Below are 65327 nucleotides of genomic sequence, written 5' to 3'. Positions count from 1 at the left end.
CACTTGAATTACAATATGTTCAAGGTTTATCATAGAAGCTTTGAGTGATGACACCAAAAATTAAACTGTCTACTGTGGCTTTAATATCTGATAATTATAGTATTGACTTGAAAATTATGAAGAAGAATTAAACATTTTTAACACCTAATTCATTCAAGTTAGGTTTGCTGACCATGGATGGTATATCTGTCTCTATATCTGTAGGCAAACCCCGGAGATCTTGCCTCTGGAAGAAGAGCGGAAGAGCCCTGGTTTCCGGTTGTAGCCTGTTTGTAGTCCGCGTGATATTGACCAGTCACGTTTGAGCCGGCTGCAGTTGTTGCCAGGTTAAACAGTCCGTGCGGTGAACTAACGAGGCGGAACATAACTGGCGTCACTGCAAACTCTGTATCCATCGCAATGGTTCAGCATATTTACTTGCATATAAACGGAAGTAGGAAACGGAAATTGGCCTCCTCCGCCCAAATCAAACCGGAATGCAAAAAAATCGGGGTCTGCCCCCAGAGGCTGTATCGCCATCTGCCGGAAGTCAGACACCGAATACAGCCGATGGGTTCCGAGAATGTGGATGGTATTATTGAACCTTTTGAAAGCAATGAGCAACGAAAGAAGAAATGACCCCAAAAAATTGCAAGAAATTAGTAAAAATAGGAAATTCAAAATAAGAAAATTAGTTTTAAAAAAAGAAAGAAAGTTAAAAACAAACAAGTAAGGAAATGGCCTGGAAAAAATGCTTAAAAATATCATAATTCTGTACCATAATCTTGAATATCTAATAATAATAATAATAATTGTGAATATAGTTTTTCCCTCTTTCTTCCCTGGTTTTTATTTTTTTTTAATAATTTTCTGAATCTATTATTTTATTGCAATTTGTGGGACATTTCTTTCCAAGTTTCTCATGGCATTTTTTCCCATGTTTTTATGAGAAATCTCATCAATTTGTTTGGGGTTCAAAGGTTTAAATACTTGCAAAAGGCATCTGAAAGCAGCACAAGAAAAATGATGTCACTCCCGGTTTCAAAGGCTTCACACTGCTCTGCTCAACACTTACACTAATTATGATTTAGATAGTATCTCCTTGTATTCAGTCATAGATTATCTTCTATTTGTGACTCTGTATCTTTAAACAATGATTATGTATATGTATTCAATACAGTCTAACTATGAGACATGAAGTCATACATTTGGCTTCAAAGGTCATTGTTATACTGAGAAATAATGTTGACTGATTCCTAATTATGTCAAAGAGATTTAGTATTTTCATTATTGATCAGTCTTTACAAGTGTAGGTTTATAACTGTGATGAGCTCACATAAATGTTGCTCAGAGAAAAGGAAATAATTAATCACAGAACTAACACTTCCCTAAAAGCATGCACAGCTCATTGCCTCAGCTTTAAATACTTTATCTGTGAGCGCAGCAGACCCCAGGACAAGACCGGACTGTTCAAATGATGAAATCCAAACAGTTAAAACACAGTGTTGTAATAAGTTTGAGGGAAGTTATGCAGTGGGTGGAGAACAATAAAAAGGCAGTGAGGTAGCTGGCCTTCCTGAATGGAAACCACAGCTGGGCTGAATAAAACATTGCTCTAAAGTTAGTGTGAAATAAAGACATTGAGCCTGGTGTTGATGGCTGTGCACTAGTGGCTGTCACACAGGAATGCACCGGCGCCAAATAAACAAACATTCAGAGTGGATTAAACGCATGGGAACAGTTGCACAGCGCTCACCAGCAACCACATGTCAAATGTGGTGGCACGGCAGCTGCCATGTTCACATTTCCCAGTTTCCTCAGTGCTGGGCTGCTCTATGCTCAGTGTGGGGGTCTCTGTCACAGCCTGTGTGCGCGTAGGTTAGCTTTAACGACAGCTCCGGGGAGCGGCGGGATGGAAATAGACATGTCAACATTTTGACAGGTGCTAAAAAAAACACTCACCTCTTTGACTTGATTTATTGTTTTTTATTTTGGCTGCAGTGTTTAACGTGTCAGAAAATACATTTTCAGAAAATACAACAGCATTACTGATGACTTTATGTTACAGACATAACTACTACTGCCAAAACTAACCTTAGCTCTTGTTCAGACTTTGACCGTGGCTTAGATCAAACTGGTCATCCATCTATCTTAAGTGGGACTAATTTGCCATGAATTCTGGGTACATTTTCACAAACAGTCCTACACCAAAATTAGTGTGTGTACGTGGTTGATCCACGGCACCTCCAATCTGCATGTCGAACTATCCTTGAGCAAGATGCTGAACCCCAAATTGCTCCTGATGGCTGTTCCATCAGTGTGTGTGTGTTAAAGCTATGTAGCAGGTGACACCTTGTAGCATCGGCCACCAGTGTGTGAATGTGTGTGTGAATGGGTGACTGTGACTCATAGTGTAAAAGCACTTTGAGTGGTTGGAAGACTAGAAAGGAGTTATGTACGTCCATTTATTTACCATTAGCTTTATGCTGTAGTGCTACTTTTACTAAAGTAAAATACCTGATCCACCGCTGTATATTTTGAACAGGTTACTGCAGCCTCTAAACTTTGTCCCTTCTCTTTGCTCACTCCACAACATCCTAATCAAACCACAAATCAAACCACATTTGTTGCAGGTGTGATGGAAACACTGGTCAGCAGGTGTCACTGATTGTTACTATGGAAACATGGCTCTTAGCCCTGTTTTACCCTGGGGGTTGGGTTGTGACGTTGTTTAGGCTCAAAGGAAGCTCTACTTGCATTAGACTTACGTAAGAGCAGCGACTTTAAGACTGACACTACAGACCGGTCTAAAACATCTTTAACCAGCTCCAGGACTTGAGGTTTCTCACCAATATACTACAACAGTGGGAGACTTTTTTTCCTACTATCTTGCCGTGAGCATGTTTTCTGATTGTTTGTTGGGATTGCAGCTGTGGGAAGATAATTATGGCTTGAGCACAAGTTGTACTTAAAAATATTATATTTTATACATGCTTCTTAAAGGGACAGTTCACCCCAAAATCAAAAATCCTTATTTTCCTTTTACCTGTTGTGCTTTTTATCTATTTAGATTGTTTTGGTGTGAGTCAAGTGTTAGTGCTATCGGCTATAGTGATGTCTGCCTTCTCTCCAACATAAAGAAACTATCTGGCACTCGGCTTGTTGTGCTCAAAGTGCCAAAAAAATACATTTGAAAAACTCAACAGCAGTGTCTCCTTCATTAAATCATGATCCGGTTACTCAAGATAATCAAACATTATGTGTATTAAGGGTTATCATGTCCACCTCATCAGAAACTAGGGAGGGATTAAGAGGAATATTGGATTTCTCTGGAACGCTAACTTTTTAGTGCATTGGCTGACGTTAGCTTCCATAGCAAAACAAACAAGTGTGGTCCTCCTTTGTAAGATTGGCTTCCTGTGACATCATCCATCCACTGAGTGAGAGCATACGGTCGGCCAGTCTGGTCCCGTTGGTCAGTGTTTACTTATTCAAGTAGCCTCAGGGAGCGATCACACCGAGATGAAATGCCAGAAGCGCGACGCCAGTAAAACCATTGTTTTCCTATGATACGGCGCGTCTGACCGGCGTTCAAGCGTCTTTTTAGATGGGTGTTTTTCCGGCGTCTTTTTAGATGCTGAAAAGTTAAAATATTTTCAACTTTTTGAGCGTCAGATGCCACTAGCTAGCGCTCATTGAATAAGCACTTCCAGCGTTTCAAGCGTCCGCGTCTCATTTCTGTGTGATCGCCCCTTAACACTGGCGGTCCCAGAGAGTGAGTGACCTAACATGGTGCGTTGGTAAACTCAGTCTGACGCTCTACACTAAAATGAGAGCCCTGTTGGTCGAAGAAACGGAGCATTATATTTCTAAATGAATTAACAAATGGTTAAGTTAATGGCACATTCACTCTGGTCGGCGCTCTGATGCTCCATCTCCACAGACAGAGTGCCCAGAGTGCGCTCTGACACTCCCAGAGTGCGGTGCTCTGGATAACTGAACAGTACATTTCGACAGTCTGAATTTATGAATGGTCCAGTTTGTGCCAGAGTGACACTTGGAATGAATATTTCCTCATGCGCCACTCATATCATCTTCCTCCATTGTCTAAAACAAGCCAACAGAACCTGCTAGCTAGTGCTAGCTAATGTCTGTGAAGAATTGTTTGGCCTCCAGCTAAGCCCCGCCCACCATAACATGATATACTGTTTACTAACAGTAAAAGAGACTATTGAGTTTTTAAAAGAATATTTTTAGAGTTTTTAATGTTTGCCCACTGTTTCCAAAACATAATCCCTGCAGTTTGTGCCAGACCTTAAAATCAGGAGAATGACTCTGAACGTGTCCTTTAAGACACCTAATACCAGACAGAAAGTTTCCTCTCTCAGAGACAGAGACACGGCAGAGCTTCCATGTCAAAACCTCCACCTCAGGCAGCTCTCTGTCATCCGGCAGTCAAACTGTCAAAGATCCACTACAAACACCGCTGAAGTTCCTGATGAAAGCACGACATGTCTGCTCCTCTCTCTTTTTCTTCCCTCTCTCTTTTTTTTCTGATGTTTTGCTCTTTGGAGCACGCTGCTTTGTGTGTTTTTTTCTGTTTATTCAGATGCAAATTTGAGAACAACAGTGCATGTTTTGACAATAGTGACACAAACAATAAAGCTGCGTCTGTAAAAACACTCACTCACTAAAAGCAGCAAAACAAGGAACAACCCTCGAATCAAATCATTGCATATAGAGGTGAACTCGCTGAGCTGTGACACAAAGGCAAATTGAAAGTACACATTGTCACTGTGGAGATAATGTGTGTGTATGTGTATGTAGCGTGTGTGTGTCATGACAAAAAGGAAAAGTGCTTTCTTTGGTGCCGTTCAGGAAACACTTTAATACCTGAAGCAGTGACAAACTCAAAGCAGGGAATGTGAACATGACTGACGACTGTTATGAGGAAGTACAGTGTGCCCAAGATAAACACTGCTGTTTACAGAGGAACGATGGGGAGAGCTTTGGGTGTGAATGGTCTCCATGGCAACTGTTGGCTACATGTCTCTAGCTGTCACTGATGTGTGGCGAGGAGAGGTAGAAAGCTGCTTTCCAAACAACGAAGGAAATCAAAACATCAAACAACTATAAAAGGAGGCGTTTCTGTATTTAGTCTGCTCTCATTGATGTTAATGGGATGGCCAAAATAACAGGAACGCCCGTCAGTGCAGATAAATCATGAAGTTAAATCAACACCTTGCCAAAGTGCTTTTTGCCTAAAACGGAATATTATAACCTTCATTTTGGTAAGACTGGCTGCAGAGCTGCTGTAAATAAATTAGTTTAGTTTAGTTTAGTTTAGCATTAGTCGCCCTAATTATCATTTATAAGCATAAACATATACATATATAAACAGTTAATAAATAGTTTATAACACTAAAATATTGCTGCAAGCAGATATAAGTCTTTATTCATATATTTGCTAAAAGCTATAACTCCTCCTACATATGAATGGAGGCTGCTGTATAAACAGATTATGAATGACAGCATTGACAAACCAGCCCAGTCACCAGGAGACACATTGTACGTTTCTGCAAACCACAATTACATTCCCTTAACATGCTTCATATGTGTCCTATAAAAATTTCTAGAGTATATAAATATAAGTAGTATATAAGCTGATTTTGTCATCAGGAGGTGGAGGGGATGGTGGATGGTCACCAAGGCGAGGCGCCTGCCAGGCTGCTGACCACAAACAAACAACACTGGAACAAGGATGTTTTGTTGCAACCTGTCGCTGTTTTTCCAGCAGCTTTTGGGTGTCTGGAGCACCTCCTCACTGTATTTTTAAAGCATTTTTAGGCACCAAAGGTGAGTGTTTTTATAGCGACCCTCACTGTGTTTACAGCGTCTTTAAAGGCACCAAAGGTGGGTGTGTTGTAGCCACATGTCATTATGTTTCCAGCTGCTTTTTAGGCACCAAACGTAGGTGTTTTTATAGCAACCCATTGCTTCTTTTTCCAACAGCTCTTTAGATACGCGACATGGGTGTTTTGTAGCAAACTTGTTGCTGTTTTTTTCAGCTTATGGTGACCCTTCACTGTGTTAACAGCGTCTTTAAAAGCACCGTACTTGGGTGTATTATAGACACCTGTCACTGTGTTTCCAGCTGCTTTTTAGGCACTGAATGTGGGTGTGTTGTAGTGACCTGTAAGTCTGTTTCCAGTGGCTTTTTGACGCAGAATGTGGGTGTTTTGTAGCAACCTGTCACCGTGTTTCCAGCTGCTTTTTAGGCACTGAATGTGGGTGTGTTGTAGTGACCTGTCACTGTGTTACCAGTGGCTTTTTGATGCAGAATGTGGGTGTTTTGTAGCAACCTGTCACTGTGTTTCCAGCTGCTTTTTGACACCAAATGTGGGTGTTTTGTAGCAACCCATCGCTGTTTTACCAGCGGCTTTTTAGGCATCAAAGTTAGGTGTTATGTAGCAATCTGTCACTGTGTTTCCAGTGGCTTTTTAGGCTCTGAACTTGGGTGTTTTGTAGCAACCTGCCACTGTGTTTCCAGTGGGTTTTTAGGCACTGAATTTGGGTGTTTTGTAGTGACCGGTCACTGTGTTTCCAGCCTCTTTTTGACACTGAACGTGGGTGTGTTGTAGCGACCTGTCACTGTATTTCCAGTGGCTTTTTGACACCAAACATGGATGTTCTGCAGCGATCCATCTGCTTTTTTCCAGCAGGGATAGTGGCACAAAAAACAGATTTGTTTTACCAGGACACTGCTGCATTTCTTGCAGGGATCGTGCCCCCCAAAAGCAGGTATGTTTAGTCTTGATGTTTTCCTAACTGTAACCACATATATGTACTGCTCATAAATACTAAATAGGACGACTTACATAGTTATAGCCAATAACGACCATCACATAAATAAATCAATGTTTTACATGCATACTGACAGATTTGAACAAACTGACAGTGTGAATTTTCAGCATAATCTACTCAAAACCTGCTCAGAAATGCATTTTGTGGCCAAATGTATGTGGACACATCTGTGAGCACTTTTGGTCTAGGGCTGTTCTCCATGGTTTGGGCTTGGCTCCTTAGTTCCAAGAAATTTAAAGGGAGTTTTAATGCTACAACATTCACTGCTCCTTTAGACAATAGAGTGCTTCCAGTGTTGTGGCGGCAGTTTGGGGAAGGCCCTTTCCTGTTTCAACATGACAATGCCCCTATGCACAAAGCCAGGTCCATAAAGATATGCTTCTCCAGCTTAGCGTGGAAGAAATTCAGATCTCACCCACTAATGCTCTTGCAGCTGAGCAGGAGTGAATCCAAAAACTTGTAGAAGGACTTTCCACAGGAGTGGAGGCTGATATTAGCATATTAATGTCCTTTGTCTTGGAATTAGATGCTAAATTACACATGGGTGTGACGTTTTGGTGTCCACAGTTTGTTTGAGTGTTAACAGAGCTTTGGCCATGTAATTAGGTATGTAATATAAAGTAGTGGCATAATTTACAGGTTAAAAGCCCCCATTAACGTGTAGCTTTTGGACTTAACACAAAACTTTGAAGCTGTTTATCCTCACTTGTATTAAATCTGCATCAGCTGGTGGCCAAACTTGACGCTGGCTTGCTTGTGCTGACATGTAAATCATTAACATGCCAAAAAAGGCTTTTAAACTATGGATGACAACGAGTAATCAATGACTGATTAATCCGTTGTTATTATTTTAATTGATTAAAGATCTGATTCTGAAATATACACAGTGTGTAGTCTTGAATTTCATTCTTCATTCTTCTTCTATCATCATATAATGGTGTATTGTGAAAGCATGTTTCAGTGATCAGTATTAGCAAACAGCATGCAATATAACCATTTTATGACAAGGCAGCTGTCTTGGGGTACGGACCGACATTGGAAAATGAAGTGGGCAAACCATTATTCAGTTATATTAAATATGTTTCATATGTCTAGGCCTTTATATCTTTATGTTTCATAGGCAGTTTGATTTTGATTAAAGAAGAAAATGCATGTGGTATTGTTTGGTATAAGCAAAGTTTTCTTTTTTAAATCAAAATGAATCAATCGTTAATGTTACCAATGATCAATTAAGGACATTGCTTACAATTTGCAACCCTATTTTACACCTTTCTCTAAAAATAGCCACTCGGATTTTGTTTGTGTTCTTGAATTTGTTTATATAAATCAGTCATTGTGGATGTGTACCCATTTATTTATTTTCAACAGAGAATGAAGTGGATGAGATTGAGGCAGGCATGTCCAAAGTCTACTAACTACTACTTCCTCCTGTTCCTTTTCGGATGTGTAAATCAGATTAATCATACACTGACAACTGCTGGTACATTATGCTTTTTGATATTTGCAAATATTACTTTCTTTCTGTCTGCTTGTTTGTAAGTTCATGTCTTTTTTTTTTTTTTACATGTTCAAAATAAATAATATCAATATTAAAGGTCCCGCGGCTTGTCTTTGAAAATATACTATATGTGGCCACCCCACACAATATTGGTTAATAAAGCAGGATCACTCTTTCCATTTTTTGACTCATGGCAGGACTATCATACAGTTTGTGGAAATGCACCAAGTAGGAACTACACAGGCAGAGCTTCTGTGTTTTCATGGAGACCATAAACAAGCAAACAAACAAGGAAGAAGCAGTAACGTCGACAGCAGGAGCCACTGCTTTCAGGAGCGATGGAACATTGAATACTTTTTCAATGGAAGATGACACAGTTGCGTATATGTCTAATTCAGTGGTTTTCCAGTGGTGTGATGTGAGATTCTGTGATAACCACACATTATTATTGCAATATTCAACTGGGCCTATACAAAAAGTTTTAAATTCATTTTTAATTTTTAATTGACTGTATCAGCATGGTGGGTTCCTGGTTTGAACCCAGGGTGGGGGAGCCCTTCTGTGTGGAGTTTGCATGTTCTCCCCGTGTCAGCGTGGGTTTCCTCCAGGTGCTCCAGCTTCCTCCCACAGTCCAAAGACATGCAGGTTAATTGGCAACTCTAAATTGCCCGTAGGTGTGAATGTGATTGTGAATGGTTGTCTGTCTCTATGTGTCAGCCCTGTGATAAGCCCCTTTTATACTGCTAGATTTTCGGCGGATGTTGGGTCGTTTTGCAGGCAAGCTGCGAGCGTTTAGACACACAGAGCCGGATTGGCGAGTTGATCCGAGGTGCCAATTTAAAAGAAGAAAGCCGTGAACAGGACAATGGATGCTTTATTGTATGGAGCAAATTACAACAAAGTAGCAGCAACGACAACCTGCCGCTGAAAGAAAAGAGGAAATAAACTGTCAGTAGACAGTATCATGAGTGTGTTTGTCTAAGTTTCGGTGTGGAAATCATAGGTTACCTATCTCTGAGCGCAGGTATGATTGTGAAAATGTCCCCCGGAAATGTACTCTTTGTTTGACTGTCAATCGAGGAGACGAATATCATTATGTACTTGTGTGTTCTTTTTTTGATAAAGAGAGAAGAGAGTTGGTTGGACAGTTCTATGGAGCAAATCCAAATATTTATAAGTTTCAAAAGTTAATGTCATCTTAAAAAGTAAAGGTCTTGTCAAATTTGTTGAAACTTTTAAAGAAAATCTTGAATAGTTTCTCTTGATTTGCTTTGACTTGTATGTATGTACACAAATTCTGTTTTATATATTTTGCTGTGCATTGGCTGCCGCCTGTCCTGATTTGTTAATGTTATTTTTTGTTGTTTGCCCCTTATACTCCGGGGAGGGGTCAGAAGGAATAAATGAAATGAAATGAATGAAAGCTACCTGTCTTATGTCGTGATTAAAGAAGTGACCGTGCACAGATATACAGTTGTGCCGTGAGATTTTGGCTTTTGGCTTGGTCTAATTTGTGTGTGATCATGATGTGAGAAACAGCGGGCCCCCAGGTATTTTCACATTATCTAATATGGCCTCCATTTAAGGCACAGTAGGCCTGTAGGTATAAACAGCATAGATACAGTGGGAACATGACACTGAAGACAGGATGTAGTGAAGTACAAAATAAGTTCTGTATGCATCAAATTTAATGTAAATTATTATGGAAACTTCTCTGTATTTCCTGCTGTGGTCAGAAAACTCAGCCAAAGAACATATTTCTCCAGCTAAGTCAAAAATCACAGCACACTGTGGATGTTTCAAAAGCCTAACCGAGCATGGCTGACAGTCAGAGTCCAGTCCACCTTAAAACACAGCTCTGACACACATATACATTTCCTGAAAACGCCCCGTGCACGACAGACAGAAAAAAAGGAAAACTCAAGTGACTCTGAATAATAATACTAAGGCCGCGGTGTGTATGCAGAGAAGGGGGGGTTGGACTTGTGCTGTATTCTCCGCCAAACTTCTCCAAACTTCCCTTCCCTCCCCCCTCACAAAACTTCACCGCGTTTGCGTTCAGTCTGCTGCCTCAACCTCACCTCACCGCACCGCCGACCAAGGTCAGCGTCAGTGACCGCCCACAGGAACTGGCAACGCGGCACCAAACCTCCGCGGACCCCGGTAGCCTTTTTTTTCTTCCTCTCTAACATTGGAGTTGGACTCACTCACTCACTGGCTGAGCAAACTACGGACTAACCGACTGCTGAGCGGATGGAGGAAGCCTCGGTAGCGAAGGAGTGAATCAGCCAAACGATTGTGAACAACGTCAAGTTTGTGAGCGTTAAACGAAGTGACACCATGTTGGGACACCCAGCGTCTTATGCTAACAAGAAGAGGAAGAAGCCTGTTCTCAAACAGTAAGACTTGTCAGAAACTATTGTTTGACTCCACAGCCCTTCTCTATACTGTACGCAGCCAGCTTGTGGGGCTAAAATGAGTATATGCATATTTAAAGCTGACATTTTGAAGTTAAAGTTAAGTACGTAAACGCACCACCTGAGTTAACGTTAACAGCAACTGGTGCGTTTATGAGTTAACGTTAGAGACGTAACTTTCAATTATCGGAAGTGGTGGGCATTATATAGAAAGACGGGCATCATCATAATCATAAAGTGTGCTTTATTTTAGAAAGCTGCTTTAAATTAAAATACCTCAAATTAAATCAAACTAGACATCTTGGCGAAAATGAAGGTAAACCGAGTTAAGGTCGACCGCATCCTCATTAAAACTATGTCATCATATATCAGTTATATATCCATAACTGTGAGGCAGAAGTTGTCAGATAAACGAGCAACAGCCGGTAAAATGTGGCCGTGTGTTTGTGTAGATGGTTACACTCTCCTCTGGGTTTTGTTTCCCCTTCTCTCGCGGACCACCTTAAGAATGTGTCTAGCTTGGATCTGGCATGGATATCTTGCCCTCGCGCATTAATCACAATCAAGTTGGAGAGTCGGCTGCTGCTCTCACGCGATGCTCCGAGGAGGGCGGAGGGCTCGCGGGCCCCGAGTATGTTATTGTAATCTGATACGGCCTCGCGCTCCATCTTTGTGGGATCACTGCTCTGTGTGTGTGTGTGTGTGCTGTATAGTGCCTGTTCCTCTGGCTTTTCTTTATGCTCCTCTTGTTTCTTACCGTTTTGAAAAGATTATTTTATAGTAAACTTTACAGTCAGTTGGAAGTACATAAAGAAATACTACATTAGAAAATAAAAGTTGTTTTAGATTCTTATTTCATTAAGTCTTTTTAGTGTTGAACTGTTGATGCATTAACATCAGTAGTATTTTCGTGACTTAAAGTTTGTTTTTGAGTTTTTAAAACATTTTCAATGACACAAAACCACCTAAAAAGTAAAACAAAAAAACAAAAATAATAATAAAATAGGTCAGGACTGACTTTTACTAAAAGATAAAAAACAAAAACAAATAGACAATAGTAATATAAAAACAAATTAAGGTAAATCAAAAATATCTTTAGGCATCAAAGGTGGGTGTTTTATAGCAACCAGTCGCTGTGTTTCCAGTGGCTTTTTAGGCATTCAAAGCAGGTGTTTTGTAGCACCCTGTCGCTGTGTTTCCGGTTGCTTTTTGACACCGAACGTGTGTGTTTTGTAGTGACTCGTCACTGTGTTTACAGTGGCTTTTTAAGCACTGAATGTGGGTGTTTTGTAGCACCCTGTCGCTGTGTTTCCAGTTGCTTTTTGACACTGAACGTGTGTTTTGTAGTGACTCGTTGCTGTGTTTCCAGTTGCTTTTTGACACTGACCGTGGGTGTTTTGTAGTGACTCGTTGCAGTGTATCCGGTGGCTTTTCAGGTGCAAAACGTGGGTGTGTTGTAGCGACCTGTCACTGAATTTCCAGCTGCTTTTTAGGCACCGAACGTGGGTGTGTAGTGACGACCTGTCACTGTTTCCAGTGGCTTTTTGACACCCAATATGGGCATTTTGTAGGGACCTGTTGCAATGTTTCCAGCTGCTTTTTAGGTACCGAACGTGGGTGTGTTGTAGCGACCTGTCGCTGTGTTTGCAGTTGCTTTTTAGGCACCTAATTTGTGTGTTCAGCTTTCACTTTTATTAGAGTAATATTTGTCCAGGAGTATCTACATTTTGACTCAAGTTATGGAGTTGTGAACTTAGTCCACCACCTGTCTGACCACTGCATTACAGTATTTTGTGGGACTTTTTTAACAAAGGTGGTCTCAAGTCCCAAGTCCTACACTTTGAGTTTTGAGTCATAAAAATTGTGACTGAAGTCTGACTAGTAATTCATTATAGTTAGGGTTACAACAGTATTCTTGCTAATGGATGTACATAAAGACAGATGGTTTTCTTAGGTGGTGGTAGAGACCAAAATATAGCTAAAAAGAGACTCAAGTATGAAACTTGAGCAAAAAAAGGCACCATTTTTGGTCTAAATATAAACCTTAGGCCCTGCCCTCCATCACAATTCAAACCACAGTGTCCCAATATTACTTTTAAATTGACTGGTATGTCTTTAATGCAGGGATTAACAACAGACTAACTAAATAGACAAACTTAATCCATGTAATGGTTTGTTTACATAAGCAATATTTGTAAACATGTTGTGCTGCTTTTTAAAATCATACTGTTAAACACAGATGCACTGTGAGTCAACAGAGAGCAGATACGTGTGCTTATAGTGATCTGGCAGCTCGGGTATAGGCAGTTCCCAGTGTAAATCCCAAAATAAAAAGGTGGCCTGTGTGCAGACGTCTGTGTTTCTGAAGATGTGGGGCTGTGCAGCGAGGACTGAGGTTTTCTGGACAGCCAGCTGGGCTCAGCTGCACAAAGGCACCATTGAGCCTGACTGTAAAAAGCTGTGGTCACTACACAGGGGCATTCCACGGCAGATCTGGCCATCCTAATTCTCTGTTTTATTACCGTGGACGCCTTCTGTGTGCGTTGCCAGTCTCCTTTGCCATGCATCCTGCTACATTATTAAAATGTAATGTATTCCACGCACTAACTCTCCCACTCTTACAGCAACCATTTTGTTCAGTTTGCAAGCAATGTTGTTCTCATGCGTTGAAACATTTAAAGCTTGAGTGCAGAACATCTGTCTCCCCCCTCTGGCAGTTACAGTAATAACATCAATGCACGCTTTTAACATAGGCCAACAGGTGAGCTATCTGCGTCACATCCACCCCTTTTTTTAAAGATAAAATTTCATAGATAGTATAGGTAGACAAGAAAGGGGCGCACGCTCTATTAGTCTAACTACTGGGGCCCCCCACAAGTCTTTTTTGACTTTAATCCTCCCTCTGAATGCCAAGATGCCTTTTTATCTGGAGCATCTACTCAATTTTTCTTGGAGGCTTCTTAGGATTTCTTAGTATCGTCTGCCATCCTAGCTGACACCGAATATTAGTATGTTATCAGAAAGACGTTGCAGTCTTACATTGGACGGACGTAAAATTTTGATTGGAATAAACATCGAGATAACGATATTTTAAATGTCTAAGGACGTTAGAAGTTCATGTTGTGTGGCCTTTAACATTATGACGTTTTGAGTTTTGGTTTCCGTACTTCGTGATTAAACATCGTTATTCTACGTCAAGAGGATGTTTGCGTGAGACGCTTTGAAGACGGTGGGTTTTGGTTACTTAACAACACAACTTAAAACCAACAAAATATCCATGTCACCTGTCATCAGTATTCTACACCACATTTATTTTGACATTAGACGTTGTCCTGGCATTGAACTTTGGTTCAGTAAGCATTGAAAAACCAAAATGAAAAGCAGTGCCAACAAGAAAAAGACAAAACAAATGTAATATAATCTAATGCTCTGGATGGTTGACATAAAACCCATCACATCACTGTGCCTGTGTGGGAATGTCACCACAGACACTCGAGACCAAAAGTCTAGCACACTGAGAAGTACAGAGAGCTTTTCCTGGTGACGATAGGCTTAACTTGCATTGTGTGAACTTGTTCGGCAAGGACTTGAATGTAATGGACATTCAGACTCACAAGATTTAAACTGACAACCATCATGTTGTCACAAAAACACATTACTCCAACCGTAGTCTCCCAAATTCATGTAGGAACTAAACAATAAGAATTCATTCAATTTTATACACACTACCAACACAGAAAATTAATTTGAGACCTGCTTTGTCCTTTTCTCAGCCCACTACAGTATTGTTTTTCAACAGCAGCGGCACTCCTACAGGTTTCTGTGAAAATATTAGTTAATTATAGTTTATCAGGCTCATTAAAGCCCTCCAGAGAGTGCAGTGCTAATGTGTACTTAACACTGAGTAAGTGGATTATAAATTGGATGCTTAATAGTGAGACTGTGCATTTATTTTAGCAAACAATGGCATCCTTAATCAGAGGGGATAATATGCTTCACCAGTGCAAATGTTTTTTTGCACAGTAATCTAAAGGGATTGTGAGAAATGCACACACAGGCAGACATGCTGATAAGAGGTTTGGCAGGACACCAAAACACTCCTGGTGATCAGTAACAAAGTTGCCCTTTGTTCTTTGCCCTTTGTTTCTTTTTCAAAGAGGAGTCTTCACAAACACCAGTGAAACACTTTTTAGCCTTGTCTAACACACTTACAGGAAAAATGTCTCCATTTATGACACAACTTGAAAAAAACCTATGTGCACTGCTAGCTATGGAATAATATTGGGTATGTTAAAGCTGTCTTAGAATACCAGACAGTGTAGCTTAAAGGGATAGTTCACCCCAAAATCAAAAATACATATATCATTCGTCATATTTCCTTCTCTCCAATATAACTAGATAGCACTCAGCTTGTGGTGCTTAATAATTTGCAAAACTCAACAGCAGTGTCTTTCTAACTACACATTGTGACTGCTCAAGATAATCTATAGACCTTGTTATGAGCAGTTTTATGTAGTTTTAGGCACCAAATTTGGGTGTATTGTAGCGACCTGTTACTGTGTTTCCATTTGCTTCTTAGGCACCGAATGTGGGTGTGTTGTAGCAACCTGTCACTATGTTTCCACTTGCTTTTTAGGCACAGAACATGAATGTTTTGTAGCGACCAGTCGCTGTGTTTCCAGTGGCTTTTTAGGCACAGGACTTGGGTGTTTAGTAGTGACTTGTCACTGTGTTTCCAGTGGCTTTTTGACACAGGATATGGGTGTTTTGTAGTGACCTGTCACTGTGTTTCCAGTGGCTTTTTGACACAGGATGTGGGTGTTTTGTAGCGACCTTTCGCAGTGAGTTCAGCAGCTTTGTAGGCACAGAATTTGGGTGTGTTGTAGCTACCTGTTACTGTGTTTCCAGCAGCTTTTTGACACCGAACATGGGTGTGTTTTAGTGACCTGTTGCTGTGTTTCCAGTTGATTTTGAGCACCAAATTTGAGTGTTTTGTCATGACCAGTCACTGTGTTTGTAGTGGCTTTTAGGCATCGAACTTGGGTGTTTTGTAGTGACCCATCACTGTGTTCCTAGTGTCTCTTTGACACCAAGTTGGGTGTTTTGTAGCGACCAGTTGCTTCGTTTCCAGCAGCCCTTTAGACACTAAACAAGGGGGCACTACTACTTACTTTTTTCCTAAACTACACTCGCTAACAATGCACAAAAGGAAGCATGTATCTACTGCTGACTCACTTAGCACCACAGAGCTAGCTAACTTTACAGCTCAGTCAAGGAGGATGCCATTAATGTTTACATCCCGCACAGTCACAAGCATGAGCCTCTCAGTTTGTGGGTGTAGTAAGGTAGAAAGAAATAGTTCCTACATGAAACTACTCTTAACAAGGTCTGTGGATTATCTTTAGTAACCAGATCATGATTTCTCGAAAGAGACATCGCTGTTGAATTTTTCATTTATTTTATTTTTTTGCACTTTGAGCACAAGCCATATATTGCCATTGTATTAGAGAGAAGGCAGACATCTCAATGGCTGACGTCTTAGACACATAGCAGTTCATACCCAAATGAATTTGGAAGCTGTAATGTTTTTCAATCAGTCTTACATATCATCATGTCTATCTGCTTGGTGGAGCAGGGCAAAACAAATGAGACAGCTCTTGCTCAGGTTGGGTTGGATATTTGATCCCTGGCTATTCTTGTCCACATGTTTAAATGCCCCAAAGGAAGACACAGAAACCAAAGTTGCTGTTGGTGTGTGTAGGTGTAGTAAAAAGTGTTGCTTTGTACAGAAGTGTCTGCCAAGTTGATGTAATGTAAACAATAGCCTGGGCTGGGAACATGGGGATTTTTTTTCCCAGATGCGAGTACTGTCCGAACAGTATCTCAAACAGTTAAGAAACACTGTGTGTGCGTGACACTGAGATAGAAGCATCCAGCGTAGCCAGAACGTTCAGCCCAAACCAGTCCCAGCCCAAGAGCTCTGGGTGCAAACCTGACCTGAAGCCAGTGCTTAAAACTTCTAAAGACTCCGAAAAAGCTCTGAAGAGTTTGTGGCTGGCTCCCTCCTGGATCCAGCGGTGCCCCCCAGAGTCACAACTGAAAAACAACAAAAAAGAACATGTACAACATCTATAGAAATGTCTGCATCCAATTCTCCACTTCTGTTTCAAACACTCTCCACATCCGTAGTTTCTCCAGAACATCGCTGAATACATTACTTCTTTGTCACGCTACTGCCTCTGCATATCTCTCAAGCTCCTCTGGACACAGCGGATTTAGCAACTTATTGGCAAAGTGATTCTTCAGATCGTATCTGTGCCTGATTTTTGCATTTGTTCATGCTGCTTCGTAATTATGTTTTGTGCTGCATGATGCAACCGGAGAGCTGCATTAACCACACTTTCTGTGGAGTAAACAAGGGTGGTTTCTGTCTCAGCATGAGCATATATAACAGAAAGCCTAACGTTTGGATTGATTTCAGAACGCTGCTCTGTAGGATCTTGTTAAACAGGACTGCCGTTGCTGTAACCCATTCATCATCTTTGTTCTCGTACATTTATGTGCAACATATGTTATTTTGTGTGAGTTCTCTCTTCTATTTTTTACCTCTCTGTCTGGAAAGCTCTTTGTAGTCTAAGGCCTGCTTTTGTAAACTATCCTACGTCCAAATTTGCAGTCTGTGTTTTCCAGCAGCCAAACATGTGTATAGAAAGCACGCTTTTCCTACTTTTGAGCCACTGAGTCATCCCTCTGGATCTGGCAGACGCTCCGCCTGCTCCGAGCAGACAAATGTGTGTCAGTGTCATTACAGCAGACTGAGTGCAACATGGGCCTCCTAGACTCAGAGGCAGAGGTGACTGGGTTCATATCTCCGCTCTTTCGCTCTTGAGATAAGGAAATGAAATAGAAACCGAGGGATGAGGTATAACATCTGCCTCCCGTACAATGAACATCCTGATGTCTGCTGCTCAACCCCGTGATCCATAGCAAATCAAGGTGGAAAAAATGGTTCTGAATGCTGGCTTTTGTCTGCGCTCGGCATTTCTTGAGAGTGAGATCAGTCCTGCTTCATTTCTGAGAAGGTACAGCTTGGGTCTGAAGCCAGCAATCAAGTTCAGGCTGCATTCCCTGCAGACTGTTTAGTGGCAGAGAGGGAAACTTTATAGCCTATCATTAACCAGAGTTTCGGTAAAGAGAGAAATTTAGGAGGAATTTAGGTAGGGAATTTGCAACCTGAAACTGCATATATGCTTTGGTAGTGATAGACCTGGATAAGTTGATGACGTTGTGTTTTAGGGCTGAAACCAACTGATTCAACTGATTAGATTTGGCCAGTCTGTGGCAGATCTGTGATTGGTTCCTCCTGAGAAATATTTACAGAGAAAACTTCTGCTTGAGGACATCTCAAAGGTTACCCACAAGGCTTTGCAACACATTTATAACGATCACATCTCTATGCAGTCCAGCGCAATGATCATCAGTTATACACAGTGACATGTGATTTTGTACACCTAAACTAATCACGTTATCAACTTATTGTAAGATACATAGATATGACCTCAAACATTTTGCTGATCTTGATTTTACCTTTTGTGTTTACATGCGCATTTGTTTACACAAGAATGTCACCAACATTTTAACCAACATGACGCCAGAATAAACTTCAGGGTTTTCCTTATCGTTGGGAGACAAAGACGACAGAGACGACACAGTTTAGCTTACCAGTAGCTTGCAGCTGCAATTTTGGAGATGAACACTCAAAGTCCTGGTAGTCCCTAGCTTGCCAACTAGGACTGGGCGATAAAATGACTATGTACGATATATATATATATATATATATATATATATATATATATATATATATATATATATATATATATATATATATATATTTTCAAGCAAGATATAAATTTAGGCAACAGCGTTTATATCGATATAGAGTCAAGTTGCGTTACATGACACATAACAGTGTGCATCTTTTTTTCTGTCACACTCTCCGCACTCACTCACACAAGTTCTCCAGCAACACTTTATAGAGCTGTAGCCTGACGTGCACCTCCCCAGAAATGTAACTACACATTGTGGCGACGCAGACCTCCTGTCTATTTCTGTAAGCTGAAACCATTTCCCTCAGTGGAAACAAAGCTTTGATTTACTTTAATTTCACAGATAAGAAACAATAAATTGTGAAGACAATAAAGCCTCCACAAAAATAGCATTTTAAGTCTTGTGTGTGATTTATCCTGGCTTCATATGAGGAGAGGAAATCGCTGCAATTCGCTAAGCTAATTTATACAATGTAAAATGCCAAAGGCTTGTGCTAATAATGTTAGCATGTTATATTTGTTTTGGTTTAGTAGGAGACGGCTGTTTTGTCAGTGAACCTTGTGAGTTGTAATGGAGCCGAATTTTCTTACATTATCTTTGTCAAATGTTGCTGATGTCCCTGGCTTCATATAGAGGAAAAGTTTGCTAGCTGCCAGGCTAATTTATACAATGTAAAATGTCATAGACTTGTGCTAAAAACATTAGCATGTTGTATTTGTGGAGAAAAGCAAAAGACAAATGTTTTGTCTGTGAATGCTGCGAGTTATAGTGAAGCTGATTGGTGTACTTGTGTTTGATTAAGCCATGTTTGATGTGTGTTTTAGGTGTGTTTTGAATCAATTAAACTTTACAGCACTTCAGCCACCGACTAGTGTTTTGGAGGTGTAACTGTTGTGCAGCTGCATATTTTCAAATGGGAATAAAATCCCTGTCTTTGCATTTTATTTATTTATTTTGATCACTGTTTTTATTTTTATATAAAAGTGCTTGTGACATCTCAAATGTGGCTTTGACTTGCAACTGAAAACATGTAGCCCGTTTCTTAGAAAATACAAAGATATATATCATGTATCGCTAGTCAGTAAATACTGAGACAGGGCTTGACGCTAACTTTTTTCCCAAGGAGCACATGTGCTCCTAAGTTGAAAAAGTAAGGAGCGCACAAAGAACTTTTGGGGCACAATGTAAATTGATCAAATAATTTTTTTTTTTTTGTAATAAACGTGATGCAAATAGACATTTACAAGCAAAATTATTTAATGAATTTTTATACAAAATGTACAGAAAGGTAAAATTATCAAGTTTTGAAAACGTATTGCAATTTAACTTTGTCTTTAATGTTATTATCTAATATATATCTTATCTTTGCAATATATTATCTTATATAATGTTATTACTATCCTAATACATTCTCCAGGTCCTCTGAAACTCTGCAGGACTTATTTCCACCCTGCCCAGCAGCGGTACCGTGGCGAATGGTCCCTAACTGTGGCGAGAACGGAGCAGGCTTCGCCGGAGGTCTGCCGCTTTTCCTGGTCCCTCTTCTCCGCCACACTTTGACTTATTCCCACCCAGCCGACAGCCTGGCCGTGGAGAACAGTCCCTAACTGCGGAGAGAATGGAGCAGGCTTCCTCGGAGGTCCACCGCTTTTCCCAGTCCCTCGTCTCTGCCACACTTTGACTAAAGCCTCTTTCACACAGAGTGCGATTTTTGCGGCGCCCACTGCAGGGTAGGGTGCAGAGCAAGCGGAGAGCAAAGCGCACAAGACAGGATTTTGGGGAATACAGGCTCGTTCAGGAGCTACAGCTCCATGGTGACCACATCCGTGTCTACCTCAGGCTCTTCTCTGCTAGCCCATTGGATGCGCCGAGGTGTCGTCACAGCGCATAGCAGTGAAATTAAAAAATTTTCAATTCGAGTGCAGGCTGGCGGCGGCCGCGGCATATGCCCTCTCGCGCGCCACTCAGCTCGGCGGCAGAGCGGTGCACTCTTGCGCCGCGGTAGCACATACACAATGAATGGGTTCGTCGGCGGAGGTCTGCTCTTTGCGCGCTCTGTGTGAAAAGGGCTTTATTTCCACCCTGCCCAGCAGCTGTACCGTGGCGAACGGTCTCTAACTGCGGGGAGAACGGAGCAGGCTTCACCGTAGGTCCGCCGCTTCCTCCACACTTTGACTTATTTCCACACTGCCGACAGTGGGACTTATATTCTTTGTGCCGACAATTGCTTGGAAAACCGCCCATAACTGTGTCACGCGGGGAAGAGGGAAGAGGGAAGGCGGCTGGAGTTCCTCCAACATTTGCGGTTAGATTATCATATTTTTTTATTGACAAAAACATAGGCTGCTTCGGCTGATTTTTTTTTATGTGCACCTGTGCCCCTAAATATTTTTTACAGTTGGCACACACCTATTTTTAGTCGCAAATGCAAGTGAAACGCTCGCACTGACGAGCCCTGTGAGATATGAATTTTTGTTCATATTGCCCAACCCTATTGCCAACCCCTGGCATCGACTCAAAAACTCTGTTGTTTGAAGCTTTACCCTTCAACAACTTCATCCTCCACTCTGTTAATCCACCAACAAACCACCCAGCTCCCAGGTTGCCACCCCCAGCAGCCTGATTATGGAGGCAACTGCTGCATAACCAGGGTTTCTAAACATGTCTGTTAGTCACAAGAGGCATCACGTAGTTTTTTTTTCCTGGCAAAATTTTGAATGAAGTCTCAAAGTGGGTACAGACTGACGACAGACTCCGTAAAACTTTAATAAGGATGGAAGATTTTGAAGTCTGTGATTGTCTCTAATGCTGTATGTTCTTTTGTTATGTCTGGCCATGTTTGTTTTTCTCTCTATCTGCTGTACTCTGGTCTTTCGTGCAAAAGAGATCTTGATCTCAATGAGATTACCTGATTAAATAAAGGTTGTATAAAGGGAATACTTTGTGGAGGAACTGTGAATAGAGTTCTGTGGACTTGGCTGGGAGCATTGAAGCAAATCTGGAGGCTTGTGTTGGTTTTTTCCTTTAATTTATCTTTGTTCCAAATTGCCTGAGTGACAGCAGCTGAAGTCGTACCCTGAACAACAGTTAAAGAACCGCAACCATGACGGATCAGGCAATGAAAACACAATTTCAGGGTTGTTTATGTACTTGCCTTACCTCTTACTCGATGTTTTTTCCAACCAGTGAGTCATTTGTATTGAAAATCAGCTGTTTCTCAATCAGAGCATTCTTAGCTGACACCCAGCGGTTCACTGTGTGTATAAATTAATACCACCAATAATAATTTTACAGTGCCAGGATTAGGGCTGGGCCATATAACGACTGTGTACAATATATCGATGTATTTCAAGCTCTCCAGCAGCACTCAGAGAGACACAGAGCTGCTCCTCTGTTTAATCTGTCTGTTCATTAGTCTACAATGTGCCAGTGGTATATGTTGCACGTGCTATGCCAAATCAGTCTGTGAGATGAAATTACCGCAGTAGCACACGTGCAATTGTGGTTTGTGTGTGAGGCAGACTGTAGCGCATCACCGTACTTCTTGGTAGTTGTAGTCCGTTTTGTGAAACAGAAACAGCGCCTAGATGCAGGCGACAGATGTGTTTAACAAACATGTCATATACAAGACGTATATAATGAGGACAAAATGTGTCTCGCTTCTTCCCTCCCTCGGCCTCTCTGTTGATGCTCTGTGCATTAATAAGATTAATCATTTTCCAGCACGAGGTTCATTTGAAAGGCCATGGAAAACAACTTTTTAATTGTTTTCAGACAACATGGATTTAAGCCTACTTGATACTTTTATACTCATGTTATAGTTTTGTGTCCTGTGCTGCGAACCTTTAAACCTCTGTAGCTCTGGTGCTGTATGCAAAAAGTTAACATACAGCCCTGCTATTTATTTTGTATAATTTTTCATTTACATGTTGTGCAGCTGTATATTTTCAAACAGGGTATAAAATCCCTGTCCTTGCATTTTATTTTGATCACAGCCTGTTTTTATAAAAGTGCTCGTAACATCTCAAATGTGGCTTTGACTTGCAGCTGAACATGTAGCCCATTTTGTCAGATACCGAGATATATATTAGCTTGAAAATACTGAGATATGAATTTTAGTCCATATTGGTAAGCCCTAGCAAAGGTCTTAGTGTAACCACATCAAATCAAATGATTAGGATTTATTCTTGCTAGGTCTTGATTGTCATTGCTTGCTGCTGTCTGAGGGATGCAATGATTGAGTGTATACCTGAAATTTCACCAGGGTATACAGTGTATGCCGGTATTTGTGTGCAGCATTAGTCGAAATAAACCCTGGATTCACAAAGGTAGATGTAAAAATATTCTGCTCAGTTGCAGGCTATATGTTTACAGTCCTGTAACGTTATCCCCACATTTGGCAGTGGCCACGTTTATCAGGGTTCCCGGCTCTTTTTTTATAACCAGGCTCTATTTTGTATGTGCACTCTGGCATGTTTTTTGCATTTATAAAACTAAAAATCTCAGTTTGTATCAGTTTATTTTCATCGTGAATTACAAAAGGGTTGGTGGGCCACGGGCCTCAAGTTGAATATCACTGTTGTATAGTCAGCCTGCTGCGGTCAGCTGGATCTCCGTCAGTTTAAACAGCTGTAGTCTCTTTAATAATAAAAAAACTGTGACTAGAATTTACTATCAGCCTCATGCTCCTGATGTGCATGGTGGCCTAGTAAATGAGAGGCGCTTTTGTCAGGACGTAGATTAAAGACATGTTTTTGGCAGAGGGTTTGGCACTTGTCAGGATTTAGTGATTAGACGTGGTTAAACTAAACAACAGATTGGCTCACGCTTATTAGCATCACATTCATCTCATTAGGTAAATAACCTTGTTACCTCGTTAGACTCCACACTCCTCCTGCGCAATGCCACTGCACGGCTGTACACAAAAGAAGCTGGTCTGGCAGAGGTGAGGAGGCGATAACAAAGCTGCAGACAGCTGGCGCTTTTGCAGAGATGTTGAGTTTTGATTTGGGGATCTAGGCATTTTGACATTCACTAGACTGAACAGTATCTTTATACTATCATAGTTTTGGTTTACTGCATTATAACTGTTATTACACTCCTATCTTTCCTTTATCGTTACCTTTCTTCCTGGCAGGATTGAGCCTCCATATATAAGCTGTAAGTATTTTTCCTCAGCAGGTGTGTAGTGCAGGAATGACAACAGTGGTGTTGTGTGTCGTCCCCGTTGCGCCCTTTCACTCGCACTTGGTTTCGCTCCCATTATAGCATGTGTGTCTGATTTGTGAGTAATGACATGTATCTCCAGCAAGCATGGGTGGTCTCAAATTTTGTCGCCCTTAAAGTGAAAGTCAAGCGGAGCAAATAAAGCTGCTGTCGTGGTAAAAAAAAAAGAGAGAGGTTTCCATTTTGACAAACTACACAAGTAGTTGATGAAATGACTTGTGGTGACTTTGTATATTTTGCATGCTGGTGTCTGTGCTGTTTATACTCGGCTGAAGATTGCGTCCTCGAGAAAAACCCACTCTGTATTGTTTTCGTGTTTGAACAGATAGACAGCGGATGGGATCTTTTTGCTGTTCAAAATTGGGTGCAGTTTCCTGTTGCTCAATGTCAACTTGATGTCCTGTTCACCACTGCAAAGACTAAGACTAGGGCTCTGAGTCAGAGTGCTGTACTTCTAATTTTGTGGAGCATTTATAGGCCCTTGTACACAAAAAAACATAGCTTCAGTTCAGGGAGTGTAGAGAGTGCTAGTACATTATAGCAGCCGTCCTGAAGGGAAAGACCACGTCAGTTTGCTTCATGCAGCACAGTTCAGCATCATCTGCTAAGGTTCTGCGCATGTCAGTGAAACATAGTGCAGTTTCTACCTTTTCATTATAGAGAGCCAAACTAACCTGAAAAGATGAAACATGACATTGTTGTATAGTTCCAAGCTATATAAGGATCTTGCAGTGATGGGTAGAGTTTAAGTGCTGAATTCTGTACTCTAGTACAGGTACAGTGACCCAGACCTCCTGTCTGTTTCTGTAAGCTGAAACCATTTCCCTCAGTTTTATTTACTTTAATTTCACAGATAAGAAACAATAAATTTTGAAGACAGTAAGCCTCCACAAAAATAGCATTTTAAGTCTTGTGTGTGATTTATCCTGGCTTCATATGAGCAGAGGAAATCGCTACTTGTTGCTAAGCTAATTTATACAATGTAAAATGCCATAAGCTTGTGCTAATAACGTTAGCATGTTATATTTGTTTGGAAAACATGTTTATTATAAGACAGTTGTTTTGTCGGTGAACCTTGTGAGTTGTAATGGAGCCGAATTTTGTAACGTTACCTTTGTTAAATGTTGCTGTTGTCCCTGGTTTTATATGAGAGGAGGAAAAGATCGCTAGCTGCTAGGCTAATTTATACAATGTAAAATGCCATAGGCTTGTGCTAATAATGTTAGCATGTTGTATTTGTGGGGAAAATGTGTCCAGATAAAGACAAATGTTTGTCTGTGAATGCTGTGAGTTATAGTGAAGCTGATTTGTGTACTTGTGTTTGTAACTGTCGCTGCTAAGCCTTGTTTAATGTGTGTTTAATGTGTGTTTTGAATCAACTAAACTTTACAGCACTTCACAGAAACCTCTGCCGCGGACTAGTGTTTTGGAGGCGTAACTGTAGAGTGACACAGACACACTTGCACACAAGTATACATGCTCACAACGGCGTAGGGTTTGCTCCACAAGTATAAACCCCCCTTTACATGTAACAGAGTTGTGAAAATAAATTACAAAATAAATGTAACTGTATTCTGTTACAGTTACTAAGAAAATATATGTAATTAAATTACAGTTACTAATCAAAATGTTAATAATTTCAAAGGGGTTATGAGGTGACACCACTTTGATAAAGTAATTAAAATAGTTAAATTAAGTATTACAATTATTACAATTAAGCAATATTACATGAGAGGGAGTGCTGAAGATAATCACAGCCTTTGAGTGTGATATTGCTTTTTATACTACAGTTTTACAGGTGCCAATTATTAGTGAACAGAAATAAGCGACAGCAGATTGTTTATTTAATCATTTCTGTGGCTCTGCCAACACAACCGGCTCTGCAGCTGGACTGGGACTGGACTGTTGCCAAGGAGCATTTAAACATTCCTGCACGTTAGCTTGCTGCTTTGTGTCATGTACATTTATCTGTACGTTTCCATTTATTGTGCAAACAGTGAAATAAGAGTCTGTTGACAGTCGCTTTGGTGGTATGTGTAATTCTGATGAGTTATTAGCTTTATCAGGTGGTACGTTGTGATGTCATTTGACATCATATGAACACCTGGAGGTTTGCAGTGAATTATCCAGGCTTCTCTTCTTCCCTTTGTTCTCTTTTGATGACCATTTATAGTTTATATCAAATGGTATCTGTGGAAATATGTTCATCTTTGCAGTGCAAAGTTTGTTACGATGACAGTTATTAAAGTAAAAAGTGGATTCCTGGCTCAACAATATACTGGAGTGGAGTAAATAGTAGTTGAGAACAGTTTAAACTTATAACGTGTTACAACCCATCTCACAATCTTGTTCCATAATTAGAATAAACTAATGATTATTGTGCAGGTATTTAATAACGACAGCTGTTACGGGGCCTTGGACAGCATTCCTGTATCAAACACTCATCATGGAAGCTGACGTTCAGCTGACTCCTCTGACCTGCAGTGTTTATTAGTCACATCACGGCTGTGTCTTTATTCTCTCAGTAGGTCTGAAACTGTTGCAGCATTCTCAAAGATACTATGGCTCATGTTTAATTGGCATGTGTCACAATGCGCCCCGCAACAGATGGCATGCTCTGGCAGGGCTGGTTTGCCAGGCCTGAACTGAATCAGCTCTTAATCACAGGCTTTCTTTATCATCATATTTAACACTTTAATAACCACCTATATGTTTTTCTTGTTCCTCCGCAGAAAGAAGGCCAGTGATGGCAATGAAGTTGTTAAATCAAACCCTTCAAAGCGCCACCGGGATCGGCTGAACGGGGAGCTGGACAGGCTGACAGACCTCCTGCCCTTTCCCGCGGAGGTTCGCTCTCGTCTGGACAAACTGTCGGTCCTTCGCCTCAGCGTGGGTTACCTGAGGGTCAAGAGCTACTTCAAAGGTAAGAATCAGCCTGGGTCACGTAGCAGCCGACGCTTACAGTTGCTGAAACTGGAACTGATTTGAGAGCAACATAGGCAAATGCACTGTAACAGTGACAGCCAGGGCTGGAATGAGAAGTATGCAGGAATCTGGTTTTAGGAAACAACACATCCTCAGTACTTGTAACCTTACTCCACCCTCTCTGTTACCTACAATAGTCACTGTGAAAAAAAAGATTTTTTTTAGATTGGAGTCCACACTTTAAGTTGATTAAACTCAAAGGCACCCTGGCTTTGAAAACATGATGAGTCATGTGTGAGTCAATTATATGTGAGTCACACATATAACATCTCCACCACCCGCAGATGATAGTTTTCTTTGAGTTAAACAGACATTTTAGCCGAGGTGTTGGCAGACGGGCTGCTGAGTAAGTCGCCTCGTTGCCTCGGGCTTCGCTGATGTTGTTAGAATTTATGTGTCTTGTCTCTGTTGCTTTGTAGTACATTTTCCGTACATTGTTTTGCCTGTGTGATCTTGTAGTTGGACCTGTTGCACTGAATCTCCTCGCCAATAGAAACCCTGCTGAAGCTTGGATGGATTAGTGATGAGCTTGCTCGCCAGTGGAGTAGTTGCCTAAATGTGCACAGAATGTATTCCAGCATCATGATATTATCAGGATTAGACATCTTTATATAATTTTCCTTTTTCATCAATGCTGGGGTAAGCAGAAATCTGGAAAAGGCAGCAGCTCTCCCTGTTCTGTCCTAAGCCCCTCCCACCAGACAACCATGAGCATGTGCACACACTTCAAACAGTAACCCAGTGTTTCCCATTCATTGATTTATTTAATCTTACTTCATTGAGTTGCACACAGCACATTCTCATAGCCTCTCCTTGCCCTGCTCTCCTCCTGTTTATCAGACCACAAATGAGACCTGAATCAGTTAGCTAGCCACCCCACGGTCCCTCCGCCTCACTCCCCGCCACTGTGGACTGCTTCTCAGGGAGCAGAGTGGGCAGCAGCTTGGGAGACGGACATTTGGTTGGTGGCTGTAGCGGCTCGAATTCGGCCAGTGCAGCAGCAGCAACAGATAGATTGCTAATCCTGCAGTAAGGAGTTAGGCAGCTGGGATTTGCCCTGGCATGATTCAGGTTGCTGCAGCTGCTGATTGCGGCTCTTTAAACAGCAAAGTGGTCTTATGCGGCAGGGAGTGCGGTGGAGGACATACTGTGATTCGAGGCTCTAGCTAATGTTAGCTACATAAATGTGAACATGAAGCTGCAGCCATGAGCCTTTATTTCTAGTTAGCAGAAAGCTAAACTGTTAGCAACATTTTTTCTCCATCTCTAAAACACTTTCAACTCTCTTTTCGACCCAGTTTTTGATAAGTCCATCTTCCTTTTTTGTTTGCTGTGCCTTGGAGGCAGTTGATGCCAACGCTGGAATGGATCTGCATTTGTAGAACAGCTAATAGAAACGCCCTCTCTTTGAAATGACCTGTGATTGACTTAAGTCTCCTGTCTCCCGGGCTAGATTTTCAAAAGCATGAAAACAGCCAAGAGGAGGTGCAGAAGTCTAGTTTTCTCTCAGACCTCTTGAATTACAGTAAGCTCAATGTTTATTGTGGCATTTTTGTACAATGACGCCCAAATTAAACGGCCTACCACAGCTTTAACTCATTTCTGTAGAGAGTGCTAGTACATTACAGCAGCCGTCCTTCTATATTGTTTTCTGTGCAAGCTGTTATTACACAGCTAGTTTGTACACAGCTCCCAGTGTTACACCAGTGACATGATGAACGACATGAAAGCAAAACCTAAAACAGCCCAAAACATCAAAACATTTGTAGCTGCAGACTGTAATTAGCACAGTGGTTTGCAGTGTGAACATCCAGTATGAATGGAAGTGTTTCATGCAGTCAGAGGAGTTGTGACATTCCAGCGCTGCTTGTTCTCACACCCTTTTGCCTACTTTTTCTTTGCTATGCAGGCGAGATAGGCCGAAGAGTTGCTATTGCGCCATCGTGCAATCAATTTAAATAGTAGTTTCCAAAAGCTTTGCTCACCTGCTTTTACAACTTGACATTTATGATGTGATAAACTTTCTCCCGTTTTGTTTACCTGCTTTAATTACAGTGGTATATCTGTTTTTTTATTGGTAGATATTTTTTTAGGATGTGTCCTGGATGTCTCAGAGACATGCAGCTGGTAGATACGAGAGATCATAACTCAGATGTAATTTAGATTTCTACATTGCTCCAAGTGCAGCATGTATTTTATGAAGAGAGAAGGTACAAAGGGTGTGAGGGTACACAGAGGTCATGATTTGGTTCGTACCCTTGTTGGCGAGTCACGGTTCAGTGTGAGTTCAGTACAGCAGAAACAAAAATGCACAAGGATACATTTCTTTTCATTTGTCCTGAATAGACAGTAGTGCAATTGTCAAAGTTGGACACAACCCTCACAGATGAACTGTTTTCTTGAATCTTTTTCATATTGTGTAGCCCTTGTAAGTGCTTGTGTTATCGAGAGCGGCTCTCTGGAGGCACTTGTCAGTCTCTTTCTTTTTTTGAGCCGTGCACTGTTCATATTTGGTAGCGCGATTGTGCTCAAAGTGCTGAAACAGATTTGTGGTTTTACCTTTGGTCGCTGAAACGTTTTTTTCTGCAGTGTTTACATTCAGTTTCTCTCTGTTCGGTGTCATCTTCATGGACAGACAGGTCATTTCTCTTTGGTACAAGCTGCTCAAGTTGCTAAGGCCCTTCCAGTTCTGCCATTTAATTCACTCGCAATAGACTCATGCTGATCAGCTTGTCATGGTAACCTTAGCACATGTTGCTAACGGTGTATGGCTTAAAATTTTCAGGTGGAACTCATCTTGCACTTGTATTCTGTGTGTGGCTGTGTGCACCTGAACATGATGTTTGGTACATTTACAAGAACTGTTACAGCCCTTAAAGGTACAGTACCCTTTCAGCTACAGAATTTGTCACGCATTCAAATTAATGGTTTTCTAGTTGTCCGTGCAAGGCAGGTTCTTCATGGTTTTACTCCACTGTATTTATATACGGACAGACAGAGCATGTGGAGTATCAGTGGAGTCATGTCAAGCTCCTATCAAACACCTTGTGCCAGATATTGTATTGATGCTTAAACACTAAAACCACGCTCATGCCATTGCTCACACATGAACTCATGTTCATAAACAAGGAGCATGCAGGAGAATGTGTGTACCGCACACCCCGCCAGACAAGTACTGGCAAGGGAGTGAAAATTAAAGTGGGAGCCTGAATGTAATATCTGAAGTTGAAATTCTGGTTGAAATTTCAGTCTGTACCCCGAGCAATTCAAATGATGCCAATGTAAAAGAGTACAATGTGTGTGTGTGTGTGTGTGTGTGTGTGTGTGTGTGTGTGTGTGTGTGTCTGTGTGTGTGTGTTATGCATGTGGCTTAAGATCCTGTTCCACCTCATTTAGCTCCCATTCTTTTCCGGTTGTCCTGATTTTCACCTACAAAACTCTAGTCAAAGGTCAACTGAAAAATTCCCCTGCACCAAATGACAGTTGCTGACACAAACAACCACAGGAAACAGAAGTGAAACTGTTTCTCTCTGCAGCACTGGATGAACTAAGATCCACTATCAGGCAGCAGCTCAGTCAACTGAAGAAAATGTTGGCGTTGTACATTTCTGCAAACCACAAATACATTATATTTGCACATTTCATATGTAGCATATCAGTGTTTCTAAAGGAATGTAGTACATGAGCTGACTTTGTCATTGGGCAGTTGGGGGGATGGTGGATGGCGTGACATCTAGGTGAGACAAATGCAAAGCTGCAGACCACTGTTTGAGAAAAATATTTCCTTCCTAAGAGCTCGTACCTGCAGTCTAGCACTTTAATTTCTTGAACCTGTCTTTCTCCACGGTGCTCATGGGCTAGAAAGTATGACACTGCATCTGTTATATCTCTGCTCCTTTCTGATTGCTATTGATGGCTGTTTTGGTGCCACCCTGCTTGCGCCAGATGTGCAAGCAACACCTGTTGTTGGACTTACTGCAATTTGGGCCTGGGTTTTCATGCTCTTAGTGTAGTCGCGGTGGTTGGGACCAATCAACGACATATTTTGCGGACTGTCTGTGTCGGTGCGTTGTCACCTTTCAAGTAGCCGAACCACTTCCAAATTATTGACGTTGTGAAACCTTTTACATCCACAATTTCGTCCGTTTTTTAGGATAATGCAAGCTCTTCTTCAGCTTCCTCACTTCCACTCCTTTTCCCCTCTTCTCGTTATCGCTACGCTACTTTCTATTTCTCCTCACCTCGGCACAAACTTTGCAGTGAAAAATGGGCGTATACAATGATGCACATCCCCAACACTGCAGATTGACTGACAGCTGTCTGTTAACGTCTGCTGCCTGACACGCTGTTTGGATCTATCTGGGTCTAAAAATGACTACAGTTTATCATCATCATCGACATACATTTTATTGCGATCCCGTTTCGAGATCACTTTATCGCCCAGCCCTAATTGTAACATATCCATGGTTTGCAGAATCCTATAATGCCAACATTTTTTGTAGTGATTGGGTTGCCGGCAACCTTTTGAAAGTTCCCTCCCTAAAAATGTGTCTTTGTTTTCCTCATGAAAAGATGAAATTGTGTGCTGATTTAAGAGTCCTTTAAGAGCAGCTGTTTTGTCTTATCAGTTTTGGTTGTGAACGCATTGCTGCTCTCCAGCTGACCGAGTCTGGCGTTTTGACCACAAATAAACTTTAAAACTGTGGGAAAGTCTACAAATGCACATTTGAAATATCCAGTGGTTCTTTGTAGAACACTGAACCTTAGTCATATTCATGGAAAATTTGATCATCTTTCGTTTTTATTTTTGTTGTTTTGCAGCCTCGTACATGCAGATATGTCCCTGCAATCTCTCAGTGTTTACGCCTTTGCTCGTTCCCCTGACACTGTCTTACTCCTCACCCCTCTCCCTCAGCTCATTTGACAACAGCAGTAATCAGGCACACTGAAAAGACGGTTTGTGCCCTGTAGCAGCAGAGGGCAGGATCAAAATCACATGTCACATCACACAGCCCATGTGCAACCCATCACCCTGTAAATACTGCTGCTTTGTCACTGTAGATCTGTGTCGTTCATTCTGCTGCCTTAGCAGTTACTAAGTTATAATCTTTGACCTTAGTTATTGATTAAACAGCCTGTTAATCATTGGTTGTGTAGACACACAATATAATCTAGTTCTGGCTAATAATCAGACAGGTTCATCTGGGTGAAAGGAGTTGTTTACAGGATCATCCGCTGGTACTTCTCAGTGCTTGGAGCCTGCCAGTCTGTGGGTTATTGGGCCTCCACTTCAGAGTATTCATTGTTTTCTGACAGAAAGACACACCGCTCAGTAAATAGCTGTTAGCTGGAAGAACAGGAAGTTTGTTGTAGTCTTAAGAGCGTTTAAAAGATGTGAAAACAATGGATGAGACAAGTTTGAAGGATGTCATTAACAGAGCATCTTTGGTATGTTTACGTTCACCGTGTGAAAACTGATGAAGAGTCATGGCTGGTTCAGTGTGTTCACAGGCCCTCTCATGACTCTCACATTTGAGTTCTGCACATCGTGCTTGCTGCATAATCACATCAGAATATGGGCTGCACTTTATTCACATTACCGCCTCGCCAGTGTTACACATGAAGGTCGGTTTACCAGTCATAAGGAGCGCTGCACAGCCTGCAGTAGGATGCCTTCTGTGGCTCTGGAGTTTGTCAAGTCTAATAAAATGATCTCAGCTTCAACAGAACATTTTAGTTACTAACTGGGAACATGGAGTAACAAAGCTGTTGGCGTTTTCCTGGCAGTGAATAGAAGCTATTGATGGTAACAGTTTGGGAAATGTAGGACCCAGTGTTTTTGAAGCCTGACCCACACCAAGCATTAAAAAGGCCTCTGCTGCTTTGGTTTTACTACTCTGTCCTGTGGGCCCCCTAACAGGGCTCGTGAAAATGTAAATCAATGGACTATATCTGTAGTTGCATTATGATTGATGTGTATGGGAAGGTTGCCTCTGATTGCTGACACACCGGGTGCGTTTACATGGGCCCTAATTTTCCAATTACAATCAGAACAATAGCCCAATCAGAGTAAAATTCACTTATGTAACCACCTCAATCAGAGGAGCCCAGTTGGAGGGCATTCCCAGTCAGGCTTAGAGGGGTGGTGTAATGTGTTCAATTGAAACATTTTAGCACCTAATAACCATGCAAATGCTTGATTGGTTCTCTCTGGTTGGGTTAAATATATTCCTTCTGCACATGTGGAAAGAATGGATGTGGGGGTAACATTAGGTGATGTAGCACCTAAAGTTGCTGTAGCTGCAACAGCTGTTTCTATACACCCCCTTTGCTGATTTTGACAACGAATCATTCATAATTTCAAAAGTTATCAGATCTTTGATAGTCCTACATTCATATGTGAGTGCTCTTCAATTAATGTTTGCTTTGATTTTCAAACAGTAGCCTCATGTTATGTTACAGGCTGTGGTGCTGAGTTGCTGGACATAATTTTTTGTCACTACCAGAAGCATCAGCCTGCATATGAGAGGTTTAGGGAAAATCTGTAAATTGTAGAATCTAACAATGTATGTGAGGTGTTGAGGAGATCTGAATTTGTGTTTCCTAGGATAGGGAAGGCATGCTCTGCCCCTACTCTGCCTCACTTACCTTGACATTCTTACCCAGTCTTACTTGTTTTGCCTAAACCTTACCAATCAAATCAATGAAGGCAACCAATACTAGCCAATTAGAGGGAGTGTAGGGCGGGTCATGCCTTTGCTATCCTAGAAAACGCAAATTCGCGTAGGGGACATCTGTAATTTGTAGCTACAGAAAGTAACCTAGGTTACACTAATAGTAAGTAAATAAGTAAGTAACAACTACTGCGTCGACATAGAGACTAGGCCATACCCTACGCCGTAGCTGGACGAGCACCTCCCCAGAAATGTAACTACACGTTGCAGGAACGCAGAAGTCCTATTTTTGTAAGCTGAAACCATTTCCCTCAGTGGAAACAAAGCTTTTATTTACTTTAATTTCACAAGAAACAATAAATTGTGAAGACAATAAAGCCTCCACAAAAATAGCATTTTAAGTCTTGTGTGTGATTTATCCTGGCTTCATATGAGCAGAGGAAATCTACGCTCATAGCTAGGCTAATGTATACAATGTAAAATGCCATAGGCTTGTGCTAATAACTTTAGCATGTTATATTTGTTTGGAAAACGTGTTTAGTATAAGACAGTTGTTTTGACAGTGAACCTTGTGAGTTTTAATGGAGTCGAATTTTGTAATGTTGCCTTTGTTAAATGTTGCTGTTGTCCCTGGCTTCATATGAGAGGAGGAAAAGATCGCTAGCTGCTAGGCTAATTTATACAATGTCAAATGCCATAGGCTTGTGCTAATAATGTTAGCATGTTGTATTTGTGGGGAAAATGTGTCCAGATAAAGACAAGTGTTTGTCTGTGAATGCTGCGAGTTATAGTGAAGCTGATTTGTGTACTTGTGTTTGAAATTGTCTCTGTTTAATGTGTGATTAATGTGTGTTTTGAATCAACTTAAATTTACAGCACTTCACAGAGACCCTGCTGCCAACAAGTGTTTTGGAGGTGTAACTGCAGAGTGACACAGACACACCACCGCACATGTATAAATGCTCACAACAGCGAAGGCCACGTGCGAAGGCTATGGTGTAGGGTCTGACTCACAAATATAAATCCTGTTTAAATTATATTAACAGGTGGAACCACTTCTTCCTCTATACTGTATGTATTGCATGAATTGAATTTTCTCTATGATGCTGGAAAAAACCTTCTTTAACTGTTATATTTCCGACATATTTGACACTTGACAGCAAGCAAATCAATTTTGCACAAGTCAAAAATGTTATATTCATGATTTGATGATGCTCTGGGGCCCATAAACACATCAAATCTGATGACTTTATTTAGTGTCCTGTAAACTGTTAAATTGGGATATGTCATTGGAATGACATTGGTAAGATGAAGAAATATTATCCATGTAACTGCAGCTAGTGATGTGGGTTAAATCTGGGTCAACAGACAATTAGCCAACCCTTCCTCATTACACTCCTCCTGACCTGGGTTAAAAGGTCATGGGACAAGACTGTGTCTGGTTTCGGTGACCACAGTTCTTCATTAAGTCAGTGATAATGATCATTTCACATTTTCACTTCTTGAAGAAACTAAGACAAGGAAGGAGTCCATGTGTGAGAAATACCAAAAGAAAGGCAACTTAACTGCTAGTTATGTAATGTAACTGTGCATAATTTTATGGTTTAGCAGTAAACTGTAGCTGCACTGCAGACTGAAGCCTCTCTGCTAACAGTAACAGGGATTAACCCACAAAAGTCTTCCCATGTTAACATTCCCAACCCCTGTCTCCTGTATGGAGGGTGTGGAGTAAAACCAAACGCCCCTGAATGCTTTTACTGGCATCAAACGCGTTCTTATAGACAAACACACTGTCTCATTCTTTACCTGTTGGCACTGGCATGGGCCTGACATGTGATATGTCTGCAATGATAAACAGCGTTAGCCGTGCCAACTTTCTCCTTATGTGGCATGCCGGTTTGATAAGTGCACAATAGAAGCCAAAAAAAGTGTGTTGTTCATTATCAGGAGGGATATTAGATTGCAGCATCAAGTATCTCACTGTTTTGTTTGTCTACTTCCAATATAAAGTCAAAGAGCTTCAGTGTCATGCTTTGTAAGACAGGTTACTCTCTGTGTATTTTAACCAGGGTGTTGATTTCCCTGACGCATGATCATAAATCAGACTTATTGCAAGATTATTGTTGTTTTGTTGCAGCTGCTCTCACGACAGAAACAATAATAATCCTAAAGCAAATCTTGCATGTATACTCTCTGTTCAGTGTAACCTCGCCGCAGATTACTGACTGTATTTCATCAAACAAAGAGGTCATTTGATAATACTAGTGTTGTGTAAATAAGCATAAAAGTGACTGAGGGTCCTGGTTTTAAGTTTCACAAAGATTTCTTTGTTTTTCAACACTTCATTTGTCTGTCCATGGAGAATTATGGGGGCTGCTACAGGAATGATTAATGAACACTAATAGCATTTTATGTACAAACCACCAGAGCTAAGATTAAACTAATCTAAAAAGATCTGGAAAGACAGGAAGATGAATGGTGGCATGTGGTGTGGAAAACTTTGTATCTTATGTTGCCTTCTGTTGTCGTAGCTGGTACAGATGGCCCTGTACAGATATGTGGGTGAGACCATGCGTTTCCTAATATAGTGAATTTAATTGTTTTACAGGAAGTGCACTGTGAGCATGAGTGCAACTCACTGTGTGTTAGTCAGTGAGTGTGTGCTTCTCTTTTATGTTGCAACAAACATTCACATGATAAAAGTTTCAGAGCATATGAGTTGTCTGGACATGTAACGATGCATTAATTTGGATTAGGGATGTCAAAGGTTAAAGGTTATTAGTTTGTTACTGCGCACCAAACAGGTCTGGCGGAAGCTAGTTAGTGGTGCTGCTCATTTGGCGATTACCGCTAGTAACGCCATCTTGACCTGACAGCGTTGCAGTGGAAACAAAGTGCCTATCCCCTGGTCTCCCCCCAGGTTGCTCTGGCTCAATTTTAGCCACAAACGTCCTTTAGCATTGTTAACACTGTTAGCACCGTTAGCATAATTTGTGATGCTAACATAGTTAACAGCGTTAAAGGGGAAGAATTTAAGCCACTTACTTTTATGGATGTAACCTTTGGGGAGACAGGAGGGTGGCCACCATCCAGCTACCAGTGATAAGTGCTGTATGAGCAGCGCCGTAAGCTAGCTCCTACCCGAGCTGGGTGGTGTGCTGTAGAGGGGCTAGCTAACCAGGGGAGACCAGAGGGTGGGCTGTGAGCATCATGTTTTTACATGTTAACGAAGCGAGCTGTCTGTTTGTCAGCAAAGCCAACGGAAAATGAGATAAAGGCAAGACATTTACAACACAAAACTTTAGTGCTCATTAATCCATTATTCAAATGCTGCGCTAATGCTTACTGAGTCAGTGGAGCGCCAGACTAAAAGAAAAGGCCTCCTGTATTTCATGCCATTTTCATTTGGCGTGAAATACATCATCAATGCATGAATCATTTCATTCATAATAATTAACCTTTTAGTTACATGTCAATTTTTGGGTTTTCGAAAGCAAAATAAACTGAAACTGACATCCCTAATCTGGATTTATATATTGAATCAATAATGAACATTATCAGCGCGCAGTAAAAACAATGACATACATATCGTCATCTGTGTCACCAAACAAAATCATATTGTGGCAGACTTTGTGATCTCAGCAAATATTGTACCATTGTCAAAAGCACTGATATAATATCACATCATTTACACACAGAGGAGGTGCCTGAGCTGGCTGCTAGCAGCTAACGGTGCTAACTCCACAAACAGTGCTAAACAACAGTCACAGTCCTGACAGAGGTCACGGTATTAGCCAGGGGGAACTGGAGGGTGGGCACTACGCCTCCTCTACAACAGCGTCCTGGTATGAGTATGAGCACTGTACAAAGCTGCAGCTATGAGCTAGTCAATGGGATACAGAAAATGCACTAACATGCACATGCGCCCAAACCGGCACACCACAATAACCCACAAAGAAGCTCAGATTACAGCACACACACAGAGGGAGCGTGACTTCATTCTCTGCTCAGGACGCCATCACTGCAATATAGCTTCATTAACACTTTGTATGTCCCAAACAGAAATAAAAGTGAAGGAATGAAGACAGAGTCAGTGGCAGAGAGATGTTACATATATGCAAACTTCTAGAAGTGTTTGAATAGTGTGTTAAAGACCTCCACATAATGTTAAGTTAAAAAAAACTGGATTCATGCAGTGCTGTACCATTTCACACAAAATAAGCTCTTGTGAGAAAATGGAGAAAGTAAACACACATTTCCAGATACACACAGCAACAGCTGTGCAGTACGATAAGCTCTAAACTTCCTCTGTGTAGGAAACTCTGTAGAGTTCAATAACTTAACCTCAGCCACAGTTTCAGTCGTATCAAGTTGGATGAGATAAGTTTGCACAACATTAAGACAGATGACGTTTTTATACACGTGATGGATTTCTTAACAGAGTCTTTGCTATCTGTGTAAACGAGATCACTGAGGTTGCCTCTCAGAGGTTATCCCAGTCAAAACATCAGCCTACGACGTATGTGCAAGTCAGGGCATGCCTAGAATTTAAGATAATGATCCCATAAATTGTGAGGTAAAAGAAAAGGCTTTAGAGAAAAGAACAAACATAAGCAATTTTGGGGGATATGAGTGAGATTTAAAGACCTGATAATGAAACAGGCTATTTATGGCTGCCTTGAAAAAGGCAGATCTTTTGGAGAGAGCTGGACTGTTCGCCTCATCGCGTGACTTTATGAGGCAGCGCTGGATATTTTGAAAGGCTTGTGGCTCGCTGCTGCTGAAAAATGTGGATTTGCTTTCCAAGTTCATTGAAAACATCCAGGGCCTGTTAGCAATCATAGTTGATGTGGTAACACCGTATCATGTGCTATAATTTGATACAATTTGGTATTTGGGATATCTGAACCATGTACACACAAACCCGTACACATGACACAAGTGTAACAGAAGGAATAAAGAGGTAAGAAGAACGTTTTAAGTCCTGGCAAACGTTTGCAGCTCAGAGGAGAGTATCAGTACGGGGAAGCCCAGTCTTGTTTGTTATTGAATCCTGATGGTCTCATTAGGAGTATTTTTTTCCTTTTATTTTAAGACGTGTGTTTTACACATACATGCCCTTAAAACCTCAGCATAATTCACCTGTCAACTCAGCATCATAATATGTGAGCGGAGGACATCTCACTGGGGTGACAGAAGTTGCCTGTTGGCTCTTGATTCTTGACTCGCCTTTCAGTATGTCGTGAGAATGCAGGCAACCGCTGGGAGACAGATTTAATCATGTTTTCATTTTTGTTCAATTTCCATTCTCTGGAAGGTTTGTTCTCAGTCACTCCTCCAGCTTTTAAACCACAGCGCTACATCTCCCTTCATACCCAAACCTTTTTTTTTGCTTCCCCTGTTGGCCGGAGCCGAGCTCGCCCACCAACGCTTTCTGTGACATTTAGAGTCTTCCAAAAATGCTCGTGTTTGTTTATGCGCCGAAACAAAATCAGCTGTCGTCCCACTCAAAGTTTGGTTGGGGGATCAGAGACACAGAAGATGTATTATTTCACTTATTCAAGGGCCCTGATTAAAATCTGTCAGGGTTCAGAAGGAATTTGAAAACATAAACAGTGGTTTTTACTCAGGAGTGTGAGTAAGCTTTTAGTGTTGATTATAATTTGCATATATTTCCAGACTTCAAACATTTATACTCAGCTTCAACATACAAGTTGTCATTATCTGTTGGCTATATTTAGAAGGCCAAGTCGGTATTTGTGTTGTTGTCTTACACGATGCCTTCCCTCTGAGAGCTTTAATGACCGCCTGGAGACTGATAAGAATCATTTTTGTGATATGATATGTGAGGCACGCCTAACACAGCGACCTGAATTGTGCTTTTGTTTTTTTTTGTTTTTTTTACTGTCTTTGCCCAGCTCCAAAACCGATGACATTACTTGTCAAGCATATAAAGAGCCCAGACAGCCAAAAATAGTTGAGCGGGTGTTGATTAAAAAAACAGATGCCCCCAGACTTCACTACCACCACCACCACCACCACCACCAGCAACACAGACATTGTGTCCTGAATGGTATATAATCACTGTTTATTTTGATCATCAAGGCCTGCTTGTGGGTTCTGTGCTGCAGCACACAAACCTTTATAAACCTGCACTACAGGGCTGGCACAAGGGCCTGTAAACACAACTAAATCGCAAGGATGAATGTTGGCATTGTTAATTTCTGCAAACAGTGTTACATTTGTTTATTATTATGTAGTAGAATTATTACGCTCATGCTTCAACAACGCTGTGGTTAACGTGTGGTTAAATTTAGGTACACAAACTGCTTGGTTTTGATTTATAAAAGATCATATTTTGGCATAAAATACCCATTTTTTGTGGCATTATCCTGGCAGGTCACGCAGCAATATGTCAGTAAAAAACAACAGCTTTTCATGGCACTATCCTGGCTGGAAATGCAGTGATGTCTCAGTAAAAAATACTATTTTGTGGCACTATACAAGGTGGGAACGTAGTGAGGTCCCTGTTAAAAAAACACCTGCTTTTCACGGCATTGTCCCCTCTAGAAAGGCAGTGATGTCTCAGTAAAAAACATAATTTTATGGGACGGTACCAGCTGGAAATGCAGTGATGTCATGATAAAAAACAACCTCTTTTGGTGGCACTATCCCGGCTGGAAAAGCAGTGATATCCCAGTAAAAAACAACTGCTTTTTTAATGGCACTATCCTGGCTGGAAACGCAGTGATGTCTCAGCAAAAAACATAATTTCGTGGCACTATACCAGCTTGAAACGCAGCATTATCTCAGTAAAAACCGACCGCCTTTTTTAATGGCACCATCCCGCCTGGAAACGCAGTGATATCATGATAAAAAACAACTGCTTTTGGTGGCACTATCCTGGCTGGAAACACTGATATCTTGGTTAAAAAACCCCCCACAATTTTGTGGCACTATGCTCGGTGGAAATTCAGTGATATCTTTAAAAAAACACCTGTTTTTCGTGGCACTATCCCAGCTGGAAACACAGCAATATCTCAGTAAAAAACAGCTGCTTTTTAATGGCCCTTTTCTGCCTGGAAATGCAGTGATGTCACGATAAAAAACAACCGCTTTTGGTGGCGCTATCCCGGCTGGAAATGCAGTGATGTCTCACTAACAAACAAAGTTTTGTGGGACTATACCAGCTGGGAATGCAGTGATGTCTCAGTAAAAAACAACTGCTTTTCATGGCATTATTTTTCCGGCTGGAAATGCAGTAATATATCGGTAAAAAACATCATTTCGTAGCAGTATACCAGCTTGAAATGCAGCATTATCTCAGTAAAAACCAATCGCTTTTTTTAATGGCACTATCCCGCCTGGAAATGCAGTCATGATACAGTAAAAAAACAACTGCTTTTCGTGGCATTATCCCAGCTGGAAACGCAGTGATATCCCAGTGAAAAACAAGCTTTCGTGGCACAATCCAGCCTGTAAAAGTATCAATATCTCTGTAAAAAACAACTGCTGTTTTAATGGCTATATTCTGCCTCGAAATGCAGTGATGTCACGATAAAAAACAAACGCTTTTGGTGGCGCTATCCCGGCTGGAAATGCAGTGATGTCTCACTAACGAACAAAATTTCATGGGACTATACCAGCTGGGAATGCAGTGATGTCTCAGTAAAAGACAACTGCTTTTCATGGCATTTCCTGGCTGGAAAGGTAGTGTGTCTCTGTAGAAAACAGATGCTTTTTGTAGCATTATTCTGGCTGGAAATACGGCGATAACTTGGTTTTATAAAACAAAACAAAACAAAACAAAAAACCCCAACATTTTCTGGAACTATACCATGTGGAAATGCAGTGATATCTCTATAAAAACAACTGCTTTTCATGGCATTATTCCGGCTGGAAATACAGTAATATATCAGTAAAAACTAGCTGCCTTTTTAATAGCACTATCCTGGCTGGAAATGCAATCATGTCACAAAAATAACCGCGTTTCGTGGGACTACCCCAGTTGGAAACGCAGTGATGTGTCAGTAAAAAACACCATTTCATGGCATTATACCAGCTTGAAACGCAACATTATCTTGGCTAAAAAACAACTGCTTTTTAAGGGTACTATCCTGCCTGGACATGCAGTCTTGACACAGTAAAAAAACAATTGCTTTTCGTGGCACTATCCTGGCTGGAAACGCAGTGATGTCTCTGTAAAAACAAGTGATTTTAATGTGTGAGGAAAAAAACAGGAATAATGTACTTTCACATAGATCCCCCGTCCCCCTCCAAATAAAAACACTCCAAAAAACACCTTGAAATACAACAATTTGCTATGTAAATACATATTTCTTTAATAGCACAATAGTGGCTCCATAGCCATAATAAGCCTGTGCAAACCTCTGTTTTCTATCCAGAGCTGCTCTTTCCTTCTTTCCTTGACATGCTGAGATGACACTCTTGTCTGATCGTGAAGAAAAAACAGGAGGCTGTTTCCTTCCCCTAAAGTCATGGAAGTAAACGGGGACATTAATCAAAAGACTAATGGGAGGTTGAACCTGTGGACTGGGTGACCCAGCTCATTGGCTGTGAGTTGTTGCAAGCACTGCCCTTTCCTGCACATCTGCGTGAGAACACAGATCTCTGTACAGGATCTACTGGAACTAAATGTTTTCAAATCAAGATAATATTCCCCTATGCATTGCTGGCATGCTTTATTCTCTCTCTGAACCTGGCAGACTTCCAGCCCCTGACAGCATTTCCTTTTTCTCTCTTTAGTTTCACTGTGTCCTAACTCAGTGCCACATGCAAATACTTTGAAGTAGTGACTGTAGTGTTTTTAGTTCAACTTAAAGCATTTCAAGATTTAGTTTCTTTTTTACTTGTCATTGTCTGATCACTGCTTTAAATATAAGACTGAAGCCAGTTATGTCTGTTTTATTCTTACTCTTCAGTGCTTCAAGCTTCACCGCCACTACTTTAGACTCTGACTTGTTTTCCTTTGCTTTAACTTGTTTTCCCGAATACTCAAAGAAACTCCTCCTCGTCTCCTCAAAGTTCTTTGGATTTCACTTAATTACACCATGATGAAAAGATGTCAAATCCTTTAAAGGCTACCTCATTCTCTGAGTGACAGGGATGGTTGCCTGGAGTGGATCTTGCATCAAAAGCATGCTCTGCATTTCACAAATCCGATAATGGCCTCTTTTTTTTCCTGAAACAGGAAGCTACAGTTTGATGCTAAAAAAAAGTGACCTCTCTTGGTGTCACATTACACCTCGGCTTGAAAAAAAGTTTGACAGTATTGGAAGAAGCTTTAAGGGCGACTGCAGGATGTTTTGAATGAGATCATCGCTGTGAAATATGGAATTGGGGCTGTTGTCGCCAAGAGCCATAAATTTCCCAATGTGACGACGTTTCTGTAACTCTTCTCTCTTGGTGTTGTAGTTAGCAAATGTCAAAGGGAAAACTAACTACTGTCAAGGCCTTCATGTGTGTTGTAGGGTTAAGTCCCACAACAGAGACTTTCTATAAAACAAATAAAGTTATATAAAGAAATGTAATCAAAGAACATTTGTCATTTTCACATCATAAATAATGATTATAATAAACTTTATTTATATAGCACCTTTTAAAACACAGTTACAAAGTGCTTTACAAAACCAAATAAAAGACAAAGCAAATAACACAAGATAAAGGCAGTAAAAACAGAACACACATAACAGAGTAAAACACACTATAATAAAGCAGTTAAAATCACCCTAAAGGCTATTTTAAACAAGTAGGTTTTCAGGAGTTACTTAAAAGATGAGACTGAGTTTGCAGCTCTGATCACCTCAGGCAGGTCATTCAACTGCAAAGGCTCTATATCACCTTTGTGAATTAATCTCGACCTTGGAACAACAAGAAAAGATGCAACTGACGATATCAAGGTGCGAGAAGGAACATAGGGCAATAAAAGATCTGTTATATAACTTGGAGCAAGGCCCGTCAGGGCTTTGTAAGTCATCAATAAAATTAAAGTCAATTCTAAAAGCAACAGATAACCAGGGTAGGGAAGCCAGGATTGGTGTGATGTGGTCATGTTTTCTAGTCTTATACGAGCTGTTTCTTATGACCTGAAACAAGGATAATTGGATTATGAAAATTTTCTGTCGATCTACTCAGCGGGTAATTAGCACTTAAGTCGTCTTTGTAGTGTTGCAGATGTGCTTTGAAAATCCCAGGCTGAACTGTAAATCATTCCTTTAACTATGACAGCAACTTCATTTTTGGACTTAAGTTAAATTCAAGGTGGTATATGCCAGAAAATGGGAATGCGAAATGGAAATATATTAGAATGCAGCACTTTTGTACTAGCCTAGAAATTCAGACCCAAATCTAGAAAGATTTAGGGTCTGGCTATGAGTAATGCAAATGGCTCAACTCGAGGGGCGGCACCAAGCGGCCAAAGCCGTTTCAAACAACTGGTGTTCATCCGTAGCCATCTTGCAATGTTTACTGACTGATTCGTTGTTGCAGCACTGTCGTCATCTGTTTAGCTCGCCTCTGGCCCGCCTATATCAGATACACCGATGTGATTGGTGCAGCTCGGTTCCAAGGGCATGGGTGATGAGCATCATTACTGATTGCCAGAGTGACTCGCTGAGCAAATTCAAATTGTGCTCCAGTGAGAACTCTGGATTTACAGGGTACTTTTGTGCACTAATCAGCACAAACAATATAACGTTAGCTAACTAGCTAGTTAGCTACTAGCACAGCAGTAGACTAGGGTCCCATTTATACGATAATGATTTCAACTGAAAACAGTAAACTTTAGTTGTGTTTTGGCTGATCGTTTACACGACAGCTGTGTTTTGGGTGCCTGAAAACGCAACATTTTGAAAACGGGTTCCAGAGTGCAGTTTTTTGGAAACAGCACCGTCTCCGTTGTCATGTAAACCTGCAATATACAGTTCCTCTGAAAAACGAGACTTTTCGCACATGCGCATTACGGTCCCAGTTACTAGGCATGCGCGAGAAAGTTGACCATCACAACAACAATGGCAGACTCCTGAGCTCTGCTTGTGCTGCTCACCCTGTTGAAATTATCAATGCTTTTCCAGAAAAGTGTAGATTTACTGAAGCAACTCCACCTCGTCGTCCGTCTAGACAAATGTTTGTGCGGTTGCCATTTTGTATTGTTTCATTGCGAAGTCACACCGCCAACTACTGTCCTGGCATGTGTACTATAGCGTTTTTGGTCATTTTTGCGGATCCTTGTGCACGGTGATTGTTAGCAAAATGTTGTCGCCTGAACGCGGAACTTTTTTCAAAAAGAAAATGAGAAACGTTTCCGTTTTCAGCGGATTGTTTTCATGTAAACATGGCCTAGAATTTTTTATGTTATGCTTGTGATAAAGAAAAGGACCAAAATAAATTGAAACAACATTAAACTAAAATATTACGTTGATTATTGTAATTTTTAAAATCTTTATTAACAAAGATTGTGGGTTTATTATGTTGACTGTGCAGCCATCTCCTTGATTATTTCTCATGATGCTGGGAGTGTGCCTCTGAAAAAATGTCTTTTTGAAGGGCCACTTTGCCCTATCCCTTTATCCTAACAAAAATCCGGACATCCTACCTGTAGACATGAACACGCAAAATGGAGGGGTAAGGGAAAGTGGTGGAAAGTGGTAAGTTGAAGTGATGTATTGGGATTGAGCCTTTAAGTGTCCATTCCCACCATCACATACCATCAAATGATATCAATCAAACAGTATCGAAAAAATCATGGTGCAACAATATTTTGGAGGCATGTGAAAACCCCTCTCCTGCTCTGTGAGGGCAGTGTGTATGTTTGATGTTGGTGGGAATCTGTGTTTTTCTTCCTTCGCTGCCTCCCACAAACTTACAGGAATGCCTTTCCAACTTCTGGTCAACCTCTGGCCAACAATCATCAAACATGTTTCTCCTGCAGCCGCACGGAGAACTGAAAGTGCACACGAACAACTCTGCAGCGCCATTAAGTGTCAAGCTGTTCGCAGCGGAAAAAGAAGGGGAGGGAGAACGCGATGCGGAGTCCACCACTGGGGATGAAAAGTAGAATGAAAACAAACAGACAACCACAATGAGGCCAGCTTACTCACGCTAACACTGAATTTAAGAAAAAAAAGTGCTGGTAATCCAGATTTGGACTTGAAGTGTCCATCGGATGGTTTCTATCCTGGACTGGCTGCACTCAGTGATTGTATGCACGGATCGCATTGTGTGTCAGACCTGCAGCTTAGTGTGGTGTAGACATGTGATTATCAGGCTGTGCAGGTCTTAGTGTTTGTGTAAACACTGTGTGAATTCTAGCTGAAGGGTGGGGAGTGTCTACTGTATGTGTCTGTGTTTGAGGGGGAGTGTTCAGGGGCCCCTTCCCTCCTTAAAGAAGTTGCGTGACAGGACTGAACGGACGGGTTGGGAGAGGCCATATCCTGGGATTTTCCTGTAGTGGCCGTCCAGATAAGGGAAGCGCTCTTGTCGGCTATTGCTTACAACAAACCCCCAGGGAGAGATGCAAGAGGACAGAGTGTGTTTGTGTGTTATGTCTGTGTATGTGTTATGCGTGTGCAGATATGCAGGCTGCCAGATTAGTTCTCCAGCAATGAGAAAACCTGTCTTCTGGCGGGGGACCAACAGTTGAAGCTCGACTCGAGCCAGATAACTTGTTTTGTTTTCTGCTGCTGCTGCACACTCATGATCTTACATTCATATCATGTATTGATCCACAGAAGAGTTTTGGTCTGCAGAACGGCCACATGGGTGTAACAGTGAATTGCAGAAGGAACAGTACACCATATAGTACGCCATTTAACATGGCTTTACCCATGCATACTGTAATTCAGGATAAATCTTAAAGGTATACTATGCTGGAATTGTTGGTTACTGTGAACAGTGTCGCCATCAAATTCAAATTTAAAGCCAACCCCAGATTCAGTCTGGCTTTGGAACGAGCTTTGTCTGCTTGGCGTTTCGCCTCACTATATTTGCATTTTTTTCCCTGTGCTTTCTGATACTTAACCCAATTGCCAGAATACATGTTGGCATTGTATATTTCTACAAACCACTGTTGCATTACATTTGTATGTTTTTATGTAGCAAATACGTTTCTTTATGTTTCAACAATGTTGTGATGAACAAGTGGTTGGGTTTAGGCGCAAAAACACTGGATTATGGTTAGGAAAAGATCATGCTTTGGCTTAGGATACCCAGTTTTTTGTGAGTACGATCCCAGCAGGAAGCGCAGCAATGTTTTGATAAAGCATAATTGCTCCTCATGGCACTGTCCCGACCGGAAATGCAGCAATGTCTCTTTAAAAACAACTGCTCTTCATGGCACTATCCCCGCTAGAAATGCAGCCATGTCTCAGTGAAAAACATCCACTTTTGGTGGCACTGTCGTGGCAGGAAATGCATCGATGTTTTGATAAAATGTGACTGCTCTTCATGGCACTGTCCTGACTGGAAATGCAACGATATTGCTGTAAAACCAACTATTTTTTGTGGCACTATCCCCGCTAGAAATGCAGCCATGTCTTAATAAAAAAAACAACCATTTTGGTGGCACTATCCTGGCATGAAACGCAGCGATGTTTTGATAAAATACGACTGCTCCTCATGGCACTATCCTGACTGGAAATGCAGCGATGTCACTGTAAAATCAACTACTTTTTGTGGCACTATCCCCGCTAGAAATGCAGCCATGTCTCAGTCAAAAACAACTTTTGGTGGCACTGTCCTGGCATGAAATGCAGCGATGCCTTAATAAAAAAAACAACTGTTCTTCATGTCACTACCCTGACTGGAAATGTATCTTTTAAAACAATCACTTTTTGTCGCACTATCCCGGCTGGAAACACAGTGATGTCTTGATTAATAAACATCCACTTTTGGTGGAGTTATCCCGGCTGTAAATGCAGCAACAGGTCGCTAAAAAACACCCATATTTGGTGGCAAAAAAGATGCTGGAAACACAGTGATGACTGGCTAAGACACAACTGGCTTTGTTGTTTGTTGGTTTTGAACAGTGGCCTGCAGCTTGCGAACGTCTTGCTGAGGTGTCACGCCATCCACCATCCCCTCCGCCTCCTGGATGACAATCAGCTCATATACTATATCACTTCAGAAAGTTGATACAATACCCAGTTGACCTAAGAATGTAACATACCTGTGGTTTGCAGAGATGTACAGTGCCAAAATTTTCCTCTGGTGACTGGGCTGTCATTTTTGAAGCTTTCCTCTAAGATGTGTGCAACTTACGATCTGGTTCCTGGTGACTACCTTTGTATAAAGGCACAAACTTCAGTTCAGAGTCTCTGCAGACAAATACACCCCACACACTTCTAGTGGTCACAGGTGATGATTGAGAGGGATTTCTTTTGTATGAGGTTATACATTGGTTTTTAGGAGAAAAAATCCAGATAGTATCCTTTAATTCTTTTAAGCTTGCGATGGCCAGTTTCATAATGTTACTGAGTGACACAAACTCAAGTGCTGCCACAATGATTTAAAAAATCTCTTTTGACTTGCTGTATCTCGCCGCAGCTAACTTACACGCTCATTTGCATACTTTTGCATTGTGCCCAGACTTAAAGCTTGCAGCGTAAACATGTTCAACCATGAACGTGCAGAATCATTCAGATGTTAATGTCTCTCAGAACAATAGCATGACTCTTCTGAATGTGGGAAGCAATCTAAACATGACACGACATGGCGGGGCTGCCCAGAGAACAATGATCAACAGTGAGACGCCTTTCAGCAGGGACTGTGTGACTTTACCCAGATGCCAAGGTAAAGCCAACACAAACAGTGGAGCCGAGTGGTTGTTGTACTTAGTGCAGGCTGTCATTCAATGTGGACGTTCTAAGCACTGCCTGAGCAGTATTAACAATGTGATGCAACTTCTGCTTACACTGGAGGTTTGATTTTGTGTCTGCAACAAACACACTCAGGCACCTCGCACATCTCTCTTATATAAAAACACAACAGAGACGTTGCCAAGTTTTCGTAATCCTCTACCTGGAAATAGTTGTCTAAACTGGCTTTGTTCTCTAGCTGACATGTTTTCGACACCCAGCGGCTCTAATGAATGTCAGCGGTGTCCTGTTACTTCACGTTCTTTCAGTCACAGGACCTCTGAAATGGTGCAGATGAAGGTGGGGATCCCTCGACAAGTTGGAGTACAGTCTCAAATGTGATCGGTGGACAGGTCTCTTGAAGTAGCCTCATTATATTAACAGAGGAGTGTGTATTTATAGCCTGAGAGAACAAACCCATTGTGTCTTTCTCAACCTTAAACATGCCGAGGCAACGAAACAAGTTCTCAGCCATCAAATAAACTTTTTACTTCTAAATGAATAATCAATCAAGCCACATACTGTGCATCTGGAATGTGTAAGAGAGACTACAAACAGTATGTCTTTAGGCAAGATGCAAGATTTGATGTGGCTGCCATGTGATATTTTGCCAAGTAAACTATATAAAAGACCCATTATCTGTTCCCCTGCACTGTGCTGCATATACAGTGACAATTATGAACTCAGAGACCCCGACTACTGCCGTTTATTACAACCAACGAACTCGCTGGCATGCTTGGTTTGTGCTTTTATACCTGTCAAATAGAACGTCCATAACTTTTCCGCAGTAGTTTACGACTTAAATAATTCCAAAACACATAATTTATTTCAGTGAAACGACAATAAAGCCACATTTCAGACATTGTTTTTCTTACATAGCGCTGTCTGTATGTGGTTAGGGCTCTCTGCTTTATTAAAGTCAGTGATGATTGATAAGAAGGAGCTCCAAAAAAAAAAAGATGAAAAGCATTTTTCCATTTATTTTATTGAAATTTGGGAGAGTCCCTTCAAACCAGCAGTTTTCAATATCTTTGTAGAAATTAACTGTAGTGACCTTCAACGTTGCAACAGCAATAAAGACCATTTATCAAGATAATTTGATTAAGATACAGGCTGTTAGACTAACATGAAGGTTTGAGAACTGTCCTTTTTCAACCTTTCTCTGAGAAAAAACTTTGATAAGAGAAAATGGGAGAATAACTATGGCACTGGTTCCCAACCTGAGGGTCCACTGCCACCACAAGGGGCTGCCAAAGCTTCATGTAAGGTCATGAGGCCTTCATGATGTTAGGTTTGTAAAGGCCTCAACTTACCAAATCAACTTCAGAGAACTAGTGGCAACAAAGGCCCCCTGCTGCATCTCACAACCAAAAAAGTTGCCCATGAACACACCGTTAAGACTACAGCCGATGATCAACCGTGAGATGAGGAAATAACTTCACAGCAGCAGATGGCGGGAGTCTGTCATCCTCATTCAAAAAAGGAAGACTGTCTTGACGCTATTTAGCCAGTTAGCACATTAACAACTCCAATATTGAAAGAACATATTTACTGTGTGCCAGTGAACAATAACACAAACCACCAGGAAACGTTTCTGCCAAAGGGCTCAGTGGCTGTAGAAAAATAATCTTACCTTATGTAACACGTTTGTTTCGGTCTCACTTCCTCTGGACTTCAACTGTTTGTTTACTTTCCTCACTTCGTTTCTCTTCTCGTGTGCTGAGCTGAACTGCTAATCGGAGTGATTTCATTCACAGACAGGTTCCTCTGTGGCAGACACCAATTCACCATGTTGAATCGGGAAGAAAAAAAAGACGACTGGGGCTGACAAGGGCCAACAGTGCAGAACACACTGCACAGACGAGGGTGACATGGCCGACCGTCAGCTTGATGTGTCAGGGCTTTAAGCAAACATTTTTAAAAATAAACAGTAGGCCTATATCTTAGCTTTTTATTTATTTCTATGAATAAAAATAAATGAAATTATCATTTTTAGATTATTATTCAAGATATAAACGTAAGAAAAATCTACCTGGACAGGGGTACAGTGAAGACCTGATCACAAGCTGTAGTCACAGAGTCCTCATGTTCTGCGCAACAGCTTTGTCTTCCATTAGAAAAGTACGCATTTAACGTAACCATAATCAAATGATGGCCAAGTGTCAGGGAGCAGAAAACACTGAATTTGTCAAAAAGAAAAAAAAATTAAAAGACTGGTGCCTCTCACCCATGGCCTTTTATTGGTTTAAATCCTGATCACATCACTGTCTGTCACACAAAGCCAGTTCAATTGAGGGATACAATACATAACCTTGCTGAAAATGCTTAAAACCTTTAGCGATGTTAATATAACCTCTGCTGACCCCTCGTCTTTGTTCTGTCACCTTTTTTGCAGGGGCCATGAAGACCAATAACAGCAGTCTGATGTTACCTGGAGTGAACGGGCAGAATGGGCAGAACGGGAACAACATGGACGTCACAGGCTTCTCTGAGGGCGACCTGCTGCTCCAGGTAAGACACAAGTCAAGCACCCATGCAGATGCTGCTTGTAAATGTGTCACATTTGCTCTAAGTGCTTGTTGTATGTTAATCATTCATCGTAATGCTTGTTACATTTGGCTTGTATAATGTCTCCTCACCGGCAAAGGCGTTGTCAGAGGTGTTATGTTTGCGTGTTGTCTGACATACATCTTGTTTTTGTGGACATGATATATTAACAACGCCTTGAGGAAGTTCTCTAAAATTTGGCACAAACGTCCACTTGGACTCAGCGATGAAGTGATTAGATTTTGATAGTCAAAGGTCAAAAATCAAGGTCACTGTGACCTGTTTTTGGCTCTAAGTCAAGAATTCATATATTGCTTATTACAAAATTTGACAGGAAGGGGATAAAATGGGATGTAATAGAATAAAATGATAATTGATGACATTGTATATCCAAAAGGTCAAAGGTCAACCCACTGTAACGTCATTATGTTCCGCAAAAACACTTTTCTGGCCATTGTTTAACATCATATCTCAGGAACAGAAGGAGAGACATTTGGTCAGATACTGAATTGGTGACACTAATCTTGGGTCCCCACCTTGAAAGAAAAAAAAACTTTGAAAGAAAAACAGACACATCCACATATGACGCACTGTCTACCGTCATGGTTACATGAGAGTCTGGACAGACATGGATGTAAACTGAAATCTTATAAATGCCCCATCCCTGAAAGAAATACCTTTTCTCGACACTAATCAATCCAAACTGTGGCCATGAGGAGCAGGACTATGAAGCCAGGTCAGATGATGTGCATTTCCTCAGTCAGATAAACTTCCAGTTAGGGGTGGGCGATACGGCCCTAAAATAATATCACAATATTTCAGGGTGTTTTTGTGATAACAATATTCTTGACGATATGACAAATTAGTAGACTACTGAAGCTGCTCCTCTTTTTGGAGCCACCAAGGAGTCTGTAATAATTTTGCTTTAAGCCATGCTTGTTGTTGCCGTGGGTTACAGTATGACATCAGTGTCAACAAGCTGAAATATCGCGAGTATCACAATATGAATTTTTCATATTATTGTGAATGAGATGATATGGCACTCCCCTACTGCCCAAACAGCTGTCACTCTGAAAGCAACACCAGACAGATCACACAAAGATCACAACAAGCAAAGAGCACAAACTCACACACAATAGATTAAAGGCTAGGCACCCTAAAAATAGTACAAATGCACCTTTAAACAGTTTGATTGACTGTTACTGCTGTGTGTAGAAGAAACAGTCCCACGCCCTGATTGATTACTTAACAGCCTGAGGCTAGCAGGTGTTTAAATGCCCAGTCAGACTTTGTTTGTTTGTTTGTACTCTAGTCAGGTTGTGTAGAGTTAATCCAGGTCTATCCATGCAGGAGGAAGTTTTGACAGGTGAGGCTGCTCCTCTTGCTGACTCTTGCCAAAGCCTGGCCACGCTCTGTGGCTCTTCACAAAACCTGCGCTTTGTCATGTACTCTGCACCTTGTTTATTGACGCTCACCTGTCATGAGCATTTTCACACTTAGTTCCGTATAATGATCTCAACGGGCGGTCATTGTGTAACACAAAGGGCCTTTGTGAATCAGCAGCTGTTGGTGTTCAAAAACAACATTACAGAAGAGTTTTAGTTTTATTGTTTTTATTTATTTATATACATTTATTTTTATTTTAATGCAGATTTTAAATTTTAATTCTTTTTTTTTCTTCTTTTTTTTTCAACAGAATGGGATTTATTTCTGTGCTTATTTTGACCTTTTAGAAATCGGTGAAAGTTGATTTATAAAGTGATACTTCCAAACAGATCTGTAGTTTCATTTCTTTCCCTGGAGTCCTACAGTTACGCCCACCCAACACTAGAGGACTTTGAAAAAGCTTAAGTCTGATTAATTAGATTAACTTTTTGACTGGTGGATGAAAAAATCCACCAGCAAAGCATATTTTCCACCACTCAAAATAATGGTCATAAGCAGAAGCAGCGGACCGGCAGCAAGTGTTACTTGCTTTATTTCGAACATGTATATTTTCACTGGCCAAATTGTATGCACATGGGTTTGACTTTGGTATTTAATTATTTAAAAGTGCTGCAGTAGCACAGTGACATGTGTGCATGCACTTTAAAGAAACCTCTGAATGCTGACTGACTGTTTGTTCCCTGTGCAGGCGCTGAACGGGTTTGTGATCGTGGTCACGTCAGAGGGCTTGGTGTTTTATGTCTCTGCCACAATCAAGGACTACCTGGGCTTTCATCAGGTAAGATGTTGGCTTTTATAATAATATGTAACATTACATACAATATTTTTTTTGTAGAATCAAATACTCATTTGTAGACTTGAAAGTTGACTGTTAAAGGTTCCCTCTTTTGAACTCTTGGCAGTAACAATCAAGAGAGGGGTGGTGGTAGAGAGAGATGTCCAACACTTGGGTACAAATATCTCACACAGATGTTTAAGAAGTATTTCACCGCTGGAAAGATGCCCCTTTAATAAAACTAGGTTGTCTATGCAGTAGAAAGACGCAAATACTTTTGAAATTGGTGCCACATGACCAGAGAAAACAGAGAAAAAGGATGCACTGTGCCACACAGGACCAATAAACGCTCGCGCCAGTGGGTGACATATTGTGGTCGGTTGGCAAGAAATGATCTCCATTTCTTACAGTTAAACATGGTCCAAGTCTGAGAGAGAGAGGGGCAGGTCTGTCTTTATCTGCTTCTATACTGCAGGCAATACGAAAATGCCAAAGTACAGCCTTTAGTTCAAGCAACAGGCCAAGACTCTGCGAAACTCTGCCTGTAGATATAAATTACATCACTCATTTTGTCACCAATGCGTCACAAGTTTCCAAGTGTCAAAAGAAACTTCTTATACCCCTCCTGCTGCAGTATAAACCACTTTTGAGCTGTCGTTTCATATGACAAGTATGCTTTAAACCAGGGGTGTTCAACGTTTTTCAAGCCAAGGAACCCTTAGGTCAAAAAGAGACAAAGCAGAAACCATATATTGAAATGTACTAACAAGAGAAAGGGTCAGCTTAGCAGTAAAAGCACCATTTGCAATTAAAGATGAGATAGAATATATAGGATGACATCAATAAATAATGTACAATGAAATACAAATATAGATAAATAACCCCTTTGTTTCTGTTGATTCCCACTGAAAGTTTCCACCTTGAGTATTCCTTGAAATTTGCAACCCTACTCCGGATTCCGAATCAGTGTATATCTCGTGTTTAAAGGACTTGAATTGCTGATGAAGTGCTGTGTCTCTTCCTCTGCCGACAGTCTGACGTGGTTCACCAGAGTGTGTTTGAGCTCATCCATACTGATGACCGGGCTCTGTTCAGACAGCAGCTTCACTTTGCTCTCAACCCCCCATCTGCCGGTGACGGAGAAAACGGTAAGAACGGTGACTGTATTTCAGGTTTTAGCATGAGCTCAGTCTTTCCACACCTGAACACGACAAGAAACTGACGTAAATCAGTGATTCAGGTAACTGGCTCTGACGCGTAATGTTTCACGTCAACCTGTGTTCTCAGCCTCGCAGAATTGTAGCAGCACAATGATTTACAGTCCTGAGCAGCTTCCCCCAGAGAACTCCGCCTTCCTGGAGAGGAGCTTTGTGTGTCGCTTCCGCTGCCTCCTGGACAATTCCTCTGGCTTCCTGGTGAGTACAGTATTTAAAGTTGCGTCGTCGAAATCAGGTGTAATGTAGTCTCGCTCACCAGACTTTTCTCAAGAAAAGAAAGGTCTGGCTGCGCTGACTCTCACTTTAAGATTGGAGAAAAAAAACGTCCCAGCTTTTTTTATTTCTTTCAAGCAATCACAATCGTTCTGGGCGGTGCCACAGCAACGGTGCGCTTGCAAAAATATTGCCGGGGGGAAACAGGTTTTGGTGTAACACGCCCACAAAAATATCGCCTACAGGACGCGAACCATGGCACAGCAAAAGTTAGTAAAGGACGTGTTGAAAACTGCTACACAACCGGAGGTGGTAGGGCGGGACTTCAGAGGGTGGCTCGTTCCGCCCGATGAGAGGCTGATCTATGCAGCGAACTTCCGCCCACTCAGACTAGGTGTAATGTGGCGTGATTACTTTTGCTTGAATCTCATGCAGTTGTGATGCGGTGTGAGTTTCACCACTGTGTGAAAAACTGTGCGGGCAAATAGTCCAGCAGCTTAGGAACAAGGTTTCTCAGCATGTAGTTGAAAGAAAATTATGAATTTCACCAACTACAATCTATAAAACCATCAAAAGATTCAGACAATCTAGAGAAATCTGTGCACATAAGGAGGAAGGCTGAAAACCAACATTGAATGCCTGTGACCTTCGACCCCCCTCATACAGCACTGTATTAAAAACCACCATGATTGACGGATATTACGACATGGGCTCAGGAACTCTTTGGAAACCCGTTTTCAGTAAACACAGTTTATCACTGCATCTACAAATGCAAGTTTAGACTCTATCGTGCAAAGTGAAAGTCATACATCATCAACAACTGGGCCCAAGCTCATCTAAAATGCACTGACTGACAAAGTGGAGAAGTGTGCTGTGGTTCCAAGCTAAACCCCCAGAGTTTCTCATCCTCCCCTTTTTTCCCACCCTGTCCAGGCTCTGAAGTTCCAGGGCCGACTGAAGTACCTCCATGGCCAGAGGCTTATGAGGGACAACGGGAACGCTAGCAAACCTCAGCTGGCACTTTTCTCCATCGCTATGCCCGTCCAGTCTCCAACCATCGTGGAGATCAGAGCCAAAATGCTCCTCTTTCAAACTAAGCACAAGCTGGACTTCACACCCACAGGTGTAGATAGCAGGTGCTGCGACTTCTTCCATTATTTCTTTTAAATGTATTATTTTGCCAACTGTGCAGCAAAAAAAAAATCCCACATGCTGCATCTCAACTGTGTCTTCAACTGAGGTTTCTTCCAGCTTCAACAAACTGTGTTTTTTCTTCTGCCTTTCTCCAGGGGGAAGATTGTTCTGGGCTATTCAGAGACTGAACTGTGCATGAGAGGCTCCGGCTACCAATTCATCCACGCTGCTGACATGATGTATTGTGCCGACAACCACATCCGCAGTATGTTGGCAAATTCTACTGCACATGAACATTAAATGTGGATATTATTTGATGGAGATGCAACAATATTGTTTGATGTAGGAGGTAATCAGATAGGCAGCTTAAAAATTCTTTCCTACTAGAAAGGTCATACAAAGAAAAATACTTGTTTTAGAGGCCCAATGTGCGAGATTTAGGGGATTTAGTGGCATCTAGTGGTGAGGATTGCAGATTGCAATCAGCTGAAACTTCTCCTGGTTAGAATTACATCTGTATTCATTGTTCAGGAGGTTTTTTTTTTACTGGGTCTCCTCCTCTCCAACAGACCAACCAAATAATTAAAACCGATAAAAACACTGAATTAAGCAGTTTCATGTTACATATCAGTGTTTCTCCAATGCTGTTTGGTTTGTCAGAGACAGGTTGCTAGCCCAGCACCTGCTAATGTGTGCTCACCTTTTTCTCTGATACTTGAAGATCCAGATGTTAAAGAGGTTTTTACCGTGAGCTGAATAATATGCATAGATCTCTTCCTCTTCAAAAGACGTGGACCTTGTGATTTAAACCATTTACAACACTGAATTATGCAGTTTCACTTTAAGAAATTGGTGTTTTTCTCGTTGCGGACAGGCCTGACGGGAAAACACAAATGGGTGTATCTAGAGTCAGTGTTTGGTTTGTCCGTTCTGGGCTCCTGTAGACATAAATGTCTCATTCTAAGGTAATGAAAACACGACAATTCTTATTTTCAGGCGATTATACACCAAAGAAAACAAACATTATATTATATTCAATTTCCCCTTCCCCCTATATCCTTCACACTGGACCTTCAAGAAAATATTGTTAAACTATTAGCCTTTATAGTAGCTTGTTTGTCGTGTTGTTTTACATGATTAAGCACATTTAAAATTTTGTGTTAATTGTATAAAAATACTGTAATTAGTGTAACCTTTTTATGTATCGTAACGAAACAGCGATTATACTTGGATCCAGAGTAAATTATCACATCAAATACTGCCCATATTGACATGAAATTTAGTTGTGGGTATTTGTGACCCCCTTAGGTTGAATTCTAAAGTTTTGAGTAACTTCTTGAGATATAATTTCAGTTTGTAGTCAAGAAACATCTGATGGAAAAGTTGTGAAACCTGAAATGTATGCTTCCAAAATGATCTTAATGACCCAGTGGTCTTTTTTCTAATCCTGCCCTCAAGGGAAACATTATATTTTAAATTCATCTGCTAGCGAAGCTCTAAGAACAGCACATCACAGTGTACTGTATGGTGAATAAACCATAACAGTAGTTACACCAAACATTTACTGCCACTTTACTGGAAACCTCTCATTGTGTGTTGTTTTTGTCTTTATTTCACAGTGATTAAAACAGGAGAGAGCGGTCTGACTGTTTTCAGGCTCCTGAGCAAGTCGAACGGCTGGGTGTGGGTGAAGGCCAACGCCAAGCTGATCTACAAAGGAGGAAGACCTGAATTCATCATCGCGTATCAGAGAGCTTTGGTGTAAGTGTTTGACCCTTTAAAGCTGGTGCAGGCAGAAATCAGGAAAAGCAGCAATACAGGATCTAACCTGTGTAAAGGCAGCAACAGAAAGTTTGCTGATCTAGCAGGGAGTTGGGCTCACTGATTCCCCAGAGATGGGGTTTGAGTTGGCTGGATTGGAGTTGCTGCTGCTGCTGACTGTAGGTTTGTCTCGGAAACTGCTGCCCACACTTCTACCAGCGAGGTGGTCTTTAGCAGCGAGGAGTGAGGCGGAGGACACACTGTGATTCGAAGCTCTAGATAAGTCTACCTTTTTTGGGTTGTTTGCAGCGTAGGCAGTTGCTGACAATGCTGAAATAGCAGCTTTCTCTGCAGGATTCTGCACCATTGAATTAAACTTTCACTGAGGGCGTGCACGCACATCTGCATTTGTAGTACAGCCAATAGGAATGCCCTCTCTCTGAAATGACCTGTGATTGATCAAAGTCTCCTGTCACAAGCTACATTTTCTACGGCCTAAAAATGGAGCCAAGAGAAGTTGCTGTTGTCTAGTTTACTGTCAGTCCACTTGAATTACAATACGCTTAAAGTTATTCTGGATTTTTGCCCAGTGAAGCTAAAATTAAACTGCCTACCCCACCTTTAATAACTGTCAGTGACATGCCATGATTATGAAAGATGGCATGTTGTCTGCCAGGACAGGAGATGCGCGGGTAAAAGAGACACCTATCTGACCAGGTTTCTTACTCAGCTCAATAAGACTCTGATCTTGGTGTCAGTAATGTAATGAGCTATTTGTTCTTTTTCAGCAATGCCGAGGGTGAGGAATATCTGCGTCAGAGGAGGCTGCAGCTTCCCTTCTCCTTCACCACAGGAGAGGGCGTCCTGTACAACACCGGCCCCACAGTGGACATCACTCAGTTTCAGTTCAATAAAATGTTTAACAACACAGTTGACATTAAAAAGGATGTGACCCCTGGCTCTCTGCTGGACTGCTTCCTGAGTCAGGACGAAAGAGTCTACACGCAGCCAGTAGACCCCCCTCTACCTGTGGATCAAGTGTTTTTGGACAGTGGGGCCCTGATTAGCGTTACCAGTGACGTATGGCACGACAGTGGAACTACAACCACGTCAAGTGACCCTGTTGCATTGAAAGAGGAGGCCAAGCAGTCAGTGATGGCTGTGATTGACAACCTGGAAAAAATGGCACAGGACGGTGACTTCTCTGCAGCTCTGCAGAATCTGGAGGTCAGTGATGCAGAGCTGATGGAGTGGGAAAACACGCTCAAGGGATTAAGTCAGGACGAGGGCCAGCAGAACGGCGTCAGGTCTGAGCTGGACAGCATCCTCACTAATGACATATTTGACTTCATTGATAGTGTTTTGTTCAAGGAGAAGGGAGATCACTGTCTCAACACCGGCACTCCCGCCTGCCTCACAGCAGTCAACGACAATCAGCAGGTCCCCTTCACTCAGGCTGTCCAGCTCTCAGCCGCTGGACTTAGTGAGCCTCAGTTGTTTCAGGCCCCGAGCCCTGATTGTTATTACTCTCCAGTGAATGGTCTCTATGCTCACCAGCAGAATGCAATGAATGGTCCAGTGACTGCAGGGCAAAGCTTGGCAGAGTCTGCTCAGATGTTCAGCAGCACCCAGAAACTCTCCCACCACGGTCCCCTGATGCCTCAGGCTGACACCAACCTGCCCCCTCTTCAGCAGCTGCAGCTCCAGGATATTTACAGCCCCTCTATAGAGCTCCCAGAGCTCACTGTCTCTGACGCTTCCGCTGCCTCAGCCCCTTTTCAATCCTGTGCACAGGCACCTATCAACCACATGGGCTTCCCGACTGCACAGACGCAGTCCAGTCAGCTTCTGCGGGGTCCTCAAAACAATTTGCAGGCTCCTGCAATAACAAACGGACAGCTGCTGCAGAGCTCTGTTCAACAACCAAACAATGTAGCACTTGGCGTCATGGACATTTTGCCGCCCCTGATTCCATGCAATGACTTTGTTTCCTCTAGCACACCTAATATTCCCATTCCCTTTCCCACAACGTGTCTGCAAGGAAGCTCCGCTTTTGAAACGCACAACCACCAGGTTCAGCAGTGGCCGCAGGGCCAGCAGCAGAAGCTGCCTCATGCTGGCGTCATGCAGAATGGACATGAGCCGATGCCAGCATGCCACAGCCAAACTCTACAAAGCCAAACATTCCCACGTGCTGGCCTTTGGCCAAGGAACGTCACCGGACTGAGCCACACTCAGCAGGGAGGGCTGACGTGTGGCCAGGCAGCTACTCACAGCAGCTGCATGTTTGACCAGCACTTTTCTAACAGTCCAGCAGGAGGCGACGTCCTGGCTCTGTCTGGGTCTTCAGGCCTGAGGGGGGCTGACACGTCTCTGGATCAGAGTCCCCCTCAAGGTTCCTGCTACTTCCAGTGGAGCCACAGCGAGCCTGTGGTGGGCACATCGGCCATCAACCAGGAGAATGCCAACATCAGTCCTCTGACCGCTCCGCCCAACATGTCGTCTTCAGAGCACACACTCAACATTCAGCACTACCTGGAATGCCCCAGACAGACGCAGGTAAACAAGATCATTCAAATTAAAGGAGAAAATAAATGATGATAGTCAGTATTTTTAGACTCTTAATAAATGTAGGGCCTCAACTAATGATTATTTTTATGATCAATTCTGAAGATTACTATTTAAATGAACCAATTAATCATTATGTCTAAACAGTGTTGGAATATACTAACAAATGACGAATACAGTTTAAAGTGACAAGTTCAAGACCAAAAGACAAATTCTCTGCCATGCAAAGGTGTGGGGCCTTGGGTTCTTCCTTCAGGACATTTTGAGCATCAAACACTTAATTTCCTGCATTGTGGTGAATATTTCTGCACCAATTTCTGCCTTTTTGCATCATTTTATGGAGGAAATATCTAATTATGAAAAGGAAAACATGAAATTCAGACACCAGGTGAAAATTAAAGTAATACAAATATAATGGAATAATGCAGTAAGGCTCTAAAGCATTCTGTATTGACCTCAGGTATTGATGTTATCCCTGTAGGCTTGATTTACTCTGTTGTTTCAAACTGTCAGACAGACACATCGCCCCATCTGGGACTCTGTGTGCTGCTCTTCAACAGAGGTGGAAACTTGAAACTGACGGAAAACACTTGTACTGACCAGGCATAAATGTCACGATTGTGTTACTTATTGTCTAAACAATTGTAAACTTCACCACCTCAGTTAAAACAGAGCTGGCAGCTGCTTCCCTGAGCTTTTGAATAGGAAGCATCCTGAAGTAGTGAGACAGTCCCAAACAGAGCAAAGGTCTCGTGATGCAATGTTGTGACTTACTGAAATCTCAGATTATTATTTTTTTCTGACACTCCATCGTAGTTGACAGAGACAAACGTCCACTTGGACTGAAAAATAAACAGATTAGAATTTGGTGGTCAAAGGTCAAGTTCAGTTTGACCTCGCAAAACATGTTTTTTGCATAAGTCAAGAATTCATATGCTGATTATGACAACACTTCACTTAAATGTCTAATTGAATAAAATGATGACGTGAAGACGTTTTACATCCAGAAAAACAAAGGTCAGCTTCACTGTGACATCATAACGTTCTGCGTGAAACACTTTTCTGGCCATTACTCAACATATCTCAGGAACAGAAGGAGAGACATTTGGTCACACACTGGATCAATGACTCAAATCTTGGGTGCCCACTTTGAAATTGTGCTGCTTGCGTAGGTCTTCTGTGCTGGCGGGTGGAAAATGTGTGTGAAGCATCCATGCACTGCTCAAAAAAAATTGGGGAACACTTCAATCACACATCAGATCCTGATGAATGAATTATTCAAGTGGAAAATCTCTATTGACAGAGAACAAAATGACTTGACAATGGTCAGTGGAAACCAAAATCATCAACCCACTGAGGGCTGGATTCAAGATCACACTGAAAGTCAAAGTAAAAAATTGAAATCACAGCCTGATCCAACTTGATTTTTATCGTGGCAGCTCATAATGTGCGTCAGTCACATTATGGAGGTCATTTCTGGCAGTGCTCCTCCTGTTCCTCCTCACACAAAGGAGCAGATACCGGTCCTGCTGCTGGGTTGATGCCCTTCTACGGCCCTGTCAGCCTCTCCTCGTGTAGACTTAGACAACGTCTTGCGACAGTACATTTCACACCAAGGCACCGAGCTGAGGCTGGCTCTTACGACATCCTGTAAACCGCTGTCGTTTCTACAGCAACGGGTACGTCACAATGTAACGTAAAGCTGAGCACAACAAACCCCAGAGAGCACATGGATGCATCAGCAGAGCACTCAATGATTCTTGAATGTGACCGTCTCTGGTTAGATACCCTAACGTTACCTTTTCTTTGCGTTGTTTTGTTGGAGTAGCTCTTTAAACTGGTGTTCTCTATCGTTCTAGGCTTCCCCTCCACCCAGAGATATATTGTATATATCTCTATTGGAGACCTGAACCCTTGGGTCAGGTGACGTGGAAGCTAGAACGATAGAGAATGGGAGGGTACATGTGTAACCCTGGTTCTCTGAGTGAAGAGGCTTCCCCTCCACCTCAAGGCCGCTCTAGGATTTGTTCCATCAGATCTAGATCACAGGGGGGCGTGGTGGATTGTCTTAAAGAAATGATCCATGTCACCTGACCCAAGGGTTCAGGTCTCCAATAGAGATATATACAATATATCTATGGGTGGAGGGGAAGTCTCTTCACTCAGAGAACCAGGGTTACACATGTAACCTCACGTTATACAAACAGGGTAGTGCATCCAAAAGATTTATGAGCTCGTCTTTTCTCTCCTCTGTCCAGAAGTCTGCCATGTTCACTACTGTGTGTGTGCAACAGCGGCAGCGTGCAACCATGTGTACGGCCCACGTGGGTACCCAGCTGTCCAAAAAAAAATATCTCGAGCTTGCCGCTGATTTGTTACAAGGTCGAGACAGTTGAATCCCTTGCAACTGCATGAGCAGACCTGAGCAGACCTGAGCCAATATACAACCGAGTCATTCAGACCACTGCAACTTTTCTCTGCAGTGTCCTAAAACAGTTTTGTTGCGTCTGGAATCTTTGGAATCTGTTTTTGTGGGTTGTCTTGCTTTTGCCTCTCCATCGCACCTGTTGTCACTTTGATTTGCACCAAAGCAGCTGTTTGACTGTCTTGGTGTTACACTGTGATGACTAAGTGTTCCCTTATTTTTTTTCAGTCATTGTTATTTGTATGCAAAAAATGAAAAAAACAAAAACCCTTAACCACAGTTTCCTTAAACCACATGTCCTGTCTGCTCTCTCCCGCAGGATGAAAGAGTCCTGACTGAACGCAGTGGGATCTTCGCTGCTCCTGCTTGTGATGTGGCCATGTACCTGGCGGAGTAGAGCCGAGCCATGTTGTCATTTCCGACAAACCCAGGACAAGGACAAAACTCAGTATATTTTGCCTGTATCAGTGCTTATCCACGGACTCTCATGCTTACCCTCATTGTCGTATGTTTTATATATCACCCTGTGTCATTTATACTTTGTCCAGTCTGCAATGTTTAAAAGTCTGTTGCTTGTCAGTTGTTAGTGAAGATACACTACAGTAATAATGAAGTATAAAGCCACAAGTGCGCTTAACCAGGATGGAGCTTGAGCCAGCTAGGAGGATTGGTCAAGTAAATCCAAATAGCCAAAGAAATAGGTTTTTTATAAGGGAAACCAGGTGTCGTCACTTCCTTGTTTTCATCCAGGGACATTGAAAATCTCCCAAGTATAAATACCTGAAAATACTAAAAAAAAACCACCTGAACATGCTGTTGTTTTGTAAATATATATAATTATATATATATATATATAATCAATCTAAACTTTGATGCTGAGAAAGTAGACACTTTATCTAAAAGACATCGTCGTCATCTTTGTAAAGAATCACTGAAAGTGATAGCTACCTGAGCGCACAGCCGTACCTTCAAATTAAAATTGTTACAGATAAAAAGCATCTGTATATTTTAAATGAAACCCTTGGATGTGGTTGATGTAAGTGTATAAATACAGTCTGTAATCGTACTCGTGTCTGCTTTGGCTCACAACAATGCCGTATGTACAGAATGCCTCAGCATGTGACACGTGTTTATCTGTATGCAGTATAAATGTGCTTTTATGGAGAATGTGTTTGAGTTAGAGACGCGGAGATATCTCAGATCCCAAATTGTGAGTACAACAGAAAGAAAATCAGAAACTTTCTGAGTCACATTAACTCTGTTTGATGCAAACATTTTGCATTGTTTCCATTTCAGTGACGTTTTTAAAGCTGAAATTAAGCATAGCTGCAGTTGAGTTGATGTGAACGCACTGCTGCTAACTAAGAGCTGTGAGTCCTTGCGTCCTACTCATGTCCGTAAAGCAACTAAAAGTAACTGTGCTTAAAGAAATCAGTCCATCAAAAAACACGACTCACACTCATCTCAACAAAACGCTCAGTGACTGAAGAAAGGTCTACAAAAAAGTCGACAAAGACTTCTGAGAAAGAAATTATTCTTTCTCAAAAGTGCCCGACCACAATGACGACAGCGGCGTCCCGTCTCATGGGCCGACTTCTTTGAATGAATGTGGGTCAACATTCAGCCTTCTAAATAAGACAGTCATCCTAACAGCTGCCAAAACTAATGGTGCCTTCAGGCGCTCTGTATCAGCCTCCACATATGTATCGCTGCAGAGTCGCCCCCAGTGGTGAATGAACTCAGACGAGTCCCATGATATCTGAATTCACAGCACAAGTGACAATAAGCGATGTTTACTTGACTGGTAAACGATGTAGCAGGATAGAGATGATATAAAAGTATAACTGAGGAAGTTTCAGTCTGATTTAAAGGAATATTTCACCCGCAAAATGATCATGTGTGTATTTGACTTTGTGAAGCAACCTTTGTTTTTCTTGCATGCTGCCACGTTGAACGAAGAATCCAAAAAGGCGAACACCCTTCATGAATTTAAACTCTCACACAACTCATGCAGTGTAATCAAAGTCTTATGTATCCAGTCTTTCCACGAGTAAAAAAACAATCATAAAATACACATTAAAAGCCGTTTTGAAAACATGAGTTTTGATGGGTGATTTGAATCAGGAGAGGTCAGTGCAGAGGACAACTAACCGACCAATGTTACACTTTAAATTTAATCTTAAACACCCTTGCCGACAAGTAGCACCTCCTGAGTGCACCTGAGCATGCACTCATTTATTTGTCACATGGAATTATACAAGGAACAGCTCCAGTGACGTGATCCCATCAGCTCCTGTAACACTGCACTGTAATTTGGTCCATTTTTATGCCTGTTCTTACATTGTTGGCGGCCGCTTTATAATTGTCCATGCTTCCGGATACTTCTGGTAATCCATGGTTTGTGGTTATGGAATGATGTAACGGTCCACACAAGACAGCCGCATGGTCACTCCTCCCGAACACAGGCTCTGCTTGATCACTGTCCAAACACACACGCAGACACACGTGTGCCTTGGCACGCTACTCAGCCGTGCCTGAGACTGTTTGTACTCATTCGTTCATTCATTTTCTGTAACCGCATGTCCTGTTCGTGGACACTTACTTACTGGAGCCTATCCCAGCTGACATTAGGCGAGAGGCAGGGTTCACCCTGGACAGGTCACCAGACTATCACAGAGCTGACACATAGAGACAGACAACCATTCACACTCACATTCACACCTACGGACAATTTAGAGTCATCAATTAACCTGCATGTCTTTGGACTGTGGGAGGAAGCTGGAGTACCTGGAGGAAACCCACGCTGGGTTCAAACCAGGGACCTTCTTGCTGTGATGCTAACCACTGCATTGCCCACTAGTACGGAGCATATCACTGGATAAATGAGACTGATTATGC

The 65327-nt window shown here is 41.6% G+C and overlaps 1 protein-coding gene across 1 annotated transcript; it reads left to right on the top strand.

Annotated features, from left to right (window-relative positions):
• Positions 1–10510: 10510 nt before the first annotated feature.
• Positions 10511–63232, top strand: LOC117251145 (aryl hydrocarbon receptor-like). Its single transcript, XM_033617144.2, has 11 exons — positions 10511–10740; positions 26544–26734; positions 50739–50854; positions 53025–53114; positions 54145–54259; positions 54399–54526; positions 55475–55677; positions 55831–55940; positions 57295–57436; positions 58225–59995; positions 62749–63232. The coding sequence occupies exons 1-11, from the start codon at positions 10682–10684 to the stop codon at positions 62824–62826; spliced, it is 3003 nt and encodes a 1000-aa protein (XP_033473035.2). The 5' UTR covers positions 10511–10681; the 3' UTR covers positions 62827–63232.
• The last annotated feature ends 2095 nt before the right edge of the window (positions 63233–65327 follow it).

The sequence above is a fragment of the Epinephelus lanceolatus genome, chromosome 14 (assembly GCF_041903045.1).
Source record: "Epinephelus lanceolatus isolate andai-2023 chromosome 14, ASM4190304v1, whole genome shotgun sequence".
In the NCBI taxonomy this organism is placed as follows: Eukaryota; Metazoa; Chordata; class Actinopteri; order Perciformes; family Serranidae; genus Epinephelus; species Epinephelus lanceolatus.
Note: the sequence above shows the minus strand (reverse complement) of the source record. Positions and strands in the feature narration are given on the sequence as shown.

What these genes read in the sequence shown, in the direction of transcription:
- LOC117251145 (XM_033617144.2), top strand. Translation starts at nt 10,682, where the DNA reads ATGTTGGGACACCCAGCGTCTTATGCTAACAAGAAGAGGAAGAAGCCT. An exon ending in AAGAAGCCTGTTCTCAAACA is followed by an intron (nt 10,741 to 26,543) that starts GTAAGACTTGTC and finishes GTTCCTCCGCAG; the next exon opens with AAAGAAGGCCAGTGATGGCA. An exon ending in AATGCCCCAGACAGACGCAG is followed by an intron (nt 59,996 to 62,748) that starts GTAAACAAGATC and finishes TCTCTCCCGCAG; the next exon opens with GATGAAAGAGTCCTGACTGA.